Genomic DNA, 72,089 nt, shown 5'->3' with positions numbered 1-72,089 from the left:
ATCATGCCTATATTGGCTCTTCTGAAGAGTATTCTCATTGTTCTCACTCTCTACTCCTTTTCTTGTATTTCTTTAACCCCTTAATAAACAACATAAAGGCTGTTTTGATGCAACTAACTCTGTGTGACTCTAGTCCTTTGCTGAATTTTAAGACAATTCAAGATTAAACAACTTAAGCAAAAATCTTTTAAAAACTTAGGTTTATCAGACAGCAAGGATCTTTCAGACTCCAGATAGCTGGGTACTGACTGTATAACCAATAATGCTTGACAGGGTCCCACAGAAATTCAGAATTGTCCAGATATTTGACATTCTAAATGATGGGAAATTTCCTTGCCTCCAGGATCCCTTGACTATGACTCCTCATCTAACTCCTGGGTCACTATACAACTGACACCCTGACTCTCCCATCAACAGCCCCTGACCAACACTATCAAAGTTGATGGCAGACACACAGGTAGGAGCAGAGAACAGGCAGAGGGAGTATATACAGAGGGAGTGGCAAGCAGTGGAACATGGATAAAAAGACAGAGATAAAGGTGGAAGGAGATCGCAGGCAGGGTCAGGGATATGGTGTGGGAGGGGCACAGACAGATGGATGGGCATAGTCATAGACAGGTACACTGGAGTGGGAAGGTGCAGATACAGATGCAGAGGTAGCAACACAGGCAGGGGGTGAAGAGACTCAAGCAGGGACAGGTGCACAGGGAGGAAGCAACACAGATCAGGCAGAGACGTGGGAGAAGGTAGAAATATAGTGAGGAAAGGACAAAGGCATAAAGAAAGATGGCTACTTTGTTGGAGGTCAGTCATCTCAGCTCCAGGACATTTCTTCAGGTGTTCACCAAGGTAGTGCTCTAGGATACCAACCATCTGCAGGTGCTTCCCTCCATCATAAGGTCAGAAGTGAGGATGTTCGCTGATGATTGCACAATGTTCAGCACCATTCGCAGCTCTTCAGATATTGAAGCAGTCTGTGTCCAAGTGCAACAAGATCTGGACAATATCCAGATTTGGGCTGACAAATGGAAAATAACATATCCATCCACAAATCCAGGCTCTGACTATCGCTGACAAGGCAGAAGCTAACCAATGCCAGTGGTGATAAGAATAAGTCAGAAGCTAGGAATATTGCAACAATTAGCTTTCTCCTGTAAGTTCCACAAAGCTTCGCCATGATTTACAAGGCACTAGTCAGGAATGGAATGCTCCCCAGGATGGGTGCAGCTCCACCAATACTCAAAAAGCTTGAAACCATCCAGGACAAAGCAGTCTGCTTGATTGGCACCAAATCGACAGGCATCCACTCCTTCTACCACCGACTCTCAGTAGCAGCAATGAGCACCATCAACAAGATGCACTGCAGAAATTCACCAAAGTTCTTCAAACAACATTTCCCAATCCAGAACCATTGTCACATTGAAGGACAAGGGCAACAGATACACGGTAACACCACCACCTGTGAGTTCTCTCCGAGTCACTAACCATTCTGACTTGCAAACACATTGCGATTCCTTCACTGTCACTGGGCTAAAATCCTGGAGCTCCCTCCCTGACAGAATCGTGGGCCCACCTATACTGAAGGGACTGCAACAGTTAAAAAAAAGCAGCTCACCAATATTGATGTGCAACGAGGAATGGGCAATAATTCTGGCCCAGCCAGCAACACTCACAGCTTATGAATAAATAACGAAAAAGGTAGAGGCAGTGTGTGAAAACACCATGTGCCTGATGATAGTGATATGAGGGGAGGGTATACAGGGGTGCCAATGGGAGGAAGCAGAGACGCAGGCAGAGGCATGTGGGGACGGGTATACAGTGGGCAGGGACAGAGGTGGAGACAGAAATATTGGGCAGGGACATAGAGAGCAGGGGCGTGAAGGAGATGGGATACAGAAGAGGTTAGGGATACATTCGGTCAATGACGTGTTTGCAGACAGGGATAGGCAGGGAACAGGAACACAGGTGGAGACAGGAATACAGGGAAGAAAAGATACTTCTGGGGTCAAGGTTATGGGGAAGGGTGGTTAGGGTTAAGGGGTGTGTCGGGGGGCAGGGAGCCAAAGCAAAGACAGACAAATTGGGCAGAAATACAGGGAGAAAGGTGAGGCGGAAGTATGGTGAGCTAGTTCAAGGTGCAGGTGGGCACTCAGAATATATCCAGACCCCTAATACTTTGCTAAGCGAGATGAGCTTTTGTTTATGAAGGCTGAATAATGCATGGCTAGAAGAACATAAGAGAATCTGTGATGAAGGTTTTGTGTGATCAAGGGCTGTACCCAGACCCACCGCTGAGACCACCCCCTTTACTCTCCCCATATTCCTCCCTACCCTCTCAAGCGCCTGTGGTGCCTCACAAAGTACACAGCAACAGAACAGTACATCATTCAAAGCCTATTTGATATGGTGTTGACACAGTTTTTGCTCCCTGACCCATGCTAACATTTAGTACTGTAACAATAGCATCTCTAACAGTGAAGGGAATGTAGAGGGTGGTGACTCTCCCATCTTGATGCATAAAGGAGCTGATTATGTTGAATGTGACACCTTTTGTCTTTGAGAAGCAGTAATACAGTGTCATGCACAGACACACACAGTGAGAAGGAATTCTTACATACTATAATGGAATGTAATTTACTCCTGTGTTAATGTATTGACACAGTAAATAATCCAGAGGAACTGAGAAAATGAATTTTGTCAGCCTATTATTCAGAGATACAATAAATGCAGTCACTGAGGATTTTATCACTAGGTAGTTGGGAGCAAAATAATAAAAATGTTGTTATAACTGGAACACCATGAAAGCATCAGCAAGTGAATTGAGTCTTTTCATAAGTGCAGCTAAAAACTAAGCCCTTCTCACCACCTTGTCATGTCCGACTCATTATCTGTACAGTTATTAGCTTGCAACAATTTAATGTTATTGCTTGGCTTTAATATATCAAACTATAGAAAAGAAATATTTTATTATGATATATTTGGTCAGATATTTAGTGATCTGTAATTTCTTTTCCAGACCATTTCTTCCATTCTTTTCACTGCTTCACTCCAAAGTGAGGCCCCCATTTTTATGAAATAATTATTGCTCATTCTAGGACAAGACAGCCGCAGTCAAGGTCATCATTTACTCCCCCATCCTCAGTTGCTATTGTGAAAATGGTGGCGGGCCTTCTATTTGAACCAACAGAGTCCCCATGGCCAGGGTATTTCACAGTCAGTAGCCATCTGCTCAACCACACCCCCAGCAGTCCCCTCATAACTCAGTCAACTGGTGATTCTTCATGTGTGAGCCTCATTGTGTTCCAAGACAGTTATAGATAAGCCTGATCCTTTACTTACTGTATCAATGCACTGTATCACTCACTGTATCACTGCACTCAATCCAAGAGGCCAAGGAAACAGGCTGTGGGCCTAGTGCAGGAAAGAGGGGTGAGTGTAGGTAGTTGTATTATTTAGGCAATTCAGTCTCAATGGGCCAAACGGCTTCAGCTGTACTGTGTTGACTAACCCAACATATTATCCATGCTCCACATTCATTCCATGGATACTGGCTCTCACTATCTCCCTGGCAACTGACTGACACTGAAACAGTCTGCTTCCAACCTTGGTATCACAGTTAAGCCCGAGATAAGCATCTGACCACAAAGTCATTGCCAAGACTGCTTTTTCCACTTCAGTAACATTGCCTGGAAGGGAGCGAGACATGGTGCCTGTTTAGATTAGATTCCCTACAGTGTGGAAACAGGGCCCTTCGGCCCAACAAGTCCACACCACCCCTTGAAGCATCCCACCCAGACCCATCCCCCTATAACCCACACACCCCTGAACACTATGGGCAATTTAGCATGGCCGATCCACCTAGCCTGCACATCTTTGGACTGTGGGGGGTAACCGGAACACCGGAGAATTGCTACATCTGATAAACAGCTTAATGTTGCTTAAAAACCTGTCAACTTCGAATGATACTCTACCCTTGGAATGCCAAAAAGAACCAAGAGTGAACAACATGCTGACAAATCAAGGATAAACTTTAGACATTCCTTTTTGAATCTCCAAATCAATTATTTCGATCTTGATTTTATTGTCTGGTGTATTTTACATAAGAATACAATAAAATATAGTGAAAGGCTCTTTTTTTAACCACAAATGGTGCCACTTTGAAAACTTTAACAAAAGGGAAAAAAAGAGTTATAGTTTGAAGAGAGTCCATCATTCAGTCCCGAGCCAGTTCATCACCAAAAACAGTGCCTGTGCCACCAACCCTCTGCCAGTGCTTTGCTGCCATCTGCACCGGTCCCAACCAGCCTCGAAATCACTCACCCCCAGGTGCCATCTTTGCTGCTGGACTGATAGTCCTCCACCACCACATGGCCACGTCTGACTTTGCTGGACCAACCAACATCAGAGCCAAGTCCCTCACTGCTGGGCCCACCTCATCGATGTTGACATGATGCCTTTCTGCCACCAGTGCCAAACCCAACCAACAACCAAGTTGCTGAACCTCGGGCAGCATCTTTTGCCACTGGGCCTACCTCGCTGATGTCGCTTCTGCCAATGTAGCAGCCGCTGATTCCAGCTCCTCTGCTTGGTCCAGAGAAGGGAGTAGGGGCTCGCTCGAGGTCCGTGCCATGGGCTTGGCTAGAGTTCCGCATGCTGGGCTCTCACCACTACCGATGCCATCTCAGCTCAGGATGAGATAAATAAACAAAAAAAAAAATGACAGGAAGGAAAAGAAAAATAGTTGGAGCAGATGAGGTCCAGCACAGAGTCCGACTCTGTCACCATCTTGGGCCTGAAATGAAGCAAGTCTGTGTTACAGCTTGATCTTAACTGCCTCATCATCAAACCTCTACCCTCTCTGTGGAACTTGTTAATTTTCCATTTAAAGGCATTTAACATCCTACACTCACCTCTTTCTCTTCACAGCTTGTTTCAGACAGTGATGGCACTGTGAAAGAAAAAGCAGCTAGTGGTATGCCTTGTGGCTCAGTTGATAGTGTTTGTGTGCCTAAATAGGAAAGCTGTGTGTTCAAATCCCCCTTTAGGTCAAAAGCAAGACTGGCTCACCTGTAGACAACTGAGGCAGTGCTAAACTGGTGGAGGTGCTGTCCCTTGTGTGAGATTTTGACCTCAAATTCAAAATGTTTTCTTGGGTAAATGATTCCATTGCACTATTCTGATGAAGACCAGGTATTATATCTGATGTCCTGCCAGCATTTACCCCTCAGATATCACACAGAGAGATTACCTGGTCTTTACCATTTGCTGTTTGTTAAGGTTTGCTGTGTGTAAATTGTCTGTTGAGTTTTCTACTTTACAACAGTGAGGACAATTTAGAAACACTTGGTTTTTGGCTGTAAAGTGCTTTGGGATGTCTTGTGGTCATTAATGGCATTCTATGAATGTAACACTTTCCTTTGCCTTTTTCTCAGGACTTCACTGATGAATTGTATATTCATAACATCAAATTCCCAATATCTTTACTTCATTCAAATAACCGTCAAAACACACTGCATCAAATTCCCTCATCGTTTTCAAATTGTCAGTCATTTTACCTCTAAGCCAATATTTCGTCAAAGTAAATAAGCTCCACTTTCAGAGACTAGAACCTCATCTAAGAATTAATAACTAAAAGATAACAAAGCAGACAAACTATTACCTTGGTTGTATTGTTTTCTGAGCTTGTCACTATTCACTGTCTGTGCAGATCAGGAGTGGACATTATCTTCTAAGTGCTAATGAACCAAATCCATACATAACTTTAGCATATTATTCCTTTGTTCATACTCAAATACATACTAACATACGAATTAGTAGCAGGCTACTCTGTCCCTTGAGCCTATTCCAGTATTCAATAACATCATGGCTGATCTAATTGCTCCACATTTCCACTTACTCCCAATGATCTTTCACCCCCTCGCTTATCAAGAATCTATCTACCTATGCCTTAAAAATATTCCAAGGCTCTGCTTCCACTGTCTTTTTAGAGAACCACAAACATCGATGTGATTATGATTCTCTGTATCCCCTTCTTAAATGGGTGACTCCTCATTTTTAAAGTGAGCCCCAGTTCTAGACTCTCTCATTTTTTAAAACTCTCGTTGGCATGGGCTTAAAATGCTCAATGTCTCCTCAAAACACAAGCCAACATGGTGAGTAAGCAAACCTCTGTGAAAGATTCAATTATAAGATAATAAAATGTGAGGCTGGATGAACACAGCAGGCCAAGCAGCATCTCAGGAGCACAAAAGCTGACGTTTCGGGCCTAGACCCTTCATCAGCTTTTGTGCTCCTGAGATGCTGCTTGGCCTGCTGTGTTCATCCAGCCTCACATTTTATTATCTTGGAATCTCCAGCATCTGCAGTTCCCATTATCTCTGATAAAGATTCAATTAATTGCCTTCTCCAACAGAGAAGGAAATGAGCTAAGATTCCCAGTTTTGGTATAGCAATGGAAAAACTTGAAATTCTCAGCATTTTAAATGAAGTGTCACTGACTTCAAAGGGAGGAAAGAGCTGATTAGAGGGTAAGGTTAATCAAAGAGATATAGTGAGGTGACAAGAGAGGGTGAAAAGGAAAAGGCAAGAATGGGAAATGGAACATGGAGAGGTAAAGTGAAGTTGAAGTGTGGAAGAATATAATGCTGTGGAGAAAATGAGGAGTGAATGAGAGAGGAGAGTACTGGTAGGAAGAAAAGAAATGATTTTATTGTGGCAATAGCATTGCACATGTAGTATGTATTTGAGTTTGTTCAGCCAGGGAGTTGTGAACAATGACAACAATATTACTTGTCACTTTCTTCTTTGACAAGGTTTGTGAGCTGATGGTTTTCATATAAGTGGTTTTCAACATGGAATTGATTACCTTCATCAGTCATACTATAAAAACATAATAAGATAATCAGCAATTTAACAGTAATATGTGAATGAAGCATAATATACTTTTTAAAAGATACATTCGCAAAATATGAGCATCACCGACTAAGACAGTACCTATTGCCCTTCCCTAACTGCCCTGAGGGCATTCAAAGAGTCATCCATACTGCTGTGGGTCAGGAGTCACATGTAGTCAGACCAAGGTAGGAAGGCAGATTTCCTTCCTAATGAACATGGATGGTTTCTACTACGATGTGTGGTTTCTTTAATTCTAGAATTTTATTTTTAACTGAATTCAAATTTCACCATCTGCTATGGTAGGATTTGAAAGCATGGCCCCGAATATTAGCCTAGAGTTCTGGATGACTAGTTCAATGATTTTAAGAATTTAACTTTCATTGGGAACTTCTGAAAAATCTTGAGTCACTCATAGGCCATTCATTTCTTCATGGGATCTTTAAAGAGCTTAGACCTCTAGTCTCCATTTGTAAAGGGCCTTAATTTCTGATCCATGTATCCAGACCGGATTCATAGAAGTGGATCCTGTGGCTTTGTGAGTTGGCCCAATGGCTCCGTACACCATTCCACTTGGGTTGGTTAGCCAAGATGGCTGGCTAACTGGTTTGTAATGTAGAGTGATACCCACGACAGGGGTTCAATTGCTGCACCAGCTGAGGTTTCCATGAAGGTCTCTTCTTCACAACCTCTCCCTCACCTGGCCCTCAGGTTAAAACAGCACCAATTGTTTCTCTCTTGATGAGAGTGCTGTCCTATCTACTGGTAAGACAATGATGGCCTTACATTTACCCCTTATACTATTCCACTGTCAAACTGGTAAACTTGGCTCAAGACTTATAGGATTGCAGAATGGTTACAGCACAGAGGAAGCCAGTTGAAAATGTTTTAACTTTATTGGCTCTCTAAAGGTAGCTCAAGTGTACTTAGTCCCATTCCCCCTCCTTTTCCCTGGAAACCTTTATTCTCTTATCAGATAATTATCTAATTACCTTTTTGAAAGCCTTGATAAAACCTTCTTCTATGATGGTCCCACACCATGCAGTCTTCTTCTTGTTATGGTTCAGTTATATTAGACATCAGTGTCACTACATCACGAACACTGTGTGCAGTTTCAGTCTCCTTATTTAAGGAAGGATGTAAATTTATTGGAAGATGTTCACAGAAGTTTTACTAGATTGATGTCTGGAATGAGCAGGTTGTCTTATGAGGGAAGGTTTAAGACCATGAGACATAGGAGTGGAAGTAAGGCCATTCGGCCCATCGAGTCCACTCCGTCATTTAATCATGGCTGATGGGTATTTCAACCCCACTTCCCTGCACTCTCCCCATAGCCCTCGATTCCTTGCGAGGCTGTTTGAGAGGCTGGGCATTTTTTTCACTGGAGTTCAGAAGAGTGACAGTGATTTAATTAAGGTTTATAAGATCCTGAATGGTTTCTACCATGGAAAAGATCTTTACTCTGATGGGTGAGTCCAGAACTGGTTTTGAAATCAGAGTTTGCCCTTTCAGGTCAGAGATTAGAGAAAAATGTTCCCTCAGAAGTTTGTGCAATTTTGGAATTCTCTGCCTCAGGTGGCAGTGGAGGTAGGAATCATTGAATATTTTTAGGCCTCTGGTAAGTAGATTGCTAGGTCGGGGAATCAAATGTTATCAGGATTAGATGGGAATATGGAATTTGGAACAGAAAAGGGTCAGCCATGATCTTACTGAATAGAAGAACAGATTTGAAGGGCTTTTTGCACCTTACTTGGGCACACTGATTTCTCTGCCCAAAGGTCTGAAGGTAATTAGTCCACTTGACAGTACCACTCAGGCACAGCAAGATATCAACCCCACCCAGCTGGACTGGGGTTTGAATGCTTTGCTATGGACATGCCATCTGTCCAACTAACTAACAACCTCCCACCACCTAGGAGCCTGAGTTGCTACAGCAAGACACGCTTGCATGTTGTAACTTGAACATTATAATAATTTGCAGTTATGGATGATGACGGTACAATCTCCGGCATTTTTTTTCTCCTATGGCTGACTAGGAATCTCTTCTGCTCTTATCATCTGCTATTGTTGCATGTGGGAAGGAATTACAAGTCAATTCTCATACTGTTTGGTAACATTATGAATGCACTTCCTTTGACCATCTTGTCCTGGAGGGAGGCTTGAACCCATAGCTTTTGGCTGAGATGCAGGGACCCTACTCACTGCACCATTCCAGATACTAACCACTCATAACAGCAACTCATATTCCGCTTGGGAACCCTGCAGCCCAATGGTATCAATGTGGACTTCACCAGCTTCAAAATCTCCTCTTCCCCCACTGCATCCCAAAACCAGCCCAGCTCGTCCCCACCTCCCTAACCTGTTCCTCCTCTCACCTATCCCCTCCTCCCACCTGAAGCTGCACCTCAACTTCCTACCTACTGACCTCATCCCGCCCCCTTGACCTGTCTGTCCTCCCCAGACTGACCTATCCCCTCCTTATGTCCCCACCCATATTCTCCTCTCCACCTATCTTCTCCTCTATCCATCTTTGGTCTGCTTCCCCCTCTCTCCCTATTTATTTCAGAATCCCCTCCCCACCCCTTTTTCTGATGAAAGGTCTAAGCCCGAAACGTCAGCTTTTGTGCTCCTAAGATGCTGCTTGGCCTGCTGTGTTCATCCAGCTCCACACTTTCTTATCTCGGATTCTCCAGCATCTGCAGTTCCCATTATCTCTGATCACTCATAAAAATGGTCTTCTTTATGACAACATTGCCATCAAGTTAGAAAAATAACCAGAAGATATATAAACAATAATCTGATAGCAAGGACTCATAGAGTCTTAGAGGTCTACAATACAGAAAAAAACCCTTCAGCCCATCACCTTGAAGAGGGCAGCAGAGTGATTATGCTGAGTGGCTGATATGGGGAAAATCTGCATAAGTGCAGTCACTGCTTCCAGAAGGTGGTTTGCAGAGGGCTGTTGTCAAGTGACAGGGTTATAGATTTCAAGTAAAGGGCAGATTCTTTTTGGGGAATGGTGGGAGTCTGGAGCTCATTGCCTGTAAGGGTATAATTGGCAGAAACCCTCATAACATTTGAGAAGTATTCAGATGTACTCTGCTGCTGTGTTGTGCATAGATTGAGCTGTGTTCTTTCTAATCAGATTTCCTATAACCTTCACCTACCCTCTCTTTATAGCATACTCAGCAGTTTGGTCTCCAAGAACTGTTTGAATGCAGTTGAGTTAACAGCAAGCTGAAAATTTTCCCCCTCCCCACAGGGCTCAAGATGACCTTGTCACAAAACCTGGATGGCTGATGTACTCTAAAGGCCCCCTGAGATTGACTGTGAGCTGGAGGCTGAGGGGAGGGGGTTGGTGGTCTTTGTAAACAGGTGGTCTATTGATACAGATTCAGGACTAATTGTTTGGGATGTTATTATATGGACAGTGAGACAAGTGATCCTTTAAACCAGTGAATCATGTGTGACCTAATAGGACCTAATAGAGACAGTTTCTACTTCCCTTTGTTTTCTGCTATGGTGAAAGGTTCGATTCTCTCATTGGCGAAAAGTCACATCAGCAGTTTAGCATTCTCCCATATCTAACCCAGGAGGCCATCACTCACTGATGTGTCAGCCTACACAATGAACACTGACAGGCTGTGCGACGTCAGAGCTGATCCCCCAAATCTATCCTCATCAACCATCCATTGACCCAAACTTCCAGCAGGGGTCAATGTATAGCAATCAGAAACTGGCGGCGAGGCTGGTCGGGGTAGGGGGCGGGGGGGGCGGAATCTCTAGCTCATCTTCCTCTTGACTTGACCTACAGACACTGGGAACCCAGCTGTCCTGGTTGCAACCGAACCTAGAAAATACCAAAGACCCAACCTTTTTCCTGGAAGCTGTACAATATTTAAAAACAGACTCTGCAAGCTTCAAAGCTCGCAGGTTTTGTTTTACGAAATCTTAGGGATGTGGGTATAATCTATGCCCCAACCCCTCTGTGTATAGTTCAGTATCTAATATGATCCTGAGGGGGCAGTTTAACATCCCAAGGGAATTGGTTGTTACCATATCAGACTACATATTAATAATTAATTGTGATTATTAATTATATTTAATGCTTTTAAAAATGCACATGGAGACTCCTCTACCTGCGACATTTTACGAAGCTTTTATTTGCCAATCTGCGACATTATTAGCGTCACCAGAGCGTCCAATCCTACAATGATTAGTCTTTGAAGAAATAAAAGTGGAAGTTCATTTCCTACGTGGCGCAAACTGTTCCGATACCACACGGCGAATGGTGGGGGCGGGGGAGAAGAGATAGGCATCATCTTTTCTCTACAGGGATGTACATTTTTACAATTCTGGAAAATGGGATTTTCCCAGCATCTCCTGTGTGCTATGGGGTTTCTTCACAAGAAGGACTATTTTTTTTCTCTCGGGCGCACTTGTATTATAGTGCGTGTGTGTATATATGCACAAACTGCTCAGCTGTAATTTGATGTGCCTCTCTAGAGACATTTGATGGATTAAAGTTAAGCAGCTCCATTTCTAGGCACCACCTGATCTCAGAGGCTGCGCTCCGTATAAATGCTGTCTGCTTGCTGACCTCAGCTTCTGTTGCCAATCCCTCCTCCTCTCTCCCTCCCTCCCTCCTCCCTGACACACGAGCCTGTGCAACACCGTTCTGAGAGCTGTCCTAGGTGCTGAAAATTCAGAACAATAAGGAAAAGATAACGGAATAACACCGGGGGTTTTATTTTTTTTTTGCTTATTTCTGTTTTGTTTTTTAAAACATGCCTCGATCTTTCCTCGTTAAGAAGGTGAAATTAGATGGTTTTCACTCTCCCTCTGCTGCAGTCTCAGCTTCTCAACAGCACCTTGACAACTCGTATACAATAACCAGGTCTCTTACAGACACTGTGGAGAACTTAGGGGTCCGGGTCAGTGGGAACGGTGAGTTCACAGATCGCTTTCGCGTGCTGCAATATACATTTTAAGGAATCTTCCTAAATGTTTGAAGAGAACGATGTTTCCTTAACTGTTCTGTGCTTATGTCTTGTGTGTGTGCGTAAAAAAATCTCTTTATGCACCCGTGTGCACCAATCTGCTATCGCTGCTCCTTACATAATGCCAATCTACACGTCTATCGAAAGCAGTTCTTAAACAGAGAATCGTTCGCCTTTGTCCAAACCGGTGAAACTTTGGACGATGGGTTTATTAGGTGGCGAGAGGTCACGGATTTGCTGGATTTCTTGATGTTATCATTGTTGATTTGTAGTCACAGGACTACATTGTGGAAGGAGGCGGACAGTGGCTTTTCGAGATTATATTGCTCGAAAAAAAAACTTGTTGATCTGTCACTGTGAGATTCCCAACACTGACCAATGCAAAACAAAAACTACGAGTTGTCTTCGTTATAACCTCGGCGAGACAAAGAGAACAATAGTTTTTAAAAAAATCAGCAGAGGCTAGCCCTGCCAGGAGAGGATCCCGAGTTTGCTGACTCGTAGCTTTTTCATTCAAGTATTTGGGGTTAAAAAAAAAGCCATGAATGCATATTTTAATACTGAAACTGCAACCCAGAAATTTGCATATGTTGTAACACCCAAAACAATCACACTTCATTATTAGAAGTCAATGATAAAATTGCAAGATATGAAACCCGATTTGAAAAAATATTGTAGTTGAGGTGGAACTGACAGCTCGGTCATCCGACCTTTCTCATTTTGCTCTGTAAAAATGATCGCGTTGACGAATTCTGACAGTCGTTTCTTTGAAACGCTGAGGTCTTGTAACTGCGGTTCTGAAATGAGGCTTGCCTTTAGATCGGAGCTCGCTTTTGATTACCTGATTCTCATTTCGAGATCAAATTCTTGGTTTAATCAGATCCCTTGCCAAATTGTAGCTACTCATTGCCTTGTTCTTTTTTTCCTCTCTCCCCCGTCCTTTGGATTTTCCCCATCCTAAACTCGAAAGTCACAACCCTTAAACATCTGTCCCCCAGATCCGACTTTTATTGTCGATTGATGGGCAGTTGTACAAGTTTGGTGTGGATTTGACAAAGGCTTGGGTGTTTATTTTGCTAACTTGACCCGCCCTGGCCCACTTCAACCCCCTCTTCCCTTGGAGAAGCAACAGTGGCCTATTCTCTCGCACCCCACTCGCCCGGACTGTCTGGGTAACGTTGGTATTCCCCTGTTGGTAACACTAACGTATATACTGTTCCTCTTGGCAGCAAGACATTACAGTATCAATCTGGGAGGATCTGAGTAAGCTGCTTCAGGTTATATTGCCCTTAACTCTCTTGTCTCCGGCCTTTAGATGCTGCCTGCAGCTTTGACCGGCCTGTCCTACCAATTCTAGATAGAGCCGATTGACAATTGCCCCTATGGAGCGGCTCAGAGATGCTGTGTAATGCAAGCTCCAATTGCAACACTGAGGCAGAAGGTCCGAGGGTTAATTAAACCTCAATCTGCTGAGTAAGCTGATCTCTGCCGGACACACATTATAGCTGCAACAGTTGGCGTCAAATCATCCCTGCGAAAAGAAAGTGAGGGTTTAGCAAAATAACAAGCTGCTGCTCGCTATCCCGTCGCCCCTGATGGAGAATGTACCTGCAGAGAAGCTGGCTCAGGAAGATATTGAGCTGGGACTGTGATGCGACCTGTGCTTAGCGACACACAAGGACCCGAAGCTGGTTCCCCATGATGGACTGACCCTAAAAAGGGCTCTTAATGGCCGGACTGATGTGCTTGGTATTTCAGTGAAGAAAATTGGGTGTGTTCTAACACAACGCAGACAATTCGCTTTGAACCCGTTGTGGCAAAGACAGTGTCTCTCCTGCAACAGATCCACGCGTGGGCTTGGTGGGGATATCAGTGGCTTTGTCCATAATCCAGAATAGGCGATGAGGAGGAAGCACAGCGCGTCCAGGACGGAACAAAGAAGGGAGAACTGGAACGAAAACAATACTGAGTTTCCAATTTCTGACTCCTTTGAAAAAATAGGCCTTTCCAGATTGCTGAAAGTGACCTCTTTAACCTCTAGCCTAAAGCCAACTAAGAATAGGAAGTAAAGATATACTATAGATAGCCTGGTTAGGTGATTACATTTAATTACACAGCAAGTGGGTATGAACATATTGTTATTCCCTCTGGAATATAAAGTTTGCGAAACAGCGGGATAGGTGCAGTACTTCCCAATTTTAACTACTGCCTGTCATACCTGTTGTGTTTTTTTTCTTATTTAGCTCTCCGACTTCCTCTATTATTCATTGTGATATTGTATCCTTTCAGCAGGGAACTCTTGTCAGGATTTTATTTAAAAATAAACTCTTCCTTGCCCCAATCCTTTCTATAAATATTTAATTCATTCAGGGGAGCGATTCAATTCTTTCACAGGATGTGGATACTGCTGGTAAAGTCATCATTTTCTGTCAGCCCTCAATACAAGGTGGGACTGTGGCCGCCAGAGCAGGTCAGAGCCTGGGAGTTCTGCGTTGAGTAACTCATCTCCTGACCTTTCAAAGCCTGTTGACCATCTACAAGGCACAAATTAGGAGGGTGATGGAAATCTCCCCACTCCCTAGATGAGTGCAGTTCCAACAGTGCTCAAGGAACTTGACACCACTCAGGATAAAGCAGCCCGTTTGATTGACACCACATCCATAAGCATCCACTCCCTCCACCATCAACGCTCAGTAGCTGCATTCTGTGCTGTCTACAAGATGCACCGAAGAAACTCACAAAGGCTCCTTAGGAAATAGAAACATCTTTTCAGCCTGAGGGTGTTGAAGATATGGTATGAGCTGCCTGGAAGGGTTCCTGAGGCAGGAAACTTCACAAAAGTAAAAAGTATTTGGATGAACATTTGAAATGTCCTAGCATTCACGGTTACTGGCCAAGTACTGGGAAGTGGGATGACTATAGACTTAGTGTAGTTTTCAGTTTCCCCTCAATTCACTCATCATCCTGATGGTAAATATACCATCATTCCTTCACCATTGTTGTGTAAAAGTCATGGGACTCCCTCCTTAACAACATTGTGGATGTTGTTACATTAAATGGACTTCAGTGGTTCCAAAAGCCAGTTCACTAACACCTTCTCAAAGGTAAACAGGATGGGCAATACATGCTGGCCCATCCAATGGCATCCATATTCCATGATTGAATTAAAAAGAAAACCCCTTTCCTCCCCTCCCTTTCACCATCCTCTCTAGTATATAATGCATCCTTCCCTTGCTTGCACTTTTTAATTAGTAAGCTGCAACTTGTTTTGATTTCCTAGCTCTGAAAAAATCCAACAGGAATTGCTTTGGTCTAAAGCTGCCATGTTAAATATACACCTAGCATTTTAAGAATTTGGTAAGGTTTTGTAATAAAGTATTCATCAAAGAGATAAATTACTTTGAAGGGATTTGCTCCTCTCAGATTGGAGAGGAATTACAAATTCTCGGACATAAGTTAAAGGAAAGAAAGTTCTATATTCATTGCATAATGTTATATTAGGTCAAGAATTGGGGAAAGTGTACAGGTTTGCAGCAGCAACAGGGAAGTGTGGCCAATACTTGCTCATATTGGAAGACGAGGGTACGCTTGGAATTTTATGGTCATAGGTATGGAATATAACATTCTGTAAAACACTTATCAAATAGTGAATATATCCTCTGATCTGCAATATGTTAAGTTTTAATTCAGGTGTATTAGACTTTGTTCCCAATGGCTACATATGGTGCTTACTGTGATATAGACTGCACAACTTATTAAGGAAAACAGATTTGCATTTGTATAGTATCTTCGACATCTCCAAGAAGTCTCAAGGCACTTTATGGCCAAAAATGTTTTTACTTTATAGATAATAAAATGTGAGGCTGGATGAACACAGCAGGCCAAGCAGCATCTCAGGAGCACAAAAGCTGACGTTTCCGGCCTAGACCCTTCATCAGAGAGGGGGATGGGGTGAAGGTTCTGGAATAAATAGGGAGAGAGGGGGAGGCGGACCAAAGATGGAGAGAAAAGAAGATAGGTGGAGAGAGTATAGGTGGGGAGGTAGGGAGGGGATAGGTCAGTCCAGGGAGGACGGACAGGTCAAGGAGGTGGGATGAGGTTAGTCGGTAGATGGGGGTGCGGCTTGGGGTGGGAGGAAGGGATGGGTGAGAGGAAGAACAGGTTAGGGAGGCTGAGTCAGGTTGGACTGGTTTTGGGATGCAGTGGGTGGAGGGGAAGAGCTGGGCTGGTTGTGTGGTGCAGTGGGGGGAGGGGACGAACTGGGCTGGCTTAGGGATGCGGTGGGGGAAGGGGAGATTTTGAAACTGGTGAAGTCCACATTGATACCATTAGGCTGCAGGGTTCCCAGGCGGAATATGAGTTGCTGTTCCTGCAAACTTCGGGTGGCATCATTGTGGCACTGCAGGAGGCCCATGATGGACATGTCATCTAAAGAATGGGAGGGGGAGTGGAAATGGTTTGCGACTGGGAGGTGCAGTTGTTTGTTGCGAACTGAGCGGAGGTGTTCTGCAAAGCGGTCCCCAAGCCTCCGCTTGGTTTCCCCAATGTAGAGGAAGCCACACCGGGTACAGTGGATGCAGTATACCACATTGGCAGATGTGCAGGTGAACCTCTGCTTAATGTGGAAAGTCATCTTGGGGCCTGGGATAATGGTGAGGGAGGAGGTGTGGGGGCAAGTGTAGCATTTTCTGCGGTTGCAGGGGAAGGTGCCGGGTGTGGTGGGGTTGGAGGGCAGTGTGGAGCGAACAAGGGAGTCACGGAGAGAGTGGTCTCTCCGGAAAGCAGACAAGGGTGGGGATGGAAAAATGTCTTGGGTGGTGGGGTCGGATTGTAAATGGTGCAAGTGTCGGAGGATGATGCGTTGTATCCGGAGGTTGGTGGGTGGTGTGTGAGAACGAGGGGGATCCTCTTTGGACGGTTGTGGCGGGGGCGGGGTGTGAGGGATGTGTTGCGGGAAATAAGGGAGACGCGGTCAAGGGCGTTCTCGATCACTGTGGGGGGAAAGTTGCGGTGCTTGAAGAACTTGGACATCTGGGATGTGCGGGAGTGGAATGACTTATCGTGGGAACAGATGCGGCGGAGGCAGAGGAATTGGGAATAGGGGATGGAATTTTTGCAGGAGGGTGGGTGGGAGGAGGTGTTCTCACACACCACCCCACCAACCTCCGGATACAACACATCATCCTCCGACACTTCCGCCATCTACAATCCGACCCCACCACCCAAGACATTTTTCCATCCCCACCCCGTCTGCTTTCCAGAGAGACCGCTCTCTCCGTGACTCCCTTGTTCGCTCCACACTGCCCTCCAACCCCACCACACCCGGCACCTTCCCCTGCAACCGCAGGAAATGCTACACTTGCCCCCACACTTCCTCCCTCACCCCTATCCCAGGCCCCAAGATGACATTCCACATTAAGCAGAGGTTCACCTGCACATCTGCCAATGTGGTATACTGCATCCACTGTACCCGGTGTGGCTTCCTCTACATTGGGGAAACCAAGCGGAGGCTTGGGGACCGCTTTGCAGAACACCTCCGCTCAGTTCGCACCAAACAACTGCACCTCCAAGTCGCAAACCATTTCCACTCCCCCTCCCATTCTTTAGATGACATGTCCATCATGGGCCTCCTGCAGTGCCACAATGATGCCACCCGAAGGTTGCAGGAACAGCAACTCATATTCCGCCTGGGAACCCTGCAGCTCAATGTGGACTTCACCAGTTTCAAAATCTCCCCTTCCCCAACTGCATCCCTAAACCAGCCCAGTCCGTCCCCTTCCCCCACTGCACCACACAACCAGCCCAGCTCTTCCCCTCCACCCACTGCATCCCAAAACCAGTCCAACCTGTCTCTGCCTCCCTAACCTGTTCTTCCTCTCACCCATCCCTTCCTCCCACCCCAAGCCGCACCCCCATCTACCTACTAACCTCATCCCACCTCCTTGACCTGTCCGTCTTCCCTGGACTGACCTATCCCCTCCCTACCTCCCCACCTATACTCTCTCCACCTATCTTCTTTTCTCTCCATCTTCAGTCCGCCTCCCCCTCTCTCCCTATTTATTCCAGAACCCTCACCCCATCCCCCTCTCTGATGAAGTGTCTAGGCCCGAAACGTCAGCTTTTATGCTCCTGAGATGCTGCTTGGCCTGCTGTGTTCATCCAGCCTCACATTTTATTATCTTGGATTCTCCAGCATCTGCAGTTTCCATTATCTCTAATGTTTTTACTTTGTTGTGCAGTCCCTGTTGCAACAAGTAAAACAAGAGCCATCTGAGCACAGCGAGCTATTTCATAATGACCAGATAGTCTGACTTTTAATAATGAAAACTAATGGATAAATTTTGCCTTTAATGCCTTGACAGAACTTTGTTGCTGTTCATTGTGATAGCTTCTTATTATTCTTTCATGGGATGTCAGTTTAAATGGCAAGGCCAGCATTTGTTGCCCATTTCTAACTGACCTTCAACTCAGTGACCCATTTCAGAGAGCCATTAAGTTTGCTGAGCCACATGTAAGCATAGAGCACCAAATGGGTTTTTATAACAATCCTTGATAGTTGCCATTTTATAATAGAATCAAGGAATCTTTCATATCCTTTGGAGATTGCAGACTGGGCTTCAGTTTAGCATTTTGTCTCTGGCAGTGGAGCATTTTCTATAGCACTGTACTGGAAATACAGACTGAAGTTACTGCTCAAATCACTAGAGTGATTTATGAACCCATAACTGATGGACTCAAAAGGGAGACTGTGACCCATTGGGCCATACCCTTGTCTACTTTGCAAAACCTATCCTGACTGCCCTGCTCTCTCACACCAGCAAGGTAGTTTGAGAATGTGGTCGGCGTGGTCTAATTGGACTTAAGGGTCTGTATCTATGCTGTATGACTTTATGTCTCTATTCTTTATTTCAAATGGTTAAACATAGTATTGTGTCCATTTCCTTTGGGACCCGAATGTACATCTACCAAAGTTAAAGTGAGAGATCCCAATAGTTTTTATGGAAATCCATTCATTCTAGTCCTTGGTTTCATTCACAATGGCTAACTTTGACCTTCTGTGAAAACATATCAAGGGTAGTAGGGAATTCACAGCCCTTTTCATACCTCTCACCTGAAGTGATGAGAAATACATGCTTGAAGGATGTAAAACTGAATGCTTATTCTCTATCACACAGTTTACTTGAGCACTAACTTCCCACATTTTCAGCATGCAATGCTATCTGATATTAACTAATACCATATTAAAGGCCATGTGTATAGCCCTCAGTTACCGTAGGCATCACACTTACCTCATGGCATCACTTTCTCACTGCACATTCATATGAACATATGAACTAGGAGCAGGAGTAAGCCATTTGTCCCCCTACACGGCTTTGCTAGTCAACAAAATCATGGCAGATCTGACTGTGGCCTCAACTCTACATTCCTGCCTACCTCTGATAACCATTGACTTCCTTGTTAGTCAAGAATTGATCTATTTCTGCTTTATAACTACTGTACCCAATGACCCTGCTTCCACTGTTCTCTGGGGAAGAGAATTCCAAAGACTTATGACCCTTTCAGAGAAAAAAATAAATCTCCCCTTCTCTGTCTTACATCAGACACCACTGATATTTAAACTGTGTTCCTTTGTTCTTGTCTTACCTTGTCACATTTCATTGATGACACCATTATCATGAAACAGTGCATCTTCTAAATCACTGTGAAGTGTCTTCAGAAGTCAGCTGTTATTACACAACACTTCAGTCTTTGCAATACAGTGCTGCTCAAATCTTTACCAAATGAAACCCCATTTTAAGGACTGAAGATGATCACAACCCATAAGTGAAACGTGAAATGGGGCAGGGTGGCTGCACGAGATGGAGCACAGTTGTTGCAACTGAAGTCAACAGTGTCTGTTGCTATCTCAGAGTTTACAAACCCAAAATGTTCAGCTTACAATGTTATTTTAGGGTCCTGACCCACACTTTGGGAAATCCTTGTGTAACGGTTATAAAACCAAATTCCTCAAAATGTACACCTTCAAATGTGATTTGGAGCACCTTCTCTGACTCTTTTCTGAACTCATTCCTATTGTCCAATTCCTCTCTTCAGTGTGCTTTGGGAATGTTCATTATTAATTAAAAGCATTGTGTTAGTGCTCTGATATTGATTTGTCTTGGCTTTGATCAAAGCTATTTCGTACGACATGTTAAACCAAGATGCAGTGTACCCTCTCAAATGGACAGAAAAATCCTACAATACAATTCAGAATAAGAGAGGTGTTAATGCCAGCGTCCTTGTTACAGTTCACTCCACAATCAATATTACAAAAAACCCACACTATCTGGTCATTCCCACATTACAGTTTGCTGTGTGCACACTGGCTGTCATGATTTCTACATTACAGCAGTAACAACATTTCAGATGCATTTTGTTTTACTTATAAAGTGCTTCAGGATATCCTAAGGACTTGAAAGGCACTATATAAATACAAGGTCTTTTTCATTCTTTCAGTGTTGCTAAGTGGAATCTTCATCTTTAACCTATATTAACCAGACTATACAGCACTTGCCATACCCTAACTTTTAACAGAAAGATAAAACAAGCAGTGTTGCTTTAAAATAAACTACAGGATAAATGATATAAAGGCAAGTACCTGACAGTGAACAGTATCATTCAATGTCATGGCTCTGTGAATATCACAAACTGCATGAGATTCATCTAATAATTACTTCCCCAAAAACTGGCTGGACTTGAACTGGATTACCATAAAATCTGGCATCAGGAGATGCATTCTTGTGATTTTAGAAATTACATTGAGCCAACTTGTACAGACCAAGTATTATTATATTGTTGTGGGACTCAACAAGGTGCAACATCAGCACAGTTACGTCCAGATTGACACAGCAAAGTTAAACTGCATTCACTAAACAGTGTCCAGACACATGCTGTGACGATGTTCCAGCGGTTTATTGATCACCCCTCTATGAAGCATCATTAACAAATAATCAATGTTCAATTAATTTTCTCACTGCACTTAACAGTTGTCTTTGTCACAAGATTATTTTTTTTTATCTCTGGGCCATGAGACTGTTGGAAAGCCTTGAAAGGGGCAGTCCCTCCTGATTCTGCTCATCTTCCAAAGCAATGGACAGATAGAATCATTGAGTATACTTAATGAGCTGTTTCACTTCTATCAGTCATTTCTCATTCCTGGGCTGGAAAGCATCAAAAGTTTAGCATCAATGCATCTTAATTCCACGAACGAGTTGACAATCTCTGCAAAAGGTTCCCCGGAGGGAGATGGTGGAGGAAAACTATGCTGATCCATTCAATTGCAAATTAGAAGATTTTCTGTATTAGAATGCAACATAAGCGTAATTTGAGACAACATACGATTGGGACAGTAGCACAATGGTAATGGTATCGAACCAACAAACCACTAGCCTGAATCTGTACTTCAGAAACTTAGTGTCAAATCCCACTTTGGCAGCTCAATTAAAATGTTATGAATGAAATCAACAGATTGTTGTAAATACCCATCTGGATAGTAAGGAAAATTTGCTGACCATATCAGCTCCACATGTTGCCCCAGACATACAGCGGTGTGGTTGACTTGTAACTGCCCTCTGAAATGGGACAGCAAGAAATTCAGTTGTATGTTCTTAGGGATAAAGAGGGCAAAGCGTACTGTGAGAAAGCAGCAAGATGGCACCACGGTGGATGATCAGCCATGACCACACTGAATGGCAGAACAGGTTTGAAGACCATACTCCTGCTCTTGTTTTCCAGGTTTTTATCTGCTTCATCACCATCACCTACTCAAGAGCATTATACGCAGGCAGTACATGCTGACCTTTCCAGCCTCATTCATATCCCAAATACAATTTAATTTATAAAAATAGGTGTTGTGTGCTTGGGAGGATGGATGTTTTTAGGACCTGTGGTTCCCAAAGTTCTCTAGAGCTGTGGTTTTCCTCATCTTGTATGCAGTTGTAGATTAGTTGGTTGAGACTTATAGTCTATGTTTAGTCAATAACTCCTTGTCCTTTAGGGAAGGAAACCGCCATCCTTACCTGATCTGGCCTACATGTGACTCCAGACCCACAGCAATAACGTTGACTCTGAACTGCACTCTGGGCAATTAGGGATGGGCAATAAATGCTGCCTCGCCAGCGACATCCTCATCCCATTAATGAAGAAAGTATTATTGTGTCGTGTGACTCCCAGGACACTGGAAGACAAAATAGATAGCCCACCACCTTTTCTGTTGGCCGGCAATTCCTAAGTTTCTAAACTCTTGATTTTTGTTTGTCTTATGTTCTCATCCACTGGGTGCCACATCCTGCACTCTGGCCCTTGGCTCATTAGCTGAGTGGTTCAGTTTTTATTTACCACAAATCTGTCATTTCCCAGGAAAATTCCACTTAAACACAGCTCAGACTTTTAAATAAAATTAGCATTTAATACCAAGGATCTTGTTCTGAGGAAAGCTAAGGATATTCTCTTTGAGAAGTTAAAGCAAGACATGCACTTATGTAGTACCTTTGTGAACACTGGGATAGCCAACACGCCTTGGCTTCTTACTAAGCTAATCTGGCACAATTAATAACACTGTATAGTTTCCAATAGTAAAACTAGGTCATCGTGGAGCAGATTTCAGTCACTTGACTAAAAAAACCTTTAAACAATTAAAAACTTTAAAAAAAAATAAAGCGTTTCTACTAGCCGAAAAAAGAGTTAAATTTGCTCGAGGCACTGGCCATGATCCGGATTCTGTGCCAGGTATCACTATTTCCTGTCATGTGGTCTCAACAGTTGATGCTTCATTAAGGTTTGAAGTCAGTCTGACTCACCAATGATTCAGTATACACATATTTTCCCCTCAGCTGGGAAAGTGTTGCTACATTTTCATAGAATCCTACAGCATGGAAGCAGGCCATTGAGTTCATCGAATCCACGCTCACCCTCCGAAAAGCATCCCACCATATTCACCACCCCTTCTTTATAACCCCACATTTTCCATGGCTAATCCCCCTAGCCTGCACATCATGGGCAACTTAGCATGGCCAGTCCACCTAACCTGCACACATTTGGACTATGGAAGGAAATCGGAGCGCGTGCAGAGACGGGGAGAAACTCCACACAGACAGTCATTCAAAGGTAGAATCCAACCCAGATCCCTGTGCTGTGAGGCAGCAGTGCTAGCCACTGAGCAACCATACCACATTTTGTCTGTGTGTTCTGAACTAGTGACGAGAAATAAATTAGCCACAGCTATTGCTCATGATAATTATACATTTTAAAAAGCACTTATTAAATACTAAATCACTCCACACAGTAACAGAGAAAAATGTCCCTATTGGCTGCTTCACAGCAATTGACTAGGTATTTTTAAAAATCATTCATAGAAATTTGGTGTTGCTGGCAAAACCAGCATATGCTCTTCATCCTCAATTTCCCTCAAAAAGATGACAGTCAGCCCGCATCTTGAGCATCCTCAGTAATCAGGGTGTCAGGACACCCACAATGCGATAGGGAAGTGGTTTCAGGATTTGCACACAGCAAACACTGAAGAAACAGTGATATTGTCCCAGGCCAGGATGCTGTGTGGTTGGATGGGAACGTCCTTGTGGTGGTGCTCAGATGTGGTCACTATCTTTGATCATCCAGGTGGTAGAGGTTGTGGGTTTTTGAAGGTGCTGTTGAAAGAGACTTGGCCAGTTGCTGCAGTACATTTCACAGATGGTACACATTGCTGCCACTCTGCATGGACGGTGGAGGGAGTGAAGGCTTTCGTTGGCAAACTGGGAGGCTCATATGCAACATCAACCCATAATAGACTAGATGGGCTGAATGGCCCATTTCTGAGCTGTACCTTCTATACAGATTACTCTAAAAATGCCTAAAAGGTCCTCCATGTAAGGTAATAATACCACAAAAGGTGTCATCGTGTTTTTCAGAGCCTCTCAATTCTCCCCTTGTTCCAAGGCCTTTAGTAATATGCGTACTATCATCCAGAGCTTAATTCTCTCCCTTTTATTCATTTTCTGTCCTTTTCCTTTCTTTCTGTCTCTTGGAGCTTTGCTCCTCATGTTTCTGGAATTCATTTGACACTGTGCCAGCTCTGGGATATCACTGAAGCCAAGGTTCAAGGAAGGAATGGAGAAAGACACAGAGAAAAACATTGTGGGATAAGAATTTAAATACAAGTTTGCAGGTTAATTATCTGGCATCCAGCATTTTTAGTGACTATAACCTTTCTCGTACTATTGCACCAGACTGCGGCACATTAGAGTGTTAAATATACACTGCAGATCCCCGACTGCGAAACATCTGCGACATTTTAGCAGTTAGTGTTTGTCACTTAACAAGATATTAAAAAACAATTTAAGCATGTGAACTTGGAGGATGGGCAAGAGAATGAGAAGTAAGATCATTGCTCAGAATTATAATCCTTGCTGTACAGAAGCAGTGTGTAGTCTTTAGGGTTCAGATTAAGGTGCCTTTGTGTGGATTTTAACTACATAGCAACATTGACTGTGCTCCACTTTCTCTTGGTTGCAAAACACTTAAGAATATACTGAGCATGTGAAAGGCACTATATGAATGGATGTTCTTTCTGTTACTGGTGATCAGACTAGAAATATCAACATACAGTGATATCCCAGCAGTTCACAGGTTACTTACTGACAGGTCGGCATTTTTAATAACTACATTTTTTCTGTCAATTTGCTTACTATTACACCACATTAGAATGTTGGAGTTCTAAACACACACTGCTGATTGCTGATGACAAAACACTGGTGAACACAACCAAAAAACAAAACAGTCTCCAAATTGCGAATATGCAAACTGACAACACTGGTCATACCCCTTTGCAATGATTGTGTTGCGTTTCTGGAGTACAGTTTCAGAAGATAGTCTGAATAAATTGGTCTGGAATTGAGTATACAAAGATTATAGTGAACTTAATGATCCCTCTATGTTGAATTGCTCCTGTTTACATTTTTTAACACTACAAAGCTTTTATTACAAAATCTGAGGCAGCTCTTTAAAGGGCTTTGCTAAGAAATACAAACTGAACTGTTGCTATCAGCTTATATGAGCCTGATTCACAGATGAAGGCTTAATTCATGGGGCCATCACTTTAACGCCACGTGTTCTCTACACCTACTGCAGAGCTTGAGCTCACATTGCAAGCTTACACTCCTCCATCTACAAGGATCTTGTGGTGCAGTGGTATTGTCCCTACCTCTGGGCCAGAATATTCAGATTCAAGCCCCACCCAACTGGTGGTATATCACGATGCACACTAACAACACGCAGGAAACTTGACACCATTCAGGACAAAGCAGTCTACTTGATTGACACCACATCCACAAACATTCACTCTCTCCACCACGGATGCTGAATGTCAGCAGCGTGCACCGACTATAAGGTGCACTGCAGAAATTCAGCAAAATCCTTAGACAGTGTCTATCAAATCCATGACCACTCTCATCCGGACAGAAAGGGCAGCAGATACATGGAAAAACCACCATCTGCAAGTTCCCCTCCAAGCCACCCATCATCCAGACTTCGAAAGATAGCACTACTGCTCCGCGGTCACTGGGTCAATATCCTAAAATTCCCTCCCTAAATGCACTGTAGGTTTACCTACAGAACATCGGCTACTGCAGTTCAAGGAGGCAGCTCACCACCACTTCCCAAGGGCAACTAGGGACAGGCAAGAAATGCTGACCAGGCAACACTAAGTCCCACAAGTGAATTTAAAAAAAACATGTTGATTAAAATGCTTACACTAACCCACGCAATACTGAGGGAGTGCTGCACTTTCATAGGTGCTATCCTTCAGAGCAGATATACTACTGAGAACTCACATGCACAGTCAAAAGGTCTTAGGAGATCCCATTCCACTATCTTGAAGGGCAGGGTTCTCCTTCCCTGGTTTCCTGGGCCAAAATTTGACTCTCAATCAAACTCACAAAAAACAAATTATCTGGTCAGTAAGTCATCTCTGTGGGAACTGGTTTGTGCAAGTTGGTTTCCACATTACAACAGTGGCTACAATTCAAAAGAGCCCCATTGGCTACAAACCTCTTTGGGGTGTCCTGAGGAAGAAAAGGTGTTAGATAAATACAAGTCTTTACTTTCTTGCACTCTGTAAATAACCGTGTCAGAATTCAATATTCATAGGAGGAAAGCAAACAGAGAGATTGCAGACCCATGTGATGCTTAGATGGGACATGGCAATGTACAGGAAATAGTAGCATAATTATATATCACTGGGCCAACAGTCCAGAGGCCCAGGTTGATGCTGTGCAGGTGTGAGTTCAAATCCTGCCACTAGAACTGCAGTGTTCAAAATGAAACAATTAATAAAATCTGGAATTAAAAGCTTATCTCAGGGATGTTGGTGAAACAATCATTGATTGCCGTAAAATGCCAACTAGTTTACTAATGCCCTTTCAGGAAATAAATCCATCATGCTTGCCTAGCCTGACTTATGTGTGACTCCAATCCACAGCTGTGTGCTTGACTCTTAACAGACCTCTGAAATGAGCTAACACGCCACGCAGTATAATGGTAAATCAGGTTTGCCCTCATCCTACAAAAGAGTAAAAGAGTAGGGGAATGCACAATATGAGGGAAGACCACCAGATCTGTCATTAGTTGATGTAACTCATTGAGCATTCTTCTTGAGTAGTGCTTACTTTTGGCAAGGTTCGCCAATATGGAGCCTTTTCACTGAACAATTCTTCCAGCTACTTCATTGGACTCGTATATAGACTTAGTGGTCCACCTGCTTCTGCAGGAATAAGTTGTGAGCAACAACAATTTTCATTGGTATAGCAGTTTTAGATTAGATTAAATTAGATTAGATTCCCTACAGTGTGGAAACAGGCCCTTCGGCCCAACAAGTCCACACCGCCCCTTGAAGAATCCCACCCAGACCCATCTCCCTATAACCAACTCACCCCTGAACACTATGGGCAATTTAGCATGGCCAATCCACCTAGCCTGCACATCTTTAGACTGTGGGAGGAAACCGGAGGACCCGGAGGAAACCCACGCAGTCACGGGGAGAATGTGCAAGCTCCACACAGACAGTCGCCCGAGGCTGGAATTGAACCCAGGTCCCTGGCGCTGCGAGGCTGCAGTGCTAACCAGTGAGCCACCAAGCCGCCCAAAATTTTAACATTGTAAAACAATCACAAAGGCATTTTGCAGGTGTGATATCAATCAAACTTTGACACTGAACCACATAATGAAACACTGGTCAGGTGACCAAAAACTTGGTCAAAGAGGTATTATTTGTGGAATCTCTTAAACATGAGAAACTTACATTTATATAGCACTTTCGCAACCACAGGATATCTCAAAGTGCTTTGCAACCAATGAAATACTTTGGCATGTAGTCATCTGGACTTCAAAAAATGCATCAGCTAATTTGAATATAGAAATTTCCCATAAATAACAATGTTAATAATGACCTGGTAATCTTTTCTTTTTAATGAAATCCGATTGAGGGATCAGTATTGTCCATAACACCAGAGGAGATTTCACTTCTCTTCTTCAAAACAGTGCCATGGGATTTTTTGTATATTCACCTCAGACGAAATAATTGGGCTTTGTTTTAAACATCTTACCCTAATCGTGCCTCCAACAGTTCCTTATTGCCTCAGGCCTGCACTGAGTTGCCATTCTTCATGTTTGTGCCTCAGTCCTGCAGTGTGTCTTGAACTTTGGCTTTTGACTCAGAGTCAAGATTGTTACCAACTAAGACAAGAGACAAAGAGAGGCCAAGATGTTTAGGGAGGAAGTTCCAGAGTTTAGGATGCAGGAAATTCAGGCCTGGCTTCCAATTGTGACAATCCAACAGCTCTTTGATTAACAAAACCAAAGTTGCTGGAAAAGCGCAGCAGGTCTGGCAGCATTTGTGAAGGAGAAAACAGAACATTCTGAGGGTCACTGGACCCGAAATGTTAACTTTTTTTTCCTTCACAGATGCTGCCAGACCTGCTGCGCTTTTCCAGCAACTTTGTTTTTGTTCCTGATTTACAGCATCCACAGTTCTTTTGGTTTTTATTTAGCTTTACAGTTAAATTTTACAAACACCATCTTCCTTTAAACTTTAGTTTAGGCCACAGTCAGAGTTTATTTTTGACTCAAAAAGGGAAAGGTGGGGCAAATACAGGAGGTGGTGGTGTTGTGGTAATATCACTGAACTAATGGACTTCGCTGGGCTTCAGAACTCCAGGCTAACATTCTGGGGCTATGGGTTTGGATTGCTTCAGAGCAGATAGTGAAGTTTGAATTTTATAAAAAGCTGGCCTAATGGCATCCACATATAACCAGTGTCATAAACCCATCCAATTCACGAAGGCACTTTAGGGAAGGAAATCTGCCATCCTCGCCCGTCTGGCCTGCATGTGACTTCAGACCCACAGCAATGTGGTCAACTCTTAACTGCCTTAGACAATTAGGGACAGGCAATAAGTGCTGGCATTAGCTCATGATGCCCACATGCAATGAATGAGTAATAAAAGAAAGAGAGTTCTTTGGGTGACAAGGGACATAAACAATATTAAAATGAAAAACTGTTTGTGACAGGTAGTAAGTGGAAACAAGCGGAATACAGCAAGTTCAGAAGCAAGTTAAAGAAGTCAATAAGAGGATCAAAGAGGGATTATGAAAAAAGACTGGCATCTAAAATTAAGGCTGAACCCAAAGGACATCAATAATAAAAGGGTTGCAAAAAGAGTATAGCCAATTACAGAACTTTAAGGGGATTTATCTGGGGAGGCAATGGTCTAGTGGTATTTTACTGAAGTATTAATCCAGAAATTTAGCTGATATTTAGGGGGTCCATGTATGAGTCCTGCCATGGCAGATGAAGGAACTTGAATTTAATTTTAAACAATCTGGAATAAAGAATCTGCTGATGACAAAAAAAATTGTAAATTGTTGGGAAAACCCCATCTGGTTCACTAATGTCCTTTTTGGAAGGAAATCTGCCATCCTCACCTGGTCTAACCAGGTGACTCCGGTGACTCAAGTGATTCCAGATACTGAGCCAATGGACTGTAATGATTAAAAAGACAATTCACCACCACCTTTTTCAAGGGGTAGCTAGGGGCTGGCAACAAACAATAACCAGCCAGCAATGCCCAAGCCTCAAGAGTGACTGGAAAAAAAACACATGTAGGCTGAGTTATGAAATGGGTACTTTGCATCTGTCTTTACCTGTAAGGCAGAAGCTGCACAGGTCGTGGTAATAGAGGAGGAAACTCAGTCACTGGAAGGGTTAAACATGGATAAAGAGGAGGTATGTTGACATGGATTGCATGGTGGCCCTGTGGTTAGCACTGCTGCTACCCAGCGCCAGGGACCTATGGTCGATTTACAGGTGACTGCGTGGAGTTTGCACATTCTCCTCATGTCTGCGTGGGTTTTCTCTGGGTCCTCTGGTTTTCTCCCACAATCCAATGACATTCAGCTTGGGTAAATTGTCCATAGTGTCCAGGGATGTTGAAGTTAGGTTGGTTAGACATAGAGGAATGGGTCTGGGTGAGATGCTCTTCGGAGGGGTGATGGGGACTTGTTGGGCCAAATGTCCTGTTTCCACATTATAGGGACTTAGACTAGATGTGGTAGCAAAAGTAAATACAAAATCAGCTGAGTCGTGGGAAACAGAGTAATGCTTACTGGGTATTTTTGGGTTGGAGAAAGGTTAGCAGAGGAATTCTCCAGATATTGGGATCCTTGCTTTTGTATTAATGACCTATATGTTGGTGTGCAGGGGACAAATCTATGTTTGTGGACAACATAAAATTTGGAAGAATTCAGTATTCTATACTTCATAAACAGAGACAGAGACAGGGAGTTTATAGTGAGGCCTCTGCTAGATTATTGCGTTCAGTTCTATGTGCTACATTATAGGAAAGATGTCAACACATTAAAGAGGGCACAGAAGACATTTACGAGAATTGTGCCAGAGATGAGAAACTTTGGAGAAACTGGAACTGTTTCCCTTAGAGACGAGAAGGCTGAAGGGAGATTTAGTCAAAGTTTTCAAACTTAATGCCAGTTCTGGCAGGAGATTGGCCAGAGCATTGATAAGGGGCCAAATGGTCTCCTTCTGTACTGTTCCACTTTTGTGCATCTGTGATTCAAATTCTCAAGCTACCATGATGGTACTGAAATCCAGTTTCTGTGATATACCTGTATCATCAGTAATAGACTGTCCTACTCTGCAGTGGGAAACTGCAAGACGCTGTATCTGGAAGAAACTTGCAGTTTGACATACTGTGCGTCATAAAAGCTAAAAATAAACTATAATCAATCACAATGCTGCAAGTACACTGGCTTCCACACTGATAGCTTTCTAAATACAGTCAAAGGGGCTGTGTGATATTAGGAACATGTGCATTAATATTCGTTTGTCTGCTGTTTTCACTAATGAATACACTGTCCTGCAGAACGGCAGGCACTTGAAAGCAATTCACTGTGTATCAATGCTTTGAAAGATGTGATGACGTGCTACATAAATGTGAGCCTCTCTTTTTGTGAAACAGGTCCGTGCCCTCTATAAATATTGAATCCTGAAGATGCATTAAGCCCCATCATTACTGGCACTGCACAAAGTGACCATATGCTGTAATTGTACATCAGAGAAGGAGTATGCTCATCAAACATCATTACCATGAAACAGGCTAATCCAGGAAATTCTTGCACGCTCACAGTTTTAGTATAGGAGAAGGCCATTCAGCCGATTGTGTCCATGTCAGTCAGAAAATACTGGATTACATTAATCCTGTTTTTCAGATCTTGGCCTGTAGCCTCGAAGCAAGTGAATACCTAAACATTCTGAGAGTTTCTGACCAAGCTCCCTTTCAGGCAGTGTGTTCTAGGCTCCCAAAATCCTGTGGGTGAAAAACGTTCTGCTCAACTCTCCTGTTAGCCTTTCATCTCTAATCTTAAATCCGTGACCCCTGGTTACTGAACCATCTGCCCCAGTTGTGTCCTTCATAATCTTGCAGACATTATCTGCCAGGGAAAAAGAAAATCAGGCACTGGGTAGAGTCTTGCTGACAACATTTGGTGTTACAAGCAGAAGCCAACTTTCTGGATAGTGGCTGACAATCGAGACAGTTGCAAGTTCAAATCCGACCACAGCAGCTACCAGCTAATTATGATCAAATAGCAGGAAAGCCATGAAATGACCATAATAGCAATCAATACAAATTTAGCTGGTTAAAAAGTTGCTGGACAAGCTCAGCAGGTCTGGCAGCATCTGTAAAGAAAAAACATTTAACTTTTCGGGGGTGGTGAACCTTCCTCAGAAACAGTGTGTGCTGAGCTTTTCCAACAACTTTTGTTCTTGCTCCTGATTTACAGCATCCGCAGTTCTTTTGTTTTTTTTAGTTAACTAATATCCCTCAGCAGGTACGGCCTCTTGTGACACAGTGGTAACATCCCTATGTTCAAGTCTCACCTGCTCCAGAAGTGGACCAAACATCTCTGAACAGGTTGGCAAGACAACATCTATCCCATAGCAGGTAGGGAATAAGACTGACCTACACTTGATCCAGCTGGTCTTTGACAGTGGTCACGCACTCCTTACTTTACCATTTATGATATCAGAGTAGTGTGTTCATAAAATCAAGAGTGACTACAAACAGGTGTAAGTGTAGCTTTGCTAATTTAACTCATCTCTGAAAAACTCTTAACCGATACAGATAAACCTTTATTTGCGATTTCACCATCAGTTCACAGTTACAGTGACACCGGATGTGAAGCATCAGCACAGATATGGGGAAGTGAAGATAGATGTCCATTGCTCTGGGTTAACTAAAACCTTTCAATCCTTTGTTTGAGGTAACTCCAGGTCACTTTTGCAAAGCATGGGTGGCCACATTCCCTGCCATCCACATGGATCTCTCTGAGGAATGACAGAAAGTCATTGGGTAGAATGAAATAGTATCAGAGATAATGGGAACTGCAGATGCTGGAGATTCCAAGATAATAAAATGTGAGGCTGGATGAACACAGCAGGCCAAGCAGCATCTCAGGAGCACAGAAGCTGACGTTTCGGGCCTAGACCCTTCATCAGAGAGGGGGATGGGGGGAGGGAACTGGAATAAATAGGGAGAGAGGGGGAGGCGGACCGAAGATGGAGAGTAAAGAAGATAGGTGGAGAGGGTGTAGGTGGGGAGGTAGGGAGGGGATAGGTCAGTCCAGGGAAGACGGACAGGTCAAGGAGGTGGGATGAGGTTAGTAGGTAGCTGGGGGTGCGGCTTGGGGTGGGAGGAAGGGATGGGTGAGAGGAAGAACCGGTTAGGGAGGCAGAGACAGGTTGGACTGGTTTTGGGATGCAGTGGGTGGGGGGGAAGAGCTGGGCTGGTTGTGTGGTGCAGTGGGGGGAGGGGATGAACTGGGCTGGTTTAGGGATGCAGTGGGGGAAGGGGAGATTTTGAAACTGGTGAAGTCCACATTGATACCATATGGCTGCAGGGTTCCCAGGCGGAATATGAGTTGCTGTTCCTGCAACCTTCGGGTGGCATCATTGTGGCAGTGCAGGAGGCCCATGATGGACATGTCATCAAGAGAATGGGAGGGGGAGTGGAAATGGTTTGCGACTGGGAGGTGCAGTTGTTTGTTGCGAACTGAGCGGAGGTGTTCTGCAAAGCGGTCCCCAAGCCTCCGCTTGGTTTCCCCAATGTAGAGAAAGCCGCACCGGGTACAGTGGATACAGTATACCACATTGGCAGATGTGCAGGTGAACCTCTGCTTAATGTGGAATGTCATCTTGGGGCCTGGGATGGGGGTGAGGGAGGAGGTGTGGGGACAAGTGTAGCATTTCCTGCGGTTGCAGGGGAAGGTGCCGGGTGTGGTGGGGTTGGAGGGCAGTGTGGAGCGAACAAGGGAGTCACGGAGAGAGTGGTCTCTCCGGAAAGCAGACAGGGGTGGGGATGGAAAAATGTCTTGGGTGGTGGGGTCGGATTGTAAATGGCGGAAGTGTCGGAGGATAATGCGTTGTATCCGGAGGTTGGTAGGGTGGTGTGTGAGAACGAGGGGGATCCTCTTGGGGCGGTTGTGGCGGGGGCGGGGTGTGAGGGATGTGTCGCGGGAAATGCGGGAGACGCGGTCAAGGGCGTTCTCAATCACCGTGGGGGGGAAGTTGCGGTCCTTAAAGAACTTGGACATCTGGGATGTGCGGGAGTGGAATGTCTTATCGTGGGAGCAGATGCGGCGGAGGCGGAGGAATTGGGAATAGGGGATGGAATTTTTGCAGGAGGGTGGGTGGGAGGAGGTGTATTCTAGGTAGCTGTGGGAGTCGGTGGGCTTGAAATGGACATCAGTTACAAGCTGGTTGCCTGAGATGGAGACTGAGAGGTCCAGGAAGGTGAGGGATGTGCTGGAGATGGCCCAGGTGAACTGAAGGTTGGGGTGGAAGGTGTTGGTGAAGTGGATGAACTGTTCGAGCTCCTCTGGGGAGCAAGAGGCGGCGCCGATACAGTCATCAATGTACCGGAGGAAGAGGTGGGGTTTGGGGCCTGTGTAGGTGCGGAAGATGGACTGTTCCACGTAACCTACAAAGAGGCAGGCATAGCTGGGGCCCATGCGGGTGCCCATGGCCACCCCCTTAGTCTGTAGGAAGTGGGAGGAGTCAAAAGAGAAGTTGTTGAGTGTGAGGACGAGTTCCGCTAGGCGGATGAGAGTGTCGGTGGAGGGGGCCTGGTCGGGCCTGCGGGACAGGAAGAAGCGGAGGGCCTTGAGGCCATCTCCATGCGGAATGCAGGTGTACAGGGACTGGACGTCCATGGTGAATATGAGGTGTTGGGGGCCAGGGAATTGGAAGTCCTGGAGGAGGTGGAGGGCGTGGGTGGTGTCACGGACATAGGTGGGGAGTTCCTGGACCAAAGGGGAGAAAATGGAGTCCAGATAGGTGGAGATGAGTTCGGTGGGGCAGGAGCAGGCTGAGACGATGGGTCGACCAGGGCAGGCAGGTTTGTGGATTTTGGGAAGGAGATAGAAACGGGCCGTGCGGGGTTGGGGAACAATGAGGTTGGAGGCTGTGGGTGGGAGGTCCCCTTCCTCCGGTACATTGATGACTGTATCGGCGCCGCCTCTTGCTCCCCAGAGGAGCTCGAACAGTTCATCCACTTCACCAACACCTTCCACCCCAACCTTCAGTTCACCTGGGCCATCTCCAGCACATCCCTCACCTTCCTGGACCTCTCAGTCTCCATCTCAGGCAACCAGCTTGTAACTGATGTCCATTTCAAGCCCACCGACTCCCACAGCTACCTAGAATACACCTCCTCCCACCCACCCTCCTGCAAAAATTCCATCCCCTATTCCCAATTCCTCCGCCGCATCTGCTCCCACGATAAGACATTCCACTCCCGCACATCCCAGATGTCCAAGTTCTTTAAGGACCGCAACTTCCCCCCCACGGTGATTGAGAACGCCCTTGACCGCGTCTCCCGCATTTCCCGCGACACATCCCTCACACCCCGCCCCCGCCACAACCGCCCCAAGAGGATCCCCCTCGTTCTCACACACCACCCTACCAACCTCCGGATACAACGCATTATCCTCCGACACTTCCGCCATTTACAATCCGACCCCACCACCCAAGACATTTTTCCATCCCCACCCCTGTCTGCTTTCCGGAGAGACCACTCTCTCCGTGACTCCCTTGTTCGCTCCACACTGCCCTCCAACCCCACCACACCCGGCACCTTCCCCTGCAACCGCAGGAAATGCTACACTTGTCCCCACACCTCCTCCCTCACCCCCATCCCAGGCCCCAAGATGACATTCCACATTAAGCAGAGGTTCACCTGCACATCTGCCAATGTGGTATACTGTATCCACTGTACCCGGTGCGGCTTTCTCTACATTGGGGAAACCAAGCGGAGGCTTGGGGACCGCTTTGCAGAACACCTCCGCTCAGTTCGCAACAAACAACTGCACCTCCCAGTCGCAAACCATTTCCACTCCCCCTCCCATTCTCTTGATGACATGTCCATCATGGGCCTCCTGCACTGCCACAATGATGCCACCCGAAGGTTGCAGGAACAGCAACTCATATTCCGCCTGGGAACCCTGCAGCCATATGGTATCAATGTGGACTTCACCAGTTTCAAAATCTCCCCTTCCCCCACTGCATCCCTAAACCAGCCCAGTTCATCCCCTCCCCCCACTGCACCACACAACCAGCCCAGCTCTTCCCCCCCACCCACTGCATCCCAAAACCAGTCCAACCTGTCTCTGCCTCCCTAACCGGTTCTTCCTCTCACCCATCCCTTCCTCCCACCCCAAGCCGCACCCCCAGCTACCTACTAACCTCATCCCACCTCCTTGACCTGTCCGTCTTCCCTGGACTGACCTATCCCCTCCCTACCTCCCCACCTACACCCTCTCCACCTATCTTCTTTACTCTCCATCTTCGGTCCGCCTCCCCCTCTCTCCCTATTTATTCCAGTTCCCTCCCCCCATCCCCCTCTCTGATGAAGGGTCTAGGCCCGAAACGTCAGCTTCTGTGCTCCTGAGATGCTGCTTGGCCTGCTGTGTTCATCCAGCCTCACATTTTATTATCTAGGGTAGAATGAAAGTTGGGTTTCACAACTCAAAGGCAGTCACTTAGAAATGAAACCTCTCACCCTCACCTCCTCCTTACTGCTGCTGCTTGTGATGCCCTTCCACTAAATTAGTGTAGACACTAGTGTAGTCATTTGATCATAGCGAGGACAGGGAGTAAGTGGCTCTGAAATTCAGAGTTACAGAACAGATTCATTGATGAAGGCCGCTCTCCCCCATCATATCTTCGTCACTTCTTAGATCTGATTGGCCACACTCCTCCCTATAGTCCTTCTTGTTTTTCCTTTTTGCATACTTTTCCAATTCCTTTTTGAATGTCACGATTGAGTCAATATCCACATCCCTCAGAATTACACTTCAGATTGTAACAGCTATCTGCATCAAAAATGGGTCTCATAACCGCTCTGGATTTCTGCCTGCTATCACACGTTTGTGTTCTCTGGTTCTTGGCCATTGTGCCACTGAAGGTAGATTCTCTTGATTTATTCTTTCAAACACATCAATTATATGTCTAGAGGACAAAGTTTACAGTTGCACAGACTGTCATATCAATAATAAAGGAGATAAGGGCAAAGAAAAAAAGTACTGCATAATTTTACAACATTTACATCAGAGAAACAGACCATTTGGCCTAACTGTTCCATGTTAGCATTTAACAGTCCACACATGCTTTCTCTCTGCTTTCTTCATCAAATTCTGTCACGTGCAATGTTTCCTAGGTGTTAACAGCAATCATACTTCAAATATGCCGAGATATTAAACGTATCAAGGGATGTGGGAATTGTGTGGAAGAATGGCATTGAGGTAGATGAACAGTTACCTAGTCGATGACAGAGCAGTCTCTGATAAGCTGAATGGCCTACTCCTCTTTCTAATCTGCACTGGCTGCAGTATATTAACAGAAACATGTTGAAGTATTTCTAAAAAGGAATGGTGAAGTGGTCAAGGTATAAACGAGCACGGTAGAGAGGTGGACAGGCTTGTTTATGGAATTTCACACACTGGTGCCTAAGTTTTAAAAATTTGGGCACTTATGGCAAAGTATTTAAAATTAGGAATACTCAGGAGGCCAAGCCTGAAGCAATGCAGGGGTCTGAAAACAGAATGAGAGGTTTAAAAGCAAGAGGCATTGTTGGCATATGCAGGCTGGCAAGCAATGCTGTTGGGTGAAGAGGATTCGATCTTCTTGTTGAAGACACATCTGATGAAATAAGACTGGGTCAATCTCAGAATGAAAAGAGTGGAAACAGGGAACCTATGAAGCAAATGGCAGGGTGTGGGAGGCAGGGAGTGACCAGTGGGGATGAGCGGCCAAAAGCAATAACAAGGAAGTCTATCAGCAGGTCAACAGTGACAGAAGTACTGAGACTAGTGAGCGAGACAGAGCTGAGAGTTTGAAGGTGATTTTGGAGAGGGAAATAATCAATTCACGTTTTCTCTTTTGGGAGATCGTGAGGTCGAGAAGGTGGGAGGTGGAAGAGAAGACAGTGTTAGAGATGGAGAAAGAGGTAAGGAGAGAGAGATAGAGAAATAAATGTCCAGGTAATCTACTTTAATGAACTAGTCAGATGAGAAGGGGCAGAAGAGATGAGCTGTACAAATGATGATGTCCATAGAGCTTGAAAGAGTTGGCACAAGGAAGCATTTAGAGCTATGTCACGGGAGTATTGGCTTGTTCAAGGTAAATGTTGGGAGCGGGATATCTGTTGTGAGGAGTTAATGGTTATCACCTGCGAGCCAATTTTCTATCAGCACCAGAATATTGATTGATTTGCCCATCAATGAGGTGGCAGACAACAATTTATTGATTTGTCCTTCCAAAGTTGGTTTGCATGCAGAGAACTTTTGGAGTTGTCCTTTACTCAGTTGGTTGCCATAGAAACAGCAGAAGCTAATGGACTGATCAGGACAGTCACTAAGATCAATTCTGACATAAAGTTCACGTACTCGAGTGGTTTTTCGCACTGTGTTTCAGTACCATTAAAATCAGGATTGTTCCTGGGATGGAAAAATAGATGGCTAGCATTTATACAATGTTATCACAATCACGCATTGTCTCAAAGTCTTTACAGTCAATAAAACACTCAAAGTACAGTCATTATTTTAATGTGCGAAATGTAGAGACCTGGCCTTGTTCCAAAAATTAAACTGATGCCTCTATCTGAAATTTTAGAATATTGTGAATTTAAAATAAACACTCATTTCCTTTTCAATAAGCAAAGGAGAAAACTCAAAGTTATTAGAAGGTTATGGAAAAAACTTTTGCAGTCAATTGTCTGATCTTACTTTATTTCAGATATTTATCCTTCAAGCAATGTAACTAAAAAACAAAATGATCACACTGTTGTTTCGGGGCTTGCTGCATACAAATTAGTTGCCAGGAGTTTTACATTATAACAATATGTACTTTTTAAAAATATTTAATTGACTGTAAAGTACCGTGGGACAACCTGAGGTGGTTTAAGGTGCTATATAAATGAATGGCTTGATTTTCTTTAATTGCATTGGCGAACCCCCACATCAATGAGATATCGCTGCATGCAAGATTTCATGCTAGTGTGAGCTTATCCAAATACACTGTACTTCAATAGGAAGATGGTGGTATAGTGTTAATGTAACTGAACTAACAAATTACATCTTCTGGGCTAATGCTCTGGGGACCAGGGTTCAAATCTCACCTTGGCAAATGGTTACCAGATGGATGGTTGCTTAGTTCACAATAAAAAGTGAGGCTAGTTTTGACCTTATAAACTGATCTGTTTCACAAATGTCCTTTAAAGTCTGTTCCTGGTCTGATGCCTGACCCACGACAATGTGGTTGACTCTGGGTAATTAGGGATAGACAATAAATACTGCCCTCTAAAGGGAAAACAAGAGTACATGTCATCAGTTAAAGTCAATCAACCAAGTGGAAGTTGACTTGCACTGAGATTCTCATTATTGATTCTTTCAATCTCTAGTTCCCCAACTTTCTAAGGTCTTAATCACTCCATCATTAGATTAGATTCCCTACAGCGTGGAAACAGACCCTTCAGCCCAACAAGTTTACACCGCCCCTTGATATATCACACCCAGACCCATCCCCCTATAACCCGCACACCCCTGAATAATACAGGCAATTTAGCATGGCCAATCCATCTAGCCTGCACATTTTCGGGCTGTAGGAGGAAACCGGAGCACATGGAGGAAACCCACGCAGACACGGGGAGAATGTGCAAACTCTGCACATTCAGGCACCCAAGGCTGGAACTGAACCCAGGTCCCTGGCGCTGTGAGGCTGCAGTGCTAACCACTGAGCCACTGTGCTGCCCTTGTTGACTATTCCTTCAGTTAGCCAGGCAGTAAGCAATGAAAATCTCCCCCAAACCTGTTGACCCTATCCTTTCCTTCAGCATAATCTTTAAAGCATTTTAAATAAGCTTTAGGTCACCTAGGATGACCTAACAGGCTCCTAAAAACAAACTTGGAGACAATAAGGACTGCAGATGCTGGAAGCTAGGATCAATAAATGTGGAGCTGGAAAAGCACAAAGGTCAGGCAGCATCTGAGCAGGAAAGTTAACGGTTTGCATTGAAACCCTTCATCAGGACCAGTCTTGACACAGGGTTTCAGCTCGAAACGGTGATTTTTCTGATCCTCTGATGCTGTCTTATCTGCTGTGCTTTTCCAGCTCCACATTTATTGACTCTTGGCTCCTTTCACGGCTTGGTGCCAAGTTTTATTTTATAACGTTGTTTGTACAATTAGCAAGAGAACCAGGAGAGAGCAGAGGAGGGCTTTTTTTAAATGCAGCAAGCTGTGATGATTTGGAATGGTTTGGCTGAAAGATTAGTGGAAGCAGCTTCCCACGAAGGTTGGATGGATATCTGAAAAGGAAATATTTGTGTGTATCAGGAGGAAATGAGTTTGAGATCAATTTGACAACTCTTAAAGGTGAGACCAATTAGACAACTCTGTCCTGGAAGACTCTATAGATTTGATTAATAGTTTTAGCTTGTTTGATATGACCTTGCTGTTTCCATCTTCTGGCACAGATGAGAGTTCATTAGTGACAAGTCATGCAATGCCGGGTACAGCACATTGTAGTGAAACAGTGACATAATTCCATTCACTGCACGTAAGAACGGAACTTTAGGTTCACACAAGATACGAGTCTGCCTTTTGAAACTGCTGTGAACATGCAGAACGAGAGCTGGGAAAGAGCCCAGCCTGTCAAACTGATATTCAAATGACCTGTTGGCCTGAATGACGAGAGAATCTGAGGTTCTTTTCAGTGCAGTGAAGGTTGAGGGAGGCTTAACAGTTGTGCTCAAAGTGACAAGGGTAGCGGAGAATAAATGATGAGAAGCTATTTCCACTGTTAGGAGGCTCAGTACCTGGAAAACATTAAAACACAGGAGGAAGAGATGGGTTTTTCTTTCTCTTATGAATTATGATGTTCTGGAATTCATTACCTAGAAGAATTGTGATGGAAGATTCAGTGTCAAATTTGGAAAAGAGAAAATTTGCAGATATTGGAAAAGAACATAGGGTCATAGGGTTATACAGCAGATATGTCTGATACCTTCCTCAATCTCATTGTCCTGACTTCTCCGCATAACCCTTGATCGCTTACTAATCAAGAAATAGCATATCTCTATCTTAAATACACTCAATGACTTGGCTTCCGCTAACTTCTGTGGTAATGAGTTCCACAGATTCACCACCTTCTGGCTGAAGAATGTCCCCCCCTCATCTCAGTAATAATGGCTTGTACCTTTGTTCTGAGGCTGCGCCCTCAGGTCCTAGTCTCCCCTACTTGTGGAAACATCTCCACATCCTCTCTATCTAGGCCTCTCAACATTTTGTAAGTTTCAATCAGATGCCCTCCATCAAGCAAATGACTCAGTGTCCTCAATTGCACCTCATGTGACAAACCTTTCACCCAAGGATCATTTTTGTAAACCTCCTATGAACTCCCTCCAACACCAACACATCCTTCCTTTGATACAGGGCCCAAAACTGTTCGCAATATTCCAAATGTGGTCTTACCACAGACTTGTATTGCTCAGGCTATGTATGTCTGCTCTTGACAGTAATGTGAATATTGCAATTGCGTTCTCAACTGCCAACTGAATCCACATGCTTGGGGAGCATGGTCGCTCAATGGTTAGCACTAATGCCTCGCAGTGCCAGGGAACCAGGTTCAATTCCAGCCTTGGTTGTCTGTGTGGGGTTTGCACGTTCTCCCCATGTCCACCTGGGTTTCTGCTGGGTGCTCCAGTTTTCTCTCACAGTCCAAAGATGTGCAGTTTAACTGGACTGGCCATGGCAAATTGCCTAGCGTGTCCTGGGATGTGCAGACTAGGTGGATTAGCCATGGTTATTGGGGATAATTTGGGTCTAGGTATGGATGGGATGCTCTTTGGGGGATCACTGCAGAGTCAATGGGGCAAATGGCTTCATTCCACACTGTAGGGATTCTATATCAACCTTAAGAGTATCCTGAGCCAAGACTCCCAAAGTTCTTTTGAACCTCAGATTTCCAAAGCCTTTCCCCATTTAGAAAATTGTCTACTCCTCCATTCTTCCATCAAGTGTATTACCTCACAATTTGCCACATTATATTTCATCTGTAACTTGTTTGCCCACTCCCTCTGCCTAACCAAGTCCTTCTGTAGCCTTCCAACTTCCTCAACAATGCTTGTCCTATCTTTGAATTATCTGCAAACCTATTACATCTCTAACATTTCTCGGTTCTGATGAAACGTTAACTAGAAGCTAAAAACTCTTCACCCAGAAAGTGGCACGCCAGTGGAATGCTCTGCCACAGACAGTGATTGAGGACAAAACCATTAATGTTGTCAAGAAGGAATTAGATATAATTCTTAAAGCTAAAGGGATCAAAGGGTATGCAGCAAAATGGGAACAGGTCACTGAATAGGATCAGTCACGATCATATTGAATTGCAGAGCATGCTTTAAGAGCTGAACCGCCTCCTCCTAAAGTCACAGTCATAAAGGACAAAGCCGTTTATACCACTCTGTCTACACTGATCCCACTTTCCTGTACCTGACACACAACATTGAATGTTTTGCCATCTGAAATGCTCATCCACATATTTTTTAAAAGGCAAAGAGCATTGGACCATAAGAGGCAGGATAAGAATCTATCGATCTCAGCCTTAGATATACACAAGGACTCTGTCCCCAAAGATCTCTGTGGCAAGAAGTTCCAAAGACTCACTGTTTTCTAGAAAATCTCAATAGTCAGATACAATTTCTCTTTTGTGAAGCCATGCTAACTCTGTTTGATTAGATTGTGAAGTGATGGGGTTGTGAAGTTTCTTACCTCAATTACAGTCCCGGACAGAGTATTCCAGATTCTCACCACCTTTTTGGGGTAAAAAAGCTACTCCTCAAAATCCACTCCTGCTCCTTTTCTGTGTGTCAAAGTCATACCGTTATACAGCATTGAACGGACCCTTCAGTCCAACCTCTCCATGCTGACCAGATATCCTAAACTTATCTAGACTCAGCTGCCAGCATTTGGCCCGTATCCCTCTAAATCCTTTCTATTCATATACCCATCTGGGTCTCTTTTAAACATTATCATTGTACCAGCCTCCACTACTTCCTCTGGCAGCTTGTTCCAAACATGCACCACCCAGTGTGAGAAAAAAATTACCCTTCAGGTCCTTTTTAAGTCTTCCTGTCTCACCTTAAACTTCTAGTTTTGGACTCTCCTCTACCCTGGGAAAAAGACCTTTGCTATTCACCCTATCCATGCCCCTCATGATTTTTTAATCTCTACAAGGTCACTCCTCAGCCTCTGACACTCCAAGGAAAAATAGCCCCAGCCTACTCAGCCTCTCCCTGTAGCTCAAACCCTCCAACCCTGGCAACATCCTTGTAAATCTTTTCTGAATCCTTTCAAGCTTATCAACGTCTTTCCTATAGCCGGAGACAAGAATTGAACATGGTATTGTAAAAGTGGCCAATGTTTCTATGAACTAATTGTTTTGCCCTGCTTCTGTCTTTCTGTCTCCAAGTTATATTCACAGCCACATCTAAGGTTCTACAGCACAAAGCAGGCCCTTCAGCCCATTGAGTCCACATCAACCTCTGTATAGGTTGAGCCCTTCAAGTTTCACAACATCTTTCCGACTCGATGGGCCGAATGGCGTTACTTCCACTCCTTTGTCTTATGGTTTAAAGCAAGGAGCCCAGAATTTAAGATAACGAGGTGTAGAGCTGGATGAACACAGCAGGCCAAGCAGCACCAGAGGGGCAGGAAAGCTGACGTTTCGGGCCTAGACCCTTCTTCAGTTTTCTGAAAGGGCTCTATGTTTCTATGAATTAATTGTCTTGCCCTGGCCTTTTCTGTCTCAAGGTTACATTCACAAGCTACAACTAAAGGGTAGCCCGGTGGCTCAGTGGTTAGCACTGCCGCCTCAAGGTCCCAGGTTCAATTCCAGCCTCGGGCAACTGTCTGTGTGGAGTTTGCACATTCTCCCCATGTCTGTTTGGGTTTCCTCCGTGTGCTTGGGTTTCTCCCACAGTCCAAGGATGTGCTGGCTGGGTGGATTGGCCATGCTAAATTGCCCATTGTGTTCAGGGATGTGTAGATTGGGTTGGTTATATGGGTTTGGGTGGGATGCTCCAAGGGTCAGTATGGACTTGTTGGACCAAAGGGTCTCTTTAGCATGAATCATGGAAACCCTACGGTGTGGAAACAGGCACTTCGGCCCATTAAGTCAACACTAACCCATGAACAGGGTGAACCCTTCATGGTTAACAACATCTTTGCTAAAACAGGGAGACTAGGATTGAGGGCAGTATTATAAGAGTGGTCTATGTTTCTATCAATTAATTGTTTTGCCCTGTCCCTTTCTCTCTCAAGGTTACATTCACAGCTACATCAGCCCATCATCGGTGTACGAGAGCCGAGGGGAGAATCTGACAGCGCCCCAGGCCGTCTTCACTAAAGTCGGCGAGGTGTATGGGGAGCCGGAGGGGTTGGGGCTGGGGCCGGACAGCCCTCGCTCGGGGCTGGCGAACGGCTACTTCAGCGGCGAGGCGGCGGTCAGCGAGGGCTACAGCATGGACGCTTTCTTCATCACGGACGGCCGGTCAAGGAGGAGGAGCGGCGGCGCCAGTGGGGGGAGGCAGCCGGGACAGAGGCACCGGTGCGGGGAGTGCGGCAAGACGTACGCTACCTCGTCCAATCTGAGCCGCCACAAGCAGACCCACCGCAGCCTGGACAGCCAGCTAGCTCGCAAGTGCCCGACCTGTGCCAAGGTCTACGTCTCCATGCCCGCCCTGGCCATGCACGTCCTCACCCACGACCTCAAGCACAAGTGCGGCACCTGCGGCAAGGCTTTCAGCCGGCCGTGGCTGTTGCAGGGTCACCTCCGCTCGCACACCGGCGAGAAGCCCTTCGGTTGCGCCCACTGCGGCAAGGCGTTCGCCGACCGCTCCAACCTGCGAGCCCACATGCAGACCCACTCGGCCTTCAAGCACTTCCGCTGCAAACGCTGCAACAAGACATTCGCCCTCAAGTCCTACTTGAACAAGCACTACGAGTCTGCCTGCTTCAAGGGTCCCCAAGAGGGGGAGTCCTGAGAGAGAGAGAGAGATATGCAAAAAAAATTTACAACACCTCCTGACTGAGGTGGAATGAGATAGAACAGAGACGTGCAAAAAATATAAACGCAAAACCTCCTACACGTGGAATGAGAGTCGTGCAAAAATATGAATGCAAAACCTCCTAAATGTGGAAATGAGAGATGTGCAAAAATACAAGTGCAAAACCCCCTGAACATGGAATGAAATAAACGAGACGTGAAAAAATATGAATGCAAAATCTCCTAAATGTGGAAATGAGATAAATGCGAGACATGCAAGATTTTTTTAAAAAATGCAAAACCTCCTAAATGTGGTATAAGATAGGAGACGTGCAAAATATAAATTGCAAAATATTCTAAACATGGAATGAGATAAAGGAGACGTACAAAAATAACAGTGCAAAGTCCTAAATGTGAAATGAGATAAACGAGAGACATGCAAATAAAAATGCAAAGCCTTCTAAAAGACGAGGAATGACAACTTCTCTCCACCTCAAAGCAATACTTCCTTGAGATTACTTCCTAACATTTTTTTAAAATAAATATATGCTGGATTTGCTCTAAGAAAAAGAAAAAAAACTGCAACCCTTTCTTCAAAGTCGTAGCATGACATAAAGATTATTTTTTGTCATGCACCGACCAGAATCTTTTCTTTAGAACCAGTTCTTTCCACCAAGTTTGGAAGGAAGAACTCATGAAGTGAAAGCACTGGGACCATGATGGCTAAGCTGCACAAATACCTGTACAAACAGGCAGGTGTGTGCACGTGCACAGCTGTACCAGGAACATATATGCCACACCCAAGAATAGTCCCCCAGAACATGCCAACACATGTGCGACCATGCAGCTGTGCATTAACCGTACAGACACATGCATGCGCATGCAGATACATGCACATTGACAAATAGGCATGTGTGCATGTACACATCCATCTGCACACACACACAGGGACACATATGCACGCACAGGTATACTTTTTCAGAACATGCCAACATCATGTGCCATGCATGCACACACAGACACATGCATACACACGCAAAAATGACCTCTGTATTTTTTATGCTGCTCTTTGCTACAGGACGGGATATATTTATTGCATCTTCCACGGCGACTGAATGGTACTCGAATTTTTCAAAAGGGTATTTTTTTTCACTGACCTGAAGACAATACAATGTTTCTGGCGTTTTCCCCAGGATTGATCCATCAGCAAGTATTATGTGTTAAAGTTGAATATGTTTTGTCAAAAGAAAACTAATACTCTGTGCCATGTTATTTAATTTATGTACAGTAGAATCTGCCTACAGTGACCATGTGGGTTGGTTGCCAGTATTGGTCTAAGCAATGTGACCTACAATCTGAACAATTGGTGCTAGAATCTTGTGTTAAAAAAGCTAGCTGCTAATTTTGACAGTCAGTAGGATGGTGCAAAAGTCTTCTTTGGGCAGGTATGGAACACAGGATCCTGAACACAAGGTATTTTTCTGCAAGATATATTCATCCAAAGGTAGAATTGATCACTCATAGGAAGGCCAGTGGCTCAATTCGTCCTTACCAGCCTCCTCTCTCTGAACCTCTTCAAACTACATCAGCATAACCTTTTGTTCCTCTCTCCTTTACAGTCCTTTCAAGTTTCCCCTTAAATCTATGCACTTAAATGCCTCAATGACTCCTTCTAGTACCAGGTTCCATGTTTTACTTACTCACTTTCAGCATAAACTCACCCTGAAATCCCTTCTTGGTGACTGTCTTATATTTATCACCCTATGTTTTAGACTCCCCCACAGTGGAAACATGTTATTTTCAAACGTATTAAATCTCTTCACAATTTACAGGCTCCAGTTTTTAGATTTAGATTTTATTGTCACATGCACTCAGATACAGAAGTACATGAGTGCAATGAAAAGCATTCAATGTCACTACATCTTAGGTACAAAGGTACCTTGGTATAAAACAATTTAGGTACAAAGTAGTAAAAGAGAGAACAAAGTATAAAAAGTTAAGCATTACAGACCATGATAGTATGTATAAAAAAATAAAAAAAGGTACAAGTAACATTAAAGTCAGCCTTTGCTGATAGTTGTACCATTTGAGTTCTAATGCCATCCTTATGAAACCTTATTGCACCTTATCCAGTGTTCCTATATCCTCTCCATTACATGGAGATTAGTATTGTGCATAATACATTAAATATATTTTTGCCCTCACTACCTCCCTCCGAAGTTCTCCCTATTAAGAGGACAAGGAGGGTATTTAGATACTCAAACCTCTTTCTCCACTTTGTCAGGTTACGTAATCTGCACCCTAATGATGTGCTCACCTTCATCCCTTAATATGCTATTCTAAAAAGATTTAACATAATTTTCTACTTTTCAATTTTATTCATCTATAAATGATTCTGCGTGTTTCATTTCGGTTTTTATAGCCTCCTGGAGTATTTAGTGTTGTAGTGGTAATGTTACCGATCTGGTAATCCAGAGTCCCCACTAATGCTCTGGGATATAGGTTCAAATCCCAACATATCCAGCTACTGGCATTTACATCCAATTAATACATCTGGAATTGAAAGCTAGTCTTCGCAATGGTGACCATAAAGCCATTGCTGTCACTAACACCCCGTTTGGTTTACAGAGCCCTGTATGGAAGGAAATCAGCCAGCCTTATCTGGTCAGTCCTACGTATGACTCCAGACCCACAGCAATGTTTAACTACCCCACCAAATAGCCTAGCAAGCCACTCAGTTCAAGGGCAATTAGGAAGGGCAACAAGTGGTGGCCTTGTTAGTGATGCCTATGTCCATGGAAGAAAAATTTAACTTGCATGCCTTCTTTTAGTAATGTGTATAGATACCTCTAAATCTCTTTGGTGCATGACCCCATTTTGACTTTTCTGCGAGGAGTTTCTAGTCTCTTTATTCTGCCTATCAAAATGCAACATTTCCAACTTATCTCATGAAATCCCCTTGTTATTTGAGAGCCCATTCACATCTGTTATTTTGTTTTAGTTTTCCTTTTATGTAGCAGGCACTCTGATCAGGTTTGAATCACTGGTAAAATTATTACCACCACGATGAATGTTACTTGTGTGGGTATTTTTCAGATTTCATAGGATATACTTTAGCCGAACTGCTGAGCCAGCGGTAACCACATGGAATTCACTACCTATTCGATCAGTCATAGCAATCATTTGGGGATGCCTCCTGCATTGCAAATTGTGCTAATATTGAGCACACTTTAGAAGTAGATCATTGGTTATGAAGTGTTTTGTGGTTCCCCAGGGAGGGTGAAATGTTCTACAAGAATGCAAGTTTTGAATCGATCACTATAACTGGATTCTACTGTATTTGAATGTTGTAAAATATTGTTATGATCATGTATTCTTATCATTGATAACAAAGGGGTGTGCTTTTCATGGAGCAGTGTTTCTGATGGTGAAAAAAGTTCTGTAATTTCCCCATGCTGTGTCACAGAGATGGAATTGACTGGTGTGCATTTTGGTGTTATCCACACTGTACCGTGAACATGCCAACTGAATGCCCCTTCCATGAAACTATGCCCCTTTACTTTTATTGAGCTAATCATCTATGAGCCATGGATTGTTAACCCCTGTGTTGCCAAAGCGCTTGCCACTTTGAAGAAAGAATTTTTTTTAAGTTTACATAACTATTTATGTATTTGACTATTTATGTATTTAACTATTTATGCATTTATTTATTTATTCACGCCATAGTTTTACGAGTCACAAACATCACTGAAACAGCCGGGAGTTTATTTTGAATTCCTAACAGCTCAGAATTAATTTTTTTAAGCGCCATTATGGTTTCTTTTTGTTGTTGCAGTGCAAGGGTCACTTGAGAAAAAACAATTCGGGGAATTGAGTGAATGTCAATATTGTAAATAAGGCACTACGCTGTATTCCAGCAATAATTCGATGATGCATGGCTTTCCTCCCTCTTCTAGTTTATTATGCCCTCAACAAGAGAATGCAGGTATTGACTGCGGTATTACTTAACAGTGGAAATCAGGGATCTGGCAGGGATGCAACAAGCATCTGCAGACAAAGCATAAAGTAGTCTTCCTTTGATTGCAGGATCTGTGTCAGGCTGCTGTTGTGCTTTTTGCCTCACATCATGTCCTTAGAAGACTTTGCAGAAGACATTCTGTTCTCTCTTTCTCTTTCTATTTTTCAAAAGTTAGGTCTTACCTTGTCCATTTGGCAATCTGGTTTAAGAATCTATTCACACCTGCATTCCTCTCATTAACCTTTCTGTAGTACACTGCACCTTTTTAATTTTCGTCCGGTCCACATCCCTCCAAATTTCTGCCCACTTATGTTCAGAAGGAGACTATTCGGCCACTCAGATCTCTTCCGCCACTCCACTAGATCACAGTGAATCTGCATCTCCAATGTATTAGCTGTCAATGTCATTGCCTAAACAATGATCAATCCCACTTTCATATTTCCAGTACAATGAAGTATTTTATAATGTCACCTCTCAACAACCTACAAGGCGCTGCTGATTCTGGACCACCAGAAGAAGCAATTTCTCTCTTATCCAGCCCATCAACTCCATTCATCATTTCAAAAATGTGCTGAAGTGGCCGACTTGAGTAAAACAGCTGCATTGTGAAAAGAAATTACATTCTTCAAGCATGCACCAGCCCAGTGAATCCAAGTGGATTCTTTCATTTTAAAGGGTGTATTGAGCTCAGGTCCTATTAACTGGCTCGCAATCCAGGCACTGAGCTGGGATGATTGGCCGTGACAATTTTGAGTGGTGGAACAGGTTCACGGGGCTGAATAGCCTACTCCTGCGCCTATTTTCTATGTAAGATGGGAAACATGGTTGATTTTAATTCCCAGTGTAGGATTATCACTGTTCCAGATTAGCTGAGCCAGCACAGAGAGTGATTTAAATGTCATCTGTGAGAACCACTTCATTATTCTAACTGAGCTCAGCTATATCAAAAACTCCTTTGGCTTTTAGCATTCACTCTGCCCTCTGGTGGGAGGTTTCCACTGTTTAAACTGCTGACAGCGTTAGGTTTGTGATCTTTGTTTAAAACCTTTATTTCCAAAGTTTTTTCCTGAACTGAACAAAAAAAGTGCTGATTTTATTAGATTCAGTGTGTCATATAATTTGTACTTTGTGCTCAATGACCTGCTTCCAGTCTAGCAACATCTCAATTTGAATAATCTGATTCTTGTTTTCAAATCCCCCATGGTGTCACCCATCCCTATCACCAAACCTCTTCCAGCTCAGCAACCCTCCCAAATAAAAACAGAAATTGCCAGAGAAACTGTCCTAGACCACTGCACTCCTTCCATTTTGGCTTCTTCTGCATTCCTTGCCAGCTTCACTCTAGCTATTGGCAGCTGTGCCTTCAACTATGTCAGGCCCAGCCTCTGAAGTTCCTTCCCTTCACCTTGCAGCCTTTCTACCTCTCCTATTTTTGCTCCTGAAAACCTACCTCTTTTAACACATGAACACACTTTGATCGTCTGTCCAAATGCCCCCTCTGTTGTTCTGGTGTCAGTTCAAAAGCTTCACAAATGTCGTTGAGGGATGGAAGTGTCCTTTACTGGATAAGATGTAGGAGAAGAAGTAGCCCATTCAGCCCATTGAGTCTTCTCTTCCTTTCAATGAGATCGTGGCTGATTTGATAATCTTCAACTCTACTTTCTTGCCTTTTCCCCATAGACCCTTGATTCCTTTGTTGATGAAAAATCTATCTCAAGCCTTGAATTTATTTGTAAGATCTTAAGACGTAAGACCAGAAGTAGGCCATTCAGTCCATTGACCCTGGTTCATCATTCAATGAGGTTGTGGCTGATATGATAATCTTTAACTCCACTTACCTGCTTTTCCCCATTACCCTCGATCTCCCTACAGACTAAAAACTGTCTACCCCAGCTCTGAATATATTTAAAAGACCTTAAAAAATAGGAGAAGTAAGGCCATTGAGTCTGCTCTACCTCTGGCCCGCATGTGGGGCTCCAGACCCTCAACAATGTGGTTGACTATTAACTCTCCTCTGGATGAGGAATTATTACTGGTCCAGCCAGCAACACTCACATGAGCAAGTAAAACTAAATTATCTAATTGTGCTCCTGTGAAACAAAGTGGGACATACACAGGGTTAAAAGGTGAGGTACACATTGTTGTTGTTGGCGTTTGGAGGCATTAGGATCCAGTATGACTGCACTTCTAAGCAATCGTTCGTTAGTCATTCCTGCCCACTTCCTGCTGGCTGCCCATGAGAAACCCAGCAGTCTATGTTCCTCCATGTTCTGTCTGTCCAATACAGCAGACTGTATCCTATATAGTAAGAGCTCTGCCTACTGCATCTGCATAAACCCCTTGGTCCTCAGTTCTTGCCAGGGATCCAAGGCCACAAGGTAAGTGTACTGGGAAGGCATTCCCATGTGAAAGAGAAGCAGGGAGATCCGAGACAGAGGAAGCCTATAGTTTACTCCTTCAAAAATCAAAAACATTATTTTTCAAGCACATTGTTTTCCTTGTCAATTTAAAATGGAAGCCTACCAGATCCACCCAGAAAGAATGTTACCCGGGATTAAAGGCTTATCTTAATATTGGGCAGGCTGTCTCTATGATCTTTGGAGTTTTTGAAGAATATGAGGCAGTCTAGTAAAAACATACATGCTTCTGACAGGAACTACCCAGTTTTATGACTGAGAGGATGTTTCCCACCATTGTGGGATCTAGAGCAAGGGGACATAGTTTCAAATGAAGGGTCTCCCAAGTAGGATGGAGATATGAAGGAATTTCTTCTCTCAGAAGGTCAGGAGATGTAAGAATTCTTTTCCCGAGCGACAGTGGAGTCTGGGTCATTGAACTTATTCAAGGTTAGCGTTTGATCAAGCAGGGAATCAAGGGTTATGGACAGCAAACAGGAAAAAGGAGCTGAGGCCATAACCTGATCATCCATGAGCTTACTGGAGCAAGCCCAAGGGGTCAAATGGCTTACTGCTTCCCCTATTTCTAACACTGATCTTATGCAGGTAATACCTCCAGACCATTTTAACCTCATACACACACCAATCTTCTCCATATGGAGGCTGGGATACTAACTCTGTTCAATGTATTCCTGGAGATTTCATCACACCCATCTCCTATCTCCCTACATTGGTTGACCGAACTGCCCAACCTCAGCTATCAACTCTTCCCTCACCAATTGAAATCCGAAAAGGGATTTCATTGCCAAATTGGAGCCTTTCTTTAATGGCCCTAACTATATTTGTAATTAAATAAATGAAAAGTATGTTAAGGCTATTTTTTCAGAAAGTCATCATTTATTTTAATGCTCTAAATGAAGTTTCTCCTGGGAGTTTCCAGCAGTGGTTCCTTGGGGACTGGAGGCTGGCAACCCTTGGTGGAATATAGAATCCATACAGTATGGAAAGAAACCATTCAGCCATCAAGTCTGCACTGATCTTCCGAAGAGTATCCCACCCAGACCCAGCCCTCCCCTACCATATACCTGTATTTCCGATGGCTAGTTCACCTAATCTGCACATCTCTGGTCACTATGGGGCAATTTAGCATGGCCAGTTCAGCAAACCTGCACATCTTTGGACAAATGAAAGGAAACCAGAGTACCCAGCGGAAACCCATGCAGACACAGGTAGAATGTGCAAACTCCAAACAAACAGTCACCTGAGGGTGGAATTGAATCCAGGTCTTTGGCGCCGTAAGTCAGCTTTGTTGACCACTGAGCCACCATGCCAGGGTGGGCAAGGGAGGAGTAAGAATGATCTTGCATTTAATTGGCACATGTCATGACTGTGGAATCTTCCACAGCACCTTACAGTCAATGGATGTGCAGTGAACTTCTGCACAGGATGCTCCTGTAATTGGCATTGTGACACTGTGACCAGATCATGCTGATTGAAGGATGAATATTGGCTAGGACACAGAGGAGAATATCTCTTTAAAGTAATGTCATGGTATCTGAGACAGTAAATAGGCTTCAGCTTAAAATCTCTTCTGGAGCGGTGGAGGGGGGAGGTGAAATGAATTGAAGTTCTGATGCCAAGCTCAAACTTCCTTGTCTCTTTATGATGGGAAGATGGAGGGTTCGTAGTGGAAGCAACAGATTATTTCCTACAAATCCTCAAATGTGAAGTCCAGTAGAATGTGACCACACAGTAGCATTGATGGTAACCATGGTAATGGCAAAGGGCTGGCCCACTTGTGAAGGTAAGAATCACAGAGTTTAGGGAAAGTGGGTGATGAGAGTATTCACTGTGGGGTTCAGGGCTGGGGGGATAAATTAAAGATTGTCACTTCCCCTTTGTGATCAGGAATAACGCTCATGAAATTCATAAATAATTACACTAGGAAAAAAACAACCAAAATAAAGTTCTGAGAGATAATGGGAACTGCAGATGCTGGAGAATTCCAAGATAATAAAATGTGAGGCTGGATGAACACAGCAGGCCAAGCAGCATCTCAGGAGCACAAAAGCTGACGTTTCGGGCCTAGACCCTTCATCAGAGCTGATGAAGGGTCTAGGCCCGAAACGTCAGCTTTTGTGCTCCTGAGATGCTGCTTGGCCTGCTGTGTTCATCCAGCCTCACATTTTATTATCTTAAAGTTCTGAGAGAACAGTTTTGACCCAAAATCAATCCTGTCTGAAAGCGCTAACAGCAATCTCCACAGAAACTGCACTGAAGAACATTGTCCTATCTCCTGTTTTATGTGACAACCACGGATCATTTTATAGATTATAAGCTCTAAATCTATTTAAAATTAATGAACAAAAATAATGGAAACCTTCAATCTAGATTTCTGAGTGTGATATGAATGCTGTTATTAGTTTCTTTCTAACTTCTTTCTCTCTCATTCTGAAATCCTCCTCACTCTCTTTTCCCCCCTCCGTCTGCTATTCCTCATCTCCATTCCTCATTCTCTGACTCACTCTCTCTCCATTCTCACCTCTTCCCATGCTCTCAGCCTGCTATCCCCATTTTTCATGTTCCCTCCCATGCTGGTATTTCCTTCTCTCTCCCCTTTCCCTTCCTTCCTCTATCTGTCGTCTTCTTTCACTCATACTCTGTGCTTCTGCAACTGTCCCTTCTGCTTTTCCAGTTCTTTCACTGACTGTTATCTCCGTCCCTCCTTTGCTGTCTCATTTATTCTCCTCCTTCTCCAGTTTTCCCACTCTGCTTTCTCCAGTAGGGTGCCCTTCACCATGACAGCTGTTTGAAAGATTACTCTGTCTTCAGCTCTCTCTCAGCTATCCTTCCCCTCTCATGTTCTCTCTCTCTCACTTTATTATTTTCCAGATCTCACACACTCTGCTATGCCCTTCTCTCCCTATATCTGTTTTTCTGCCATTCCCCTCTCTTCTGTTCTCACACAGAACAATGCTCCTCTCTCTCCAGTTCTTTTCTTTCTGATATCCACTCTCTTCAGCTCTGTCCATCTCTTTGTCTCTCCAGATGTCTCCCACTCTAGCTGCTATGATGCTTTCTCTTTTTTCTCTTTGTATAACTCACATAGCTGGCATTATAGTTAGTTTTAGAAAAAGTAATTTTGTATATAAAGCAAAAATGTATATTCTGCTGCATCAATTTATACTTGCACTCAGTTTTTATTGTACACTTCACCGTGTACAAGGTGTACACAGTTTCTGGAATTTTCCATACTATTTTATTCTTTATAAAGAAAACAGGATTTGAACACGCAACTGTAGAAAGCACAATTGTACCAAACCTCTTTGCCAAACTTCAAAAAGGAGAATAAAGGATATAAATGACTCGGCCCTTGTGCTTATTTTGTGTTTGTAGTGCTGACCTATGTGTTGTAATTAACCTTGCCTCCTTTGTTATCTGGGACTCAGGGGTCAAAGTTCATGGTTATTGGGTCATTCTCGCACACTGTGACCGTCACTTCGGAATGTTTCTGAACTGTTTTGGAAATGGTTATTCTGAAGCATAGAATTTTTAAAAAATAAATGCCTGGGCTGGGAATCTCCAAACAAGTTAATCAAATTAGCACCAATCTGCAAGTTACCAAGATTGATATGGAGGATGAGAGCCTTTGGACTCATTGTGGTTCAAACCACCTGAACAGCCCTTGTTCCCAATGCTCCCTCCAGTTGTCTCTTAAATTAATCCTCTATTTCCCATCTCCCCTGTGACCATTTCCCATCTCATGTGTGTCTAATCTATGTATTTACCTGGTTTGCACTTGTTTTCTTTTTGTGTTCCTGTCACCGATTAATTTGGTCCGCATTTACTTTTCCTTACCTGCTATAGGAAGGATATTATTAAATTGGAAAGCATATAGAAACAATATACAAGCATGTTACCAGGACTGGACAGTTTGAGTTATAAGCAGAGACTGGATAGGCTGGGACTTTCTTCCCTGGAGCGTAGGTGGCTGAGGTTGACCTTATAGAGATGTATAAAATCATGAGGGGCAGAGATAAGGTGAATAGCAAAGGTCTTTTTTCCCAGGGTAGGGGAGTTCAAAACTGGAGGGCAAAGGTTTAAGGTGAGAAGGGGAAGATATAAAAGGAAATGGAAGAGCAACTTTTCTCACACAGAGAATGGTGCGCATGTAGAATGAACTGCCAGGGGAAGTGTTGGATGCAGGTATTGTTACAACATTTAGACAACATCTGGACAGGTCCATGAAGAGCAAAGATTTAGAGGAGTATGGATCAAATGCAGGAAATTGGGACTAGTTTAGTTTGAGAAACCTGATCGCCATGGATAAATTGGACTAAAGAGTCTGCTTCTATGGTCTACGACTGTGCCACTCTGATTCTATGACGATTTTGTTGTTTTATTCATTGAAATCCACCGCACAAAAGGAGGTCATTGGGCTGTCCTTCATTGTACCAGTTCTTTTAAAGATCTCACTGATTATGCCCAATCCTGCACTTCTTTTTTCCATAGCCCTGAATTTTCTCCTTTTCAAGTACAGTCTAAATCCAAGTGTGAAGCTGGATGAACACAGCAAGCCAAGCAACATTTCAGGAGCATAAAAGCTGGCGTTTCAGGCCTAGACCCTTCATCAGAGAGGGGGTTGGGGAGAGGGTTCTGAAATAAATAGGGAGAAAGGGGGAGGCGGACCGAAGATGGATCGAGGAGAAGATAGGTGGAGAGGAGAGTATAGGTGGGGAGATAGGGAGGGGATAGGTCAGTCCAGGGAGGATGGAGAGGTCAAGGGGGCGGGATGAGGTTAGTAGGTAGGAAATGGAGGTGCGGTTTGAGGTGGGAGGAGGGGATAGGTGAGAGGAAGAACAGGTTAGGGAGGTGGGGATGAGCTGGGCTGGTTTTGGGATGCAGTGGGGGGGAGGGGATACCACCTCAAGCCGCATCTCCATTTCCTACCTACTAATCTCATCCCGCCTCCTTGACCTGTCCGTCCTCCCCGCACTGACCCATCCCCTCCCTACCTCCCCATCTATACTCTCCTCTCCACCTATCTTCTCCTCTATCCATCTTCAGTCCGCCTACCCCCCACTCCCTATTTATTTCAGAACCGTCTCCCCATCCCCCTCTCGGATGAAGGGTCTAGGCCCGAAACGTCAGCTTTTGTGCTCCTAAGGTGCTGCTTGGCCTGCTGTGTTCATCCAGCTTCGCACTTTGTTATCTCGGATTCTCCAGCATCTGCAGATCCCATTATCTCTGATCACAGTCTATATCCTGTTCCTTTTTGAAGGGTGCCATCGAATCTGATTCCACTAGCCTTTCAGGCAACACATTGCGAATCATGTCAATTCACTGACTGAAATTTTGTTTTGCTTCTTTTGCCAATTATCTTCAATATGTGCCCTCTGGCAACTGACTGTCCTTCCAATGGAAACAATTTTGCCCCATATACACTTACCAAAATGTTTCATTGCTCTGAGTAGCTCTAATAACACCACATTTGTATTCATCAATTTACTTTATCTTTCCTTTGTAACTCAAGCCTCTGACAGAAGTCTTGTAGATCTCTGTTCCTCAAACAGAGGTGTCTTGTATCTCAATTAAGATCAACACAAGCTTGAGGAACAGTAATTCCACTTTCACCAGGACTGGGTTTAATAATCTCAGACCATCAATTCTGCTTGCATTTATTCGGACAACACTGGTGCTGATGCTGTTTTTGTCATTTATACCTCCTCTGGACCCTTGTTGCCTAGTTTGTGTCTTGTTGGCTTTGCTCACAACAGAGTGGACCCAGATGCCGTTTTTCATATCTCTCATTTACACCCATTTTACATCTCATTCTCTCCTTTATTCTCATTAGTGCTGCCTTAGTCTTTTGCTTTGGGCATCCTCACAATCCAATTTGCTGCTCTATCCCCTCTGTGAACAGCATAAGAAACACTAATTTTCAGTTCTTTTCAGACCTGAGGAAAAGTCATACTGGACTTGAAGCATTAATTGCGTTTCTCCCTCCTCAGGTTCTCCAGCACTCTCTGATAATATTTCAGACTTACAGTGCCCACAGTATTTTCCTTTTATCCCCCAGACCCTTCATTTGCTTCTTTCCTTATCTGTTCATCACCCCTTTTGCCTTACACCATCATTACGTCTTTCTCTAAACAAGCAAAATACTGCAGATGCTAGGAATTTGAAAGAAAAGCAGAAAGTGCTGGAGAAATGCTGCTTGAATACCTCCACTCAGTCCACAAGCATAATAACAACCTTCTGCTCTCTTCCCATTTTAATTTTGAGCCAATTACTCCCATATTCACATTTCTGCAGTGTTCCAGTGAAACCCAATATGAGTTACTGGAGCTTTACAACCTTATGAGCTCAACATTGAGATCAGCAACTTCAAGCTATAAATTTCATGCTCCCAGTTTTTTTGGTTTTGTTCTGGACAGGATTAACTTTTACTCTGCTTTAACAACTACTCTGTATCCAACTCACTTCTGTTGCCATTCCCTTAGTCTTTTATGGCACCTGTGATCTATAACCTCCCACACCCTCTAATGTTCCGTTGACTACTCCTCACCTTCCATTTGCTCCTCCCCACCCTTTTTCACAAAATAAAGTCCATAATTGTTCCAACTCCCACTTCAGTTGCAAAAATAGTCATGTTGGGCTCAAATCATTAACTTTGTGTCCTCTTACACAGATGCTGCCAGACCTGATGAGTTTCTCCAGAAAATTGTTGTTTTTATTTCAGATTTCTGGCATCATTAGGATTTTGATTTTGCTTCAATGTGTTGATTTCAGGGCACTCATTAACATTCAGTTAATGTTCCAGGTTCTATAAACTGCATGCTAAAGCATTCTGCAAAGATGTTGTCCAATGGTGAAGGGGAGAGGTTTGCATTTACTTTCCAGAAGCCAGGCCAAATGAAAAACCATAATGTCCACCAGGATTTATCATGCTTATTTCCAAGATCTACCAGCAGAGATGGTCACCTATCTTCCATTGCCACACTCTGACACTCCCTGCCTGCAAAAGCATGCCCTCTGACATAGCAGTGTTGGCTCAATGGTTAGCACTGCTGCTTCACAGTGCCAGGAACTCAGATTTGATTCCAGTCTTGGGTGACCATCAGTGTGGAGTTTGCACATTCTCCCCGTGTCTTCATGGGTTTCCACAGTCCAAATATGTGCAAGTTAGGTGGATTGGCCATGCTAAATTGCCCATAATGTTCAGGGATGTGTGGTCTAGATAGATTAGCCGTGACAATTGCAGCATTGTGGGGATGGAGTATATGTGGGTGGGAAACTCTTTGGAGGGTCAATGCAAACAGGATGGGCTGAATAGCCTCTTTCTACACTTAGGGATTCTATGAATGAGCAGCAGCAACCGAGATCAGTTACTACAGCATATTGATTGGGAAAATGGCAATAATGCAATGTGTTACGTTCTCCAGAAGTGGGGGTGGCTGCATAATACCGGGGCCTGAGAGATGCTGGGGTTACAAGGCCTAATAACTAGGGCCTGGAGCTCTAGGGTTGAGCTGTGCTTGGGTCAGGGATGAAGCTTGGGCCTGGAACAGCACCAAGAACCATGGTTTCTGTCCCCGAGCTGACCTGGTACCATCCTGGGTCAAGCCTTGAGAAGGGCAGGAAGCCCACTCATTAAATGTCTCCATGATGTGCATGGGATGTATGCCCACACCCCCACCCTCCAATAAAATCTTTATTTCCAAATTCACTGTCTTATTGATCAATTAGTGGGCCAAATAGCCTACTTCTTTTCTGATGTGGTACGTTCTTATCTGATTGTTACAAAAGTTGCTGTATAAATGCTAGTCTGTATTTATAGTCTATACATATCAGGACAATGCAACGAGCGGCTGCCAATTTGGTGAATTCTTTTCCAGAGAAACTAGACCTTTTCCGGATGGGAGAGCACCTCCTACAAATGGCAACTACTGCACAGCACGGCTCCGGGTTAGGGTCATCTCCCTGACCAGTTCAGCTCACCATGTGGTGAGCAGGATGGGATTAATTACTTCAGGAGGGGGATCCTGTTGGAAAGAGCCAGAGATCAAATTACCGCTCGATTTTGGAAAATAATGAACTTGCTGCATTCCTGACCAAAGTGTCTCCGCACTTTCTGAGCCCCTGAGCAGACAATCTCACGGACAGTCTACCTGCCTCACCACCAGTTGAGGCATTAAAAAGAACAATGAATATCCATCTAATGACCCCAGGCTCCCCAAGACCTGGCACAGGGTGGGTAATTGTCATATGGGGACCATGGCAAACAAATCCACGAGGGTGAGGGACAGCTTGCAAGCTCTTTGTTGGGGCGGAACAGGGGTTTTTGTTGAAAGGCAGTCAGTGCCTGAGAACCGCTGCCCTCTCCCCTGACTTCCCAATCCCACATTTTCCATTGCAAACTCACTGCTGCCAGCACTGACCTGTGACCCGTGAGCTTATACGTTTGGAGTTTCGAACAATGAAAGGAGACCTTGTGGAAACATGCACAATTCTTAAAGGGACTTGACAGGCTAGATATGGTGAAGTTATTTCCCTTTGTGGGAGAGTCTGGGCCCAAAGGACATAATCTCAGAGTAAGGAGGTCACCATTAAGGTAAAGGTAAAAAGAAATTTCTTCTCTCAGAGGATAGTGAATCTGTAGAACTTTTTTTACGCGCAGAATAACATAGAACATAGAACACTACAGCACAGTACAGGCCCTTCGGCCCTCGATGTTGTGCCGACCTGTCATACCGATCTGAAGCCCATCTAACCTACACTATTCCATGTACGTCCATATGCTTATCCAATGATGACTTAAATGTACCTAAAGTTGGTGAATCTACTACCGTTACAGGCAAAGCGTTCCATTCCCTTACTACTCTCTGAGTAAAGAAACTACCCCGACATCTGTCCTATATTTTTCACCCCTCAATTTAAAGCTATGCCCCCTTGTGCTCGCTGTCACCATCCTAGTAAAAAGGGTCTCCCTATCCACCCTATCTAACCCTCTGATTATTTTATATGTTTCAATTAAGTCACCTCTCAACCTTTTTCTCTCTAATGAAAACAGCCTCAAGTCCCTCAGCCTTTCCTCGTAAGACCTTCCCTCCATACCAGGCAACATCCTAGTAAATCTCCTCTGCACCCCTTCCAAAACTTCCACATCCTTCTTATAATGCGGTGACCAGAACTGTACACAATACTCCAAATGCGGCCGCACCAGAGTGTTGTACAGCTGCAGCATAACCTCTTGGTTCCGGAACTCGATCCCTCTATTAATAAATTGTAAAATGGAATGAGGCTGGGTCATTAAGAATATTCAGTACTGAGATTTTACATCTGGGTCTTTTAAATCAAGGGTTACAGGGAAAAGGCAAGTTGAGGATTTTTAGGTCAGCCATGACCCTATTGAATGTCAGAGCAGATTCAATGGGCCAAATGGCCTACTTCTTCTCTAATGTGTTCTTGTCTCATTGTTACAAAAGTTGCTGTATGAATACAAGTCCGTATTTCTTTGACAGCTATCCACATGCTGCTCAGTAGAGGGAGCTGATACCCTATACCAAACATGACCACAGTATGATTAATGATGTGATAATGGGAACTGCAGATGCTGGAGAATCCAAGATAACGAAATGTGAGGCTGGATGAACACAGCAGGCACAGCAGCATCTCAGGAGCACAAAAGCTGACGTTTCGGGCCTAGACCCTTCATCAGAGAGGAGGATGGGGTGAGGTTTCTGGAATAAATAGGGAGAGAGGGGGAGGCGGACCGAAGATGGAGAGAAAAGAAGATAGGTGGAGAGGAGAGTATAGGTGGGGAGGTAGGGAGGGGATAGGTCAGTCCAGGGAAGACGGACAGGTCAAGGAGGTGGGATGAGGTTAGTAGGTAGGAGTTGGAGGTGCGTCTTGGGGTGGGAGGAAGGGATGGGTGAGAGGAAGAACAGGTTAGCGAGGCAGAGACAGGTTGGACTGGTTTTGGGATGCAGTGGGTGGGGGGAAAGGCTGGGCTGGTTGTGTGGTGCAGTGGGGGGAGGGGGCGAACTGGGCTGGTTTTGGGATGCGGTGGGGGAAGGGGAGATTTTGAAGCTGGTGAAGTCCGCATTGATACCATTGAGCTGCAGGGTTCCCAAGCGGAATATGAGTTGCTGTTCCTGCAACCTTCGGGTGGCATCATTGTGGCACTGCAGGAGGCCCATGATGGACATGTCATCAAGAGAATGGGAGGGGGAGTGGAAATGGTTTGCGACTGGGAGGTGCAGTTGTTTATTGCGAACCGAGCGGAGGTGTTCTGCAAAGCGGTCCCCAAGCCTCCACTTGGCTTCCCCAATATAGAGGAAGCCACACCGGGTACAGTGGATGCAGTATACCACATTGGCAGATGTGCAGGTGAACCTCTGCTTAATGTGGAAAGTCATCTTGGGGCCTGGGATAGGGGTGAGGGAGGAGGTGTGGGGGCAAGTGTAGCATTTCCTGCGGTTGCAGGGGAAGGTGCCGGGTGTGGTGGGGTTGGAGGGCCGTGTGGAGCGAATAAGGGAGTCACGGAGAGAGTGGTCTCTCCGGAAAGCAGACAGGGGTAGGGATGGAAAAGTGTCTTGGGTTGTGGGGTCGGATAGTAGATGGCGGAAGTGTCGGAGGATGATGTGTTGTATCCGGAGGTTGGTGGGGTGGTGTGTGAGAATGAGGGGGATCCTCTTTGGGTGGTTGTGGCGGGGGCGGGGTGTGAGGGATGTGTTGCGGGAAATGCGGGAGATGCGGTCAAGGGCGTTCTCGATCACTGTGGGGGGAAAGTTGCGGTCCTTGAAGAACTTGGACATCTGGGATGTGCGGGAGTGGAATGCCTCATCGTGGGAGCAGATGCGGCGGAGGCGGAGGAATTGGGAATAGGGGATGGAATTTTTGCAGGAGAGTGGGTGGGAGGAGGTGTATTCTAGGTAGCTGTGGGAGTCGGTGGGCTTGAAATGGGCATCAGTTACAAGCTGGTTGCCTGAGATGGAGACTGAGAGATCCAGGAAGGTGAGGGTTGTGCTGGAGATGGCCCAGGTGAACTGAAGGTTGGGGTGGAAGGTGTTGGTGAAGTGGATGAACTGTTCGAGCTCCTCTGGGGAGCAAGAGGCGGCGCCGATACAGTCATCAATGTAACGGAGGAAGAGGTGGGGTTTGGGGCCTGTGTAGGCGTGGAAGAGGGACTGTTATGTATGATAATCACCTCTTCTTAAAAATCTCAGTGGATGGCTAATGGAGATGCAGCTGAAACATGAACAGCTGAATGTAGAATTGTGCCCCTATGGATGAGACATTTTCTGACATTTTAGCAAGTTTTACTACACAGTTGCTGTTAAAGATGCCTCTATTAAATTAGATTTTCCAGAAACATAGTTGGTTAGTTAATAAGACAGTGAATTCGGAGGTCTTTCATAGAAGTCCTGCAGTGTGGAAAGAGGCATTTGACCCAACAAATCCACACCAACTGCCAGAGCATCCCACCCAGACTGTTATGACCCACCTAATCTACACACCCCTGAACACTACGGGCAATTTCCCATGGCCAATCCATCTAGCCTGTACATCTTTAGACTGTGGGAGGAACCTGGAGCAAACCCTCGCAGATACAGGGAAAATGTGCAAACTCTGCACAAACAGTCACTCGAGGGTGGAATCGAACCCGGGTCCTTGGTGCTGTGAGGCAGCAGTGCTAACCACTAAGCCACCGTGCCACCCAGTCTGGGTGGGCAGCGTGTCTTCCACACATCCCGCGTACAACATGGAGACATTTAATGAGTGGGCCTCCTGCCCTTCTCAAGGCTTGACCCAGGATGGTACCCGGCCAGCTAAGGGACAGGAACCCTGGTTCTTGGTGCTGCTCCAGGCCCAAGCTTCCCCCTGACTCAACTGCAGCAGCTTTGTCCATGACCCAAGCACAGCTCAACCATAGAGCTCCAGGCCCTAGTTATTAGGCCTTGTAACCCCAGCATCTCTCAGGCCCCAGTATTATGCAGCCACCCTCACTTCTGCTGGATGGAGGATGTTGGTTTTGATCTCACCAGCTGTCATAGGTACGGTCTGACCTGCTTATAGAAAGAATCATAGAATCCGTAGGGTGCAGAAAGAGACCATTCGGCCCATTGAATCTCTACTGACTCTCCAAAGAGCATCCCACCCAGACCGTACCTCCACCCGATCAGTGCTCCCTCAGTCCTGCACTGGGTGAGTGAGACCAGATTTTGTGCACGGGTTTCTGGAATGGGCCTTGAACCCATGTACACAGATGGGTGTGCGGCACTCACTGAGTCACTGCTGACACCTGGAGTGGGCACTTTCATCTGAAAGAAACTGCTTAACACCTCCATCGACTGTGAGCATTTGGCTTCTCTACACTCCCAGGCGCTGCGATAGCGACTATTTTGCAGAACGGCGGAATGGGGTTAATCTGCTGCCTTGGCCAATCTTTAGTCCTCAATTAACAAAGAAAGAAAAAACACATTTTCTATCCATGATCACATGGGAACCGGCTGTGCATAAATTGGTTGCCACATTTCCTGTGATACAACAGTAACCACACTTCAAAACATTGGAAAACATGCTATAACATGCAAGATTTTCATTCTTTTGTACCCAGTTACCCTTCCTGGCTTTTCACTATCGTCCAAATTCAAATGTTTCCTGTTGCAGGCACCTGTTTTTTTTAAACTTGTGACACATCCAATGCCTCATTCCACATACAGAATGTTCATTAATAGTGCAGATTTACTGCCAGCTCCATCTGCTATTAAAAATGTTAATGTGTTAATTACTTCTCCAGATGATCCAAACTTCAAAACTGTCACTCCATATGACTACAGAGGCTCAGAAAGCATAACATTATTTAAACTGAGAATCACAGTTTTTTAAATCCATTTGTAGGACCTGGGTGTTCCTGGTAGCCCAGCATTGACTACCCTGCCATAGTTGCCCTTGAGAAGGTGGTAGTGAGCTGCTTTTGTGCTGCAAGTCCAGTTGAGTTTCTGGTCAGTGATAACCCCCAGGATGTTGATAGTGAGGAATTCAGTGGTAGTAACACCTTCAGTGAAGGGCAGTGACTAGATTGTCTCTTAATGGAAATGGTCATATGTTTTTGCAAAAATCACAACCACAACACTTCACAAATAGATTTAGATTGTTTAAACAATCTGCAAAGCCTTACACTCCTTCTCACCATTCAACCCAAGGTGAGACTAGGAAAAATTGAAGTTAGCAAACTAAGATGTGCTAGACTGGCGACCTTCAGAAAAACAATGGGATTGGATTTGATTTTCGACTTGATAGGGAGAAGGGAAAGTCAGAATTATATTTAAGATGCCAGTTTGGAAACTTTGAAACTCGCCTGTTTGTGGGCATACTTATTGATATTCAAAAAGTTTTTTTGCCATTAAATTAGATCGGTGTTGATTTGTAACTCAGCTGTTTGTTTGGCTCTGTGAAGGATGTGCTGTGGGGGGTTGGGTGGTGATTTGATGGACATCTTTAATCAGATAGATGCAGAGCAGATGTTTCTACTTCTGGGTGAGACCAGAAATGAGGGATAACAATATAAGATGGTCACTAATGAATCCAGTAGAAATCCAGAAAAGAAAAATTTCCCCAGAGCATGGTGAGAATGTGAAACACACAAAGAAAAGCAACTGGTGATTTGAGGACATCAAAAACTCACGCAAACAACAATATTTTTGTTTGCACAAAAGCTGATGTTTCGGGCCCAGACCCTTCATCAGAATGAACGGGAGCTTTGGTGCTCCTAAGATGCTGCTTGGCCTGCTGTGTTCGTCCAGCTCTACACTTTGTTACCTCGGATTCTCCAGTATTTGCAGTTCCCACTCCCTCTGATATATTTATGTTTGCATTTTGTTTGTGGGAATGGTATTGGACATTGGGTAAATGCCCCTGCTAAGGAATTGATCAAGCTGATGGAAGCATTATAGACTGTTTCAATTTGAAAATATACCAGTGGGATGCATATTCAGTGTATGCACATCACAAAGGTTTAACAATAAATAAAAGTTCAAACAAAGACAACTTTTATTCAGAAGATAAATTGAAAGAGAACTATGTACGCCACTATAAAAGAGAAATAGGTTCACAACTACCAAAGAAGAAAGGTGTAAAAAGGAAGTAGTGACACAATTATAAATTGCGATAGATACACAAGTATAAAAGGTAACTATGAACATGGGTATAAAAGGGAACAGATTAATTAGATGTATTGAATTGATCTTTAAAGTCAGTAAGAGTGGAGATGAACCTGACTTACTGTTTTCCAGAAATATTCTCCCCCTCATTCCCCTTACAATATCCCACTCTCACACTCCCTTGACTTCCTCCCTGATTCCTGAATGGAGGTCCAGTTACCATACCAACACATCACATTTTTTTTGAACTGCTAGGGGAAAAGAAAACAAGGGAAAATAGAATTAACGATGATTGAATTTTGCTTTGAAACGTGTCAGAAAAGCTTGACAGAAACAGCTGGAGAGAATTGATTCTAGAGCGATTTGATTTGAGACTATGAAGGAAGGGGCATTAAGTGGCTGGAGTCTGTTCTTGAACTTTGTCTTGCCCCTTTGTCAAACTAGTACAAGCATAGTCTTAATTTTAAGGATCTTCTGAGATATAACTAAAATACTTCCACAGAAGCTGGTATCCAACCACCAAGTCATTCTTTATTTACATGTGGAGAGTCCTTGACACTGATCCAGCTCCCTCAGAGCCAGCTGTCAGGGTGAACAGGATGTCTGACTCTCCAGTTCTGATCTGTCAGCCACAGCTCCCTGATCAGGCCAAATTAACAGCCCCAATCAAGGAACTCATATTCTATGGGTCTACCTCGCTGACTTTGTTACAATCACTGCAGTAACTGTAAATACTGTAAATGCAGTAAAACTGTAAATAAATAAGCTTAGAAAGTAAGATGCGTTAGATTCAGGGAGATTTGGCTGTCTGGATACAAAACTGGCTGTCCAATTGAAGACAGAGGGTGGTAGTAGATGGAAAGTATTCAGCCTGGAGCTCAGTGCCCAGTCCACAGGGATCTATTCTGGGACCTCTGCTCATTGTGCTCTTTATAAATGACTTGAATTTGGAAGTGGAAGTGGAAGAGTGGTTAGTAAGTTTGTGGATCACACGAAGGTTGGTGGAGTTGTGGACAGAGTGGAGGGCCGTTGTAGGTTGCAATGAGACATTGACAGGATGCAGAGTTGGGCAAAGAAGTGGCAGATGGAATTCAACCTGGAAAAGTGTGAAGTGATTCATTTTGGAAGGTCGAATTTGAATGCAAAATACAGGGTTAACGGCAGGATTCTTGGCAGTGTGGAGAAACAAAGGGATCTTGGGGTCCACGCCCATAGATCCCTCAAAGTTGCTACCCACGTTGATGGGGTTGTAAAGAAGGTGTATAGTGTGTTGGCTTTCATTGGCAGGGGAACTGAGTTTAAGAGCTGTGAGGTCATGCTGCAGCTCTATAAAACCCTGCGTAGACCACACTAGGAATATTGTGTTCAGTTCTTGTCATCTCATTATACGAAAGATGTGGAAGCATTAGAAAGGGTGCTGAGGAGATTTACCAGGATGCTGCCTGGACTGGAGGGCAGGCCTTATGAGGAAAAGTAGAGGATATTAGGGCTTTTCGCATCGGAGCGAAGAAGGATGAGAGGTGACTTAATAGAGGTGTTCAAGATGATGAGAGGCATAGATAAAATGGATAGCCAGAGACTTTTTCCCAGGGAGGAAACGACTATTATGAGGGGGCATAATTTTAAGGTAGAAGGTATGTGGAGATGTCAGAGGTAGGTTTTTTACACAGAGAGTGGTGGGCGTGTGGCAGTGGAGTCAGATACTTTAGAGACTTTTAAGTGACTCTTGGCTAGGCACATGGAGGACAGTAAAACATGGGGTATGCAGGGTAAATTGAGCTTAGTAGGATAATAGGTCAGCACAACATTGTGGGCTGAAGGGCCTGTACTATGCTATAATGTTCTATGCTGTATGTTCTATGATAGATGTCAGTCTACTCTACAATGCTAACAATTCAGAGGTGTGGGTTCAAAAAGATCATTTCAGACTTAACTTTGTCTCATTAAATAAGTCTAGAATATCAGTAATAGTAACTATATTGCCAGATTGTCATTAACAAAACAACCGGTTCACTAATCTCCACCTTTGGGAAGGAAAGACATCTGCTCTCTTTGCTAGTCTAGTTTAATTTCTTTGACTCCAGAACCACAACAATACAATTAGTTTTAAAAGAAATGGGTGAGGAGTGGGAGTGGAATGGGCAGCAGAGGTTTATGATCTGAAATGTGGAGTTCTGAATCCAGTAAGATGTAAAGTGTCCAACTAAAAACTGGCTGCTGTTGTTTTAATTTGTATTGAATTTATTGGAATGACATAGCAGATAGAAAATTAAACTGGCAGTCAATTGGAAGTTCAGCAATGTTTGAGAACTGCAGGGACATAATGTACAAAACAGTCACCAAGTTGCATTTCATAGAATCTCTACAGTATGGAAGCAGGCCATTCCACCCATCATGTCTGCACCAACCCCCAGAAGGACGTGCTACCCAGATTCACCCCATCACTGTAACCCTATATTTCTCATGTGTAATCCACCTGGACTGCTCAGCCTGGACACTATGGGCAAATTAGCGTGCTCAATCCACTTAATTTCACATCTTTGAATTGTGGGAGGAAATCCACTCAGACATGGGGAGAATATGTACACTCCACCTCGGCAGTCATCCAAGGGCGAATTTGAACCTGGGTCCCTGTCGCTGTGAGGTAGCAGTGCTAACCACTAAGCTGCATTGTAGACTAACTAGTAAAGTTAAGGCACATGGGATTCAGGGTGAGTTTGCCAATTGGATACACTTTTGTCTTAATGGCAGGAGACAGAGAGTAATGGTGGAGGGTTGCTTTTCTGACAACCAGCAGTGTTCCACAGGGATCAGTTCTGGATCTTCTTTTGTTTGTCATTTATATAAATGATTTGGATGAGAATATAGAAGGTCTGGTTAGTAAGTTTGCGGGTGACACCAAAATTGGTGGCCAAGCAGACAGTGAAGAAAGTTGCCTAGGATTGCACAGGAATCTTGGTCAAATGGGTCAATGGACTGAAACATGGCAGATGGAGTTCAATCTGGAGAAATGCGCAGTATTGCATTTTAATCCAACAAACAAGGGTAGGGCTTGTACAATTAATGGTAGGGCCTTGGGTAATGTTGTAGAACAGAGGGACCCAGGGGTGCAGATACATAATTCTTTGAAGTTTTTGTCACAAGTAGACATGATGGTTAAAGAAACATTTGGCATGCTTGCCTTCATTCCTCAGTCTTTTCAGTATAGGAATTGGGAAGTCATGTTGAGGTTGTACAGGACATTGGTGAGGCCTCTTCTGGAATATTGTGTCCAGTTCTCGTCGCCCAGTTATAGGAAGAATATTATCAAGCTGGAGAGGGCTCAGAAGAGATTTACCAGGATGTTGTTGGGTATGAAAGGCTTGAGTTATAAAGAAAGGCTGAGTAGGCTGGGACATTTTTAACTGGATCATAGGAGGTTGAAAGGTGACCTTATAAAAGTTTATAAACTAGGAGGGGCCTAGATAGAGTTAATGGTAGTTGTCTTTTTCCTAGGATGGATAATTTCAAGACCACAGGGCACATATTTAAGGTGAACAGGGCAAGATTTAAAAAAGGCATGAGGGGCACATTTTTTTTACACAGAGGGTGGTTTGTGTGTGGAATGAACTTTGAGGAAATGGCCAGAGATCATAGATAGCATATTTACCAAGGTACCAAATGGGAGATGGATAAATGGTAAAAGCAAATGGTATCCAGGCTAACTTGGCAAGTTGAATCCAAACTTGGCTCCTTGGCTGGAGACAGAGGGTGGTGGCTGTTTGTGTGACTGGAGTCCAGTGTGCAGTGGTCTACCACAGGGATCAGTGCTACATCCCTTATTGCTTGTGATATTTATAAACAATGTAGATGAGAAAGTAGGGGTAATGATAATTAAATTTGTGGATGGAGGAAGTAGATCTCACACTATAGGAGGATATAGATGGATTGGTCATGTGGGCTGATCAGTCGCAGAAGAAATTTAAGCCTGAAAAGTGTGAGTTGATGCACTTTGGAAGAAGTAACAAGACAAGGGAGTACTCACTGATTTGCAGGTCACTAGGAAGCTCGGAGGAATCTCAGTATGCTTGCCTGGAAATCCCTGAAGGTGACAGGGCAAATTAATTGGATAGTTAAGAAGACGTAAGCACTTTAGCAGTCATGGAATAGATTGTAATGCAGGGAGGTCATGTTGGACCTATACAGGACTTTGGTTAGGCCACAGCTGGAATGCTGCATGCAGTTCTGGTCAGCACACTACAGCAAGGATGTGATTGCACTGGAGGAGGTGCAGGGAAGATTCATCAGGATGTTGCCTGAGATGGAGAACTTTCTCTAAGAAGGGAGGGCAGATAAGTTCAGGTTGTTTTCTTTTGGGGTCCTGATAGAAATGTATAAGATCATGAGGGGCATGGACATGGATAGAGAACATTATTTCTCCTTAGTTGCTGTGTTAATAACAAGAGGGCATAACTTTAAGATGAAAGGCAGGAGGTTTAGAGGTGACTTGAGGAAACATTTTTTCTACCCAGAGGATGATATGGGCCTGGAATGAACTGCTGGGAAGCACAGTTGAGGCAGGTGGCCTCACAACTTTTGAAAAGCCCTTGACTTGAATTATCTTACAATCACGGCTATGGAACTAATCTTGGAAAGTGGGGCTAATGTATATTTAGTATAATTTTGACAGTACAGACTCGATGGGCTGAAGCACCTTTTCTGTACCGTATGATTTTATCATTCTAATTATCCTTGAACAGAATGACTTACTGGAACATTTCAGAGGGCAGTTAAGAGTCAACCACATTGCTATAATTCTGCAGATATGCATACACCAGATTTCCTTCTGTAAAAGCCATTAATGACTCATTCTTTTTACAGCTATCATTGATAGCTATAATAGTTACAATTGGACTTGATTGAAATTCCAGATTTATTAATTGAATTTAGTTTTCATCAACAGCCGTGGCATGGTTTGAACTTGTGTTGGTATGGTATTAGTTTGGACCTTGGGATTACTGGTGCTGTGACATTAACACTATCACATTGCCTCATCACCACCTCTTGGACTATTTACGTGGATCAAACAAAAACAGAAATTGCTGGAGGAACTCAACAGGGCTGGCAGCATCTGTGGAGAGAAAGCAGGGTTAACATTTTGATTCCTGTGACCTTTTTTCAGTGAGTTTGTTTGTTTCAAAATTCAGGCATCCTTGAAGTTCTTTGTTTTATTCTACTTTCCGCGAGATGTGGCACTCGGGCACTGGGACAACAGGAATGGAGGAGATAAAAGGGGGAAAACATTGTGCTGCATAGGACTCTTAGAGCATCTGAAAGGGTTAATACTGAGGTGTGCCATCAGCACTGCCTATTATAATAATGCCATGTGAATTTGAGGACCTTGAATGCTTAGGAGCTTGAAGGAGTGAGACCCAGCATCTGGCCCTTTTAAAATCTCTATAACATGTGGCACAGTGGTTAGCACTGCTGCCTCACAGTTGTAGGGACCCGGGTTCGATTCCAGCCTCAGGCGACTGTCTGTGTGGAGTTTGCACATTCTCCCCGTGTCTGCGTGGGTTTTTCCAGGTGGTCTAGTTTCCGCCCACAGTCCAAAGATGTGCAGGCTAGGTGGATTGGCCATGCTAAATTGCCAATAGTGTTCAGGGGTGTGTAGATTAGGTGAATTAGGATGTGTCCGCGTGGGGTGCTCTGAGGTTCAGTGTGGACTTGTTGGGCTGAAGAGCCAGTTTCCACACTGTAGGGGTTCTGTGACAATATGTAATACTGAAACTTGTAACTGGCTGCTAGCATGCAATAATCTGGATTTTGTTAACTGCAAAGGTCTCTGCTAGTTTGAGCAGGATGTGGCTTTCCTATACTGCACTAGACTGAGCGGATTCTGTAGTTTGCTACATTGAAGAGGATGGTACCAGTAACCATCAGCATGAGGAAGAGCTCACACAGCAGCGAGCTAACATGCCCATTGAGTGTTAGGCAATGGCATGGATTTGATTTGGCTGCTCATCCAACATGGTGAGCAGCTTTTTGATATCTTCAGACTCAGCTTCAAAATGCCTGCTCATATGATACAGTCAGCAACAGGAAAGAGATGAAGACTTCAGAACATGAGAGGGAAAACCTTGTTGAATTACTCAACAAGGAGAAAGCAGATCACAATTGGCAAAAGGCAATACAAAAGGAAATTTAGCGACTGAAGATGGAGAAGTAGTAACTTCAAAGTAGATACAGGCTGCATCACAAGGCAATGGTCTGTACAACTGGTGCCAAGTCAGAGGACAGCAGACATCAATCAGACATTGGAGAGTCCACGAGTAAAACTTAAAATTCCTGGTGGGCCAGGAGAAACTTTAAAACCGCAGGCATCCAGGCTGGAAAGGAGACCAGTTTAAAATTACTTGTTGCTCAGTTCAAGCATTCTTGCCAAAGTGAGTGACACTGCAAGACTTGGCTACAGAATCAGAAATAAAGGGCCTTGAAAGAGGGTGCTGATCCAAGATCGTAGATCCAGGGACACCAGAATGTTAGTCTGGTGCAATAAAAATGAAAGCAATCTGCTGCTGATGCAGAAAATCTGAAAAGCACAGAGAATGCTTGAGAAACTCAGCAGGTCTGGCAGCACTGGAGAGAGAATCAGAATTAATGTTTTGAGTCAGCATGACTCTTCTTCCATGGCCCGATTGCAGAGGCATAAACCATCTGCTCAGACTGCTCCACACCCAAACTCCTGACTGCCCTTGCCTCATTGTCTAAGAACCCATGGCTGACAGGCCCCTTCCTTTTCATCACTGAAGACTATACCTCTTAATCATCATCAATACTTGGCGATGGGTTTGTAGCATATGCAGTGCATTCACCACATGAAGCATGTTCCAGGTGTTAGATTGATGTAGCAATGAGATGGACATCAATATGTCCACCCCTTGACTGAAGGCAGCTGATAAATATGACCTTCTGCCTCTGGCTTTGCGTCTATACTAAGAGGCAAGGCAATGCTGTGGCTCTGAAAGCCTTTAGTCGCTATCTGAGGGGGCAAAGCATAAAAAGGCAAAGAAAGGCATGACAAGGATTCTACAAGTTCTAAGAGAGCAGGCAGGCAGTGCTGGATTGCAGCCTGGTCCAATGTTTAAGCTGGGTGCCTGTCCCTGCACACACAATATCTTAGGAACAGCATTTCAATGAGAGGTGCCAGAGCATTACAAGGTGCAGCATTACAGTGCAGAAATGTACTAGAAGTGAATCAGAGATGTGCCCTGAGCTTATGGAGAGACCGGCACATGTTACTGTACCCTGAGACGTTGGTGTCCAAGATGATGTTCCAGAAGAGCTAGTGGCGAGCTGGAGTCTAACTTTCATCACGTGGATTCCTGGCATCTAGAATAAGAACCTATTAATGAGGTGAGATTTAGAGTTACT

General features: G+C 44.2%; 1 protein-coding gene across 1 annotated transcript; it reads left to right on the top strand.

Moving 5' to 3' along the window:
* The first annotated feature begins 11,530 nt into the window (after positions 1–11,530).
* Positions 11,531–52,547, top strand: LOC125461190 (transcriptional repressor scratch 1-like). The gene is made up of 2 exons (XM_048549675.2): positions 11,531–11,838; positions 43,371–52,547. The coding sequence occupies exons 1-2, from the start codon at positions 11,679–11,681 to the stop codon at positions 44,090–44,092; spliced, it is 882 nt and encodes a 293-aa protein (XP_048405632.1). The 5' UTR covers positions 11,531–11,678; the 3' UTR covers positions 44,093–52,547.
* The last annotated feature ends 19,542 nt before the right edge of the window (positions 52,548–72,089 follow it).

The sequence above is a fragment of the Stegostoma tigrinum genome, chromosome 19 (assembly GCF_030684315.1).
Source record: "Stegostoma tigrinum isolate sSteTig4 chromosome 19, sSteTig4.hap1, whole genome shotgun sequence".
Classification (NCBI taxonomy): domain Eukaryota; kingdom Metazoa; phylum Chordata; class Chondrichthyes; order Orectolobiformes; family Stegostomatidae; genus Stegostoma; species Stegostoma tigrinum.
This window is presented reverse-complemented; position numbering and strand designations above follow the sequence as displayed.

Excerpts from the sequence above, each read along its gene's own strand:
- LOC125461190 (XM_048549675.2), top strand. The coding sequence starts at position 11,679 with ATGCCTCGATCTTTCCTCGTTAAGAAGGTGAAATTAGATGGTTTTCAC. Across the intron at positions 11,839-43,370 it reads GGTCCGGGTCAGTGGGAACG|GTTACATTCACAGCTACATC; the intron begins GTGAGTTCACAG and ends TTCTCTCTCAAG.